Source organism: Perca fluviatilis, chromosome 7 (assembly GCF_010015445.1).
Source record: "Perca fluviatilis chromosome 7, GENO_Pfluv_1.0, whole genome shotgun sequence".
Lineage (NCBI taxonomy): Eukaryota > Metazoa > Chordata > Actinopteri > Perciformes > Percidae > Perca > Perca fluviatilis.
The window spans coordinates 26,944,133-27,016,221 of NC_053118.1; the positions used below are offsets into that span (position 1 = coordinate 26,944,133).

Consider the following 72,089-nt stretch of genomic DNA (forward strand, 5'->3'; position numbering starts at 1 on the left):
CTGGCCTTAGAGCATCAGTGCTGGTGTTACTGTCAGCTTTGAAATAATTCTTCCTTTACACACAAGGAGCTTTCAGCCAATGCTAACCTCGCCCCAACCTCTGTGAACCAGAATTTATATAATACCATGACTGGCCACTGTAACAGATGTGGTTTTATTAAAATCGCACAAAGGAAGAACGGCCGTTTGTGTTAGAAATGGTATATCTTTCACAGTATATGCACTCATATGACCTTAAATGCTGTCGCAGTTTGTCATGTGCTATTGTATTGAGGACAGAAGGATTTGGGTCACTCATTATATACATGAGCGCCCTCTACAGCGTCACAGTCAGTTGAGGCTTCTCCCCTCCAGATATGAAAGGGGTCTGCGATTTTACACCTCTGATTTGAAGCTTTTGCATCCTAATGCAATCCGATTTCTTTTTCTGAAGTACTGCAGTATCATGCAGAGATCAAACTAAAACCATCTGAGAGGAGAGCAGCTTCAGTCCACCACATGTCACAATTCACAACACCATACTCTCTGATTAATACACTCTCCAGGGTTATTATTAGTTTTTTTAATTTGTGATAGTGAACAACAAGACCTGGCTGTAATTGCTGCATTTGAGGTTACTGTGACTCGCATTGGTGTAATATGTTCATGGGAGAACCCTTTTAACACTTTTACCATCCAACTTATCTCTGGGAGTCAGGACGGCAGATGGATTGCTGTGTGAGACTATGTATATTCAGAGGTGATACAGTACAGGAATGTAAATCACTCTGATGACTGTGTTTTTGTCTGGAAGATGAGGGAATTTGATTAATGTCTGAGTCTGGGATTATAAGGGTGTGAAGTGTAAATGCATCTGTAGTGCATTTTCAGACTTAGGACAGGGGGAATACATGCTGTTTGGTACCACTATAAAAAAAAACACTGGCAGTATTTGATTGTTGGCCATGTCTGTCACTATTGCACTTTTCTGATGCCCAGTTAATTTCACACTGAACCCAGTAGATTGAGAATGCCTTGTGTGATGTTAGTTGCCTGATTTTGACTGGCTCTCGGTCGGCTGTCAGCCCCAATTACCCTAGTTTCTCCAAATGAAAATCTGTTAAGGATCTCCGGCAAGCGATTTGAAGTAAACAGTCAGTAACTGTTCAAACAAAGATGTTTGGCCTGGCCCCCGGTTAGATTAAGCTGCGAGCATTAACCCCTGCTTGTTGGAGTGATAAAGCGCTGGTAGGTTTATGGCTGGATCTCTGGAGATGCCAGCAAAATATTAAAGTTCCCCCGATGTTGTTCTCATAGGCAGAATGTTAACAAATGGCCTTTTTATTTCCTTGTTAAAATTCATATCTGGCTGGAAACAATTAATCTATTTATGTGATAGTACACCATGCTGTTCTGTTGCATACCTCAAACCTGACTGTTCCTTTCTCTCTGTTAACTGTGCTTGTTGTTTCCACAGTGAGTACTGAGGGGCCACCATCTTGCCCCAAAGGCTGTGACCGATGCTCGGAGTATAACGGCTGCATTAAATGTAGGCCCAAGCTCTTCATCTTCTTGGAGCGCAGTGACATCCGTCAGATAGGCGTGTGCCTCGCCTCCTGTCCTATGGGATACTTTGGCATGAGGAACCCAGAGGGCAACAACAGATGCACCCGTGAGTTTTGCTTTGTGTTTTAGACTTTTGATCCAGATACACATCTGGAAACTTCCAAATACATGCAGGCTAGAGCTAACACGCTGGCAACAGCCCACGCCATAAAAATCCACACAGCTGATGTCAAATCAAGCCTGCAGAAGTGTAAACGATCTGTTTGTCTTTGGCTCATCATCTTCTGTTTGTGTACAATATGGGGGTATTTAGAGGAGTAGAGGGATACCCTGCTAGTTCATCCGTCATGTGTATCCTATTTGTATATTTCCACTTTGTGTTTAACAAAGACCTAAAATATGAATGCAGAAAATAGCTATCCTACCATTTGCCACACCCTTTATTCTCCTAAATCATTTCATGCTGCCTCATCTTTTCAACCAATCTGTGTTACTATTTTTCAATGCTTGTGGGTGAACAAGAATGTCCGCTTAATGAAATCCTTCTGTTATAGCTACTTATTCCTGTGGAAAAGGGCACACAAATAGCCACCAAAGTATGTGCTGAACTGGAGAAAAGTCAGTGGAATTTTTTAATTGAACTAGTCTTCATTATAGTTATAGACAGGTTTGGCTCATTTAGGTGGGTGGGTGAAAGGGCGGCCACACTCACGGTACTTACCCAACTTACTTAGTTGGTTCTGGTGGCACTGGTCCTGTACTATCAGCCGAGGAGTGCCAGCACCTCAGTCTGTTTCCCCTTACGTGTGGACAGAAAACAGGATTGGAACAAAATCCCAACAAAAACATCTCCAAAACATTGTTGTTTGTCTGTTTTTGAGAGGATTTAATTTTTTATTTGGCCCTCATATGTGAAGTTCATGCCAGGCCTCAATCCATATTTGTTATGCTTTCACTTTTACACACATTTCATTCTGATACACCCTGATACTATCTGCACCATATACAGTGTATAGTCTCTGAAGTATGAATGTAAGCGGGTCTAAAAGGATTATTCTTTGTACAGTAAAACATTTATAACTTCATAATTAACTCAAATGATCAAAGTTTCAAAGCTTCAAGGTAGTTGTAGGTGTTTAGTGGGTAGCTACAATGCCCACCAGCCAGTTGTGATTTTCTGCCACAGGAAGAAAAACACAGGCTATTCTTCTCTTTTAAGATGTTTTTCAGATTCAGATGTGCTAAATTATTTAGTTAGTTTACATAACCCCATACAGATACAACACATTTGTGTGTATATATATATATATATATATATATTTCAGATTTAGAGCTGTAATTGTGTGCTCAAGCTGTCACACTATAATGATGGTACTATACTTTCCGAAAAAGGCCTTTTTCCGATAAAGACGTGGGATATTCCCGTATTATTCGGTTTTTAGAGGCATTCTTTGGACATGGGTTTTTACCGCAGTTTACGGCCTCTTGCCTGTTTACGGCTTATGGTCGTCTCTGTGCGTTGCTATGGTTGCTGTAAACAAACCAACCAGCCAACAGTTTGCAGGGCTGCAGACCCGATAAGAAGGAGAAACACAGCTACTTTTAAACATTATCAAAGACTTGGATATCAACAGGTTTTCAGATATGCGCAGACATCGCTACACCGACCTTTTCAAGAAGCTGGTTGAGGAATGAAAGAGGGACGCTGTGTTAGCACGGTCCAACAAGTCCACCATCGCTTGAAAACTTTGAAAAAATTATATTTTGCAAGGCTTCATGTAAACAGGAAGTGGAATATTCACTTTCATTAGCCATGTCAACAGCTTAGTCAGAATATCGTCTTTTTCGGAATAAAAAAAAACGGAATATTATGTGCATGTAAACGTAGTCAGTGTTAGATCATTTCTGACCTTGGCATCAGACCAGCTGCAGAGTAGACATCCTTACTGTAAGTTTAGTACACATGAATACAGCAAGTCTAGCTCTGAATACATTTCGTATATAGAAATATTGACAGGAAGATTTCCATCTCTCTCTACCATTTTTCATGAGAACAAGGATTTGCCTTTCAAGATGAGACCAAAGTATTTTACGATGTCTGGCTTTTATCCTCCTGTGCTTGTAATTATCCAAATTTCCAAAAGTTGTTTGTTTAACAGGAGAGTTCGAGATTTTATTGAAACTGAGGTGTGCAAAAACTCTTGAGAAAAACCACTGAAGCGATACACTCCTGGCTGTACTCATTCACACCCGCTTTCCAAAAAAACAAGCCCTGTGGTGCATGTGTTTGTAAGAGAAGAGTGTTACTCCCCCTAAATAGACCCTGTGTTGTTTAATCCCTAATAAATCTCTCAGAGGAAATACAGTTCAGTTCCTCTTGTCCTGTCTCTGGAGAACCATTTGCTTTTTTTTCAGCAAAAAATGCAATGAATATTCCATGAAAACAGTAGAGATTTCTATGTTTCCACCAGAAATTCTTTAACAGAAAACAAAAAAAATCTGAAGATGATACAATGAACTCTCACCATCACCAGACACAATGTGACTTGTGATTTGATCCTTTAATTTGATCCTCTCTTTTTGTCTTTCAGAATGTAAAATAGACAATTGTGAAGCGTGTTTCAATCGCAATTTTTGCACAAAATGTAAGGAGGGCTTGTATTCACACAGTGGGCGATGTTATGTCAGCTGCCCTCCAGGCCAGCGCACCGCCAATGAGACCATGGAGTGTGTCGGTGAGTGACCTTTGACCTTAACTGTTTACTAATTTCAAAACTTTAGCCATAGCATCTCTGCTCCTGTAATGAAACAGAAAGTATTGTTTCAGTGTCTTTCACTTACAGAAGACGCTCATAGGTGTGAGCCACATGTTGACTCCATCTTTTTTTTAATCACTTCATCTAAGCAGCCAACTAGGTTCAACAGTCAGGCCTGGAAAAGGGAAAGTGAACTCTTGAGAATAATCCCAAGATCTTTTTTATCTTTCCCTTCAGCTCTTTTTCATTTCTCTTTGTGGTTGTTAAAAATAATTATGTCATGAGTTAGTTAACAACAACAGCATTAACAGCATGTTCAGGCCGCCATTGTAAATAAGGAACTGTTCTTAATCACTTGCCTGTAAAAATAAAGGTGAAAAAAAAAAAAATAACACTTGTCACCGAGACTATAAACGTTACCCTAAAAAAATGGCTTCTGTTGTGAGTGCAGTATACTTTTTATGATTTTGATTATTATTATTATTATTATTATTATTATTATTATTATTATTAGTAGTAGTAGTAGTAGTAGTAGTAGTAGTAGTAGTAGTAGTAGTAGTATACTTAATAGCCTTCAGGTTCACAGCAACCCTCTAAATCTGTCCCTCTCAAGTACAAAAAAAAACAAAAGATAAAATTGCTTTCAGATTGGGAAATTACTTAAGGTCATTATTGTGAGCTAAAATTGCTGAGCTGTAAAAAAAAAAAAAAAAAAAGCAGACGTGAAAGCTGGGAAACAAATGTGAGATGTTGGAGCTGTGGAACATTCACTCACTACCCTAGTCCCATTTTGTTTTTTTCAGGTCAGCGTTCTGCAGAGTGTGAACTGGGCGAGTGGAGCCAATGGGGTTCATGTATGAAGAAGAACAAAACATGTGGATTTAAAAAAGGTTCGCAGTCTCGGCTCCGCGAGCCCCTTCTGCCGGTCCACAGCCCAGACACCTCCCCGGCCTTTGTACCCTCACAGACCTGCGCTCCACAGACCGAGAGGAGGAAGTGCAATGTGGCCAAGATGCCCTGTGGGAAAGGTAAAGCCAAATACACATATAGTGCAGAAAACAGATACACTAAGGAGGAAATTACATGTAGTAAGGACAAATTAAAAAAGGTACACTAAGTAATAGTTCAAATCAGGTGACAGTACTGTGACAGTACAGCTTGCAGACAAACGAGCAATAAAGTCCATGTGCTTCATGAAATGCCTCCACCAGTTAACATGATGACTGATGGAACCATTACTCAACATTCAAAGGCCTGTATTCCCGCCAGCGTGTCTGTGACCCGCAGCATGTTGATTGGGTTTGGTTTGGCTGAGCTCACAGAAGGATACAGAATCTCTTGACTTCTCAGCATGTAAACAATAAACACCATCTTCGAGCCAAGCAGATGAAGGGCGGGCATTACGCACTGCAAAGCTGGACAAGGATCAGAGCTAGAAAGAGCTATTTGTTCTGAGGACCATTGAAGCGTGAGGTTTACACGGCCATGCCATGTTCGCTTGGGCTCTTATCATCCACACAGCAGCTTGCTCTCCAGCAGGTTAACAGTCATTCTCACCACTCTATGGCCATTATCAACTTTCGTAACAGCTTGTTACATTAGTCGCTGTTGGCCTCAAGAGCAGCTAATAAATGACAAATCTGGCCAATTGGTCTGGAGGTTGTTGAAAAGTGCAACAAAAAGGTTTGCTTTTAAACGTTTTGTCCTTAGTAGTGAGGCAATATTTAGCCGCAGTTGTGTTGGGATGATAAACCTTCCAAAACACAGAAATAACAGGGAGCACACTGTTAATTCAAGCTATAGGGTTTGTTCTCCTATACTACAAAATCATTATATCTAATAAAGTCTTAGACATTTTTTCTGTCTCTAAATGTCACCAATCTGTGTTGCATAGTGTGCCAATTTTAACCAAAGTTGGAAACTTACACTCATTTACAAGGACAGAGAGAATTGTTAACAAGCTGTATTTAAGGCCTTTATTGGACGGTGGCACGCTTAGGAGATTTCAGGCACAGCAGCCACATTGTGTAACAATAGTTGCACAGTGTTGGCAACTGTACAGATGTTGCAACATGTAACAGATGATATGTCTTGATCTATGTGAGTAAACACGTAGGAGGCTTGCATATTCAAGCACCATCTTCTACTCTGGAACAGTTCCTATAGGGCTCTGGTCTAAAGAACAGAACATGATCTGACATCGTCCTATATAGATCTGTGGTCATGTCTAGAGGGAAAGGAGGCTGGCAAGGCTTATAAATGACCAGTGAGGAGCAGGATCTCCATTGGACAGGCTGTGACAGCACAAGTTGAGAAATGCGAAGCAAATGTACTCTGTCTGATGCCCGCATCCTGGAAAGAATGTCAACCGTGGGTTCAAACGAATAATTAATAGTAAAGTATTATAAACTTCCCTTTAAAACTGCTATGTAAATTGTCAAATTTCTAAACTTGGAGCAATGGTAGATCTTTTCAGAAAGGCGACGAGAAATGTGACGAGTGTAGAGTCATATTTGACTGATGATGTTAAGGAGATTTTTAGTCCTGTATTTTCTCTATACTGCTGCTTAATACTTTAGTATGAAAATAAAGACACATACTACTGCCAAAATGCACAGGAATGATTTTTCCTCTGTGAGGTAATTCATGGGTGATGGTACCATGACTCCGGTGAACCAGTTCATGTGGGTAAACTCACTCTGTGCAAAAAGAGTGCAGCTGTGAATTCATCTGTGGGAGTTGGCTGGCAGGCTGGCTATATAAAACACAGGGGGCAGACCTTGTATAACATTAGTGATTTAGTGGTCTGCGGAACTCACGCTTTGTGTTGATTTGGCTGAACATTTTTCCCCTTTTCCTGAAGCTCCACAAAAGGGTCTCACGCGAAAACAGAATTTTCTGGATGTGTTATTGCATTTGTCAGGCAAAATTGTTTAGCTTGGATGGAGAGGAGGTACAATCAGGGCTGTCATAAACTGATGGAGTCCCCCTCTCTTGGCTCCATTAGTGATTTGTTAGAGGAGTAATTAAGTCCTTACACAGTAAGCACATCATCTCAGATACTGCAGTGTGTGTGTGTGTGTGTGTGTGTGTGTGTGTGTGTGTGTGTGTGTGTGTGTGTGTGTGTGTGTGGGTGGGTGGGTGGGTGGGTGGGTGGGTGGGTGTGTGTGTGTGTGTGTGTGTGTGTGTGTGAGGACTCTTTACTTCACTCATGCTTCACTCTCGTTCATTGTGCCTCATTGATATAATTTGAAACTATTACGGTTCAATATTAAGTGTTTGTTTGAAATGTGGTAATTAAAGCTCAGAAATATGTTTATTGATTCAAGATAACATTTAACTGATTAACATGCCAGACATAAAATCTTCTTATACATTTTGAGCCAACTCAACAAATGATGATTTTGGCACTAATGGCTCTTAAAAAGGATGAGTTATTCCTGTTTGTGCACTACTGTGTGGGACTGAGCCTTCTAGTTTCCACTGGAGAGTAAAGTTATTGTGACTTATGGGCCTGCAGTGAGTAAATGTTTTTTGTGTTAGGTCTGTCCACATTCAACTAAATCAAATCTACTCTATCACCATATAATGATTCTTTTTTAAACTGGCTATGTAGAAACATGTTTTTGGTGAAATTTGAGAAACATTGTACCTTTGGACTTTTTGTTTTTCTACTTTGCGCTTAAAACAAAGAATCATAACTGTTTGTACGACAAGTTTAAAAATGCTGCTCGGTAAATAAACACAGACCTGCAGTTATTACTGCACAGCAGTAGACAAACATGGTGGCGCCAAAAGCCCTGCTGTTGTCAACTGCGTAGTGAACACTGTCCAGCCCTTGGCAAGTGTTCACTCAGTTTCCAGGATGTGCAGAGACTCTCAACGCACATATTCATAACAAACATCCTCCAGTGCAACTACACTCCCTCAGATATACAAAACCGAATACTTTTGAGTGCTGCCTAAATAATAGCCATCTGACACTAGACACAATGTCCATTTCCACTTTGTGACAGCTCTTCATGTTCTTATGGGCCATTATTGGGCCCTTGACAATGTTTAACTCATTATGCCAGAAGTGATTTTAAAGTGATTTATGTGACAGAAAATGGTGTCACTTGACTGTCCTGAGTGCTCTTACAGTATGTCATGTGCTGCATTTTCAAATCAGCAGCAGAACTAAGCTCTTTCCTCTCCTGAATGGTTTACGTGTGGACGTTAACCACTCTGTGATGGATGTTTGTGTTTAGAGAGCAATTATACTCTTAAATGTGTGACAGGTGTGGATCCTAATGCACTTCTACCCGCAGAGAGTAGATGAGGGTGTGTGTGTGTGTGTGGGGGGTTGGATAGAAATCAAGACTAATGGCGTGTTTCCACTGCATGGAAAGGCTCGACTCGACCTTATTTGTTTTTTCCCATTAGCAAAATGGTGGATAGTACCTGGTAGTTCTTTTGTACCACCTGGGTCAAAGTTCCAGGCGAGCTCAGCGGATACTAAATAGTGGAGTAAAAAAAACACTGCAGACAACTGACTGGTGCTAACATGGTGATGTTTAGCAGATAGGGTTAAACATTGTTGATCACCAACGTTATTAGGATTCAGCCTCCAGTGACCATGAATGTCGGTGCAAAAGTTCATGGCAGTTGATCCAACAGTTAAGATATTTCAGTTCAGACTGAAGTGGTAGACCGACCGACTGACTAACATGGCTAAAAACATTTGGCTACTAAATTTTTAGAGGTATTACTTTGTCCTATTTGATTATTATTTGTTGACTGCTAGTGGCACACTGGTCGCTGCTGTACAAATCCTGTCAGCGTGGCTAAACATAGCATTATGTTAGCATTTGTGAATATTACTGGACTGATTGTGTATGGTTTACACTGGTTTTGCCTGGATTAAAAACCACACAATCACAAGTCACACATATCCCTTCATCCACTCTTATCCTTCAGGAATCCATGTTTTTATTACTTTTGTTCAGCCAAGCGGAGGCACTTCTACATCTAACATCAGATGATGACAGATATCTTACAGTAGTTTATTTGAGAAGTAGTATAAACTATTAATCATATCTTCAATGCATTCTCATTTCAGAGCAGAAGAGTAAGGGAGATCGACAAGATGACACAAGCAGGAGAGAGAGGGAGAATCCACGCGGTCGAGCACGAGAAGGCAAAGATGGCAGTAGAGGAGGGGGAGGGGGAGGGGGAGGGGGGAAGAGGCGAAAAGGCCAGAGCAGGACCACCACTGCTCCTAGCATCACAACCAGCTCTGTCAGCTAAACTCTATCGCCCGCTGGATGGGGCTGAGAGAAACACAGACAATGCCTCACCCAGCAGCACCAGCCACAGACAAAAGTCAAAGTGATGAAGGAATGGAAGGAATTAATGCTGCTATGCATTGGAGAAGATGCAAAGAGAACTGGAGGACTGCTGCAACACAAAAGGCTTCTCTGAAGTTTTTGAATAGATGAACATATCTGGAAGATACTGGTGTCTTAGTGGTGTTCAGAAAGACTTGTTGATTTTCATTCCACCGTGAGGGATCACTGTTGGACTGCAAAGCCACGTTGAAGATTGTGGTTTGTCACGGTTCGAGTCATGAACCCGACCTATGTCACTTCTTGAACTAAGAACAGATTCCTGTGTTTGAAATGCAGCATTCAAGCTGGAAGTCTAATAATGAATGAAGGGTCTCTTCCGTCTCCTCTGTTCTATGATGTATTTTGTTCCAGTCCGATTTTAATCACAATCTGTTCTTCATTTGTTTTCATGTTTGCGAGAGGTGGCAGATGGATTTTCTCAACAGCCGCTGTACGTGATGTAAAGACAATGAATAGTATTAAGTCTGGGTACCTTTTATTTCCTATTGTGAGATGAAACAAAAAAAAAAAAGAAAGGCACTGGAAATCATTTGTGGTTGTTGAGGACAGAAGGTCTTCTACACAGTAGATTATTCCGACGAGGGAATCTATAACAAAATAACAAGCCTAAGAGAAGATGGAGTATTACTGGCTCAAATCCATCTCCGGTGTCTTGACACAAACTTTTGCCATTTGATAGCCTAGTTGTTTGTTCTGAATTAAATGTTGGCGTTTGTATCAGAAAATAACTGCGCCGAAAACAAGGAATAAAAACACAAGTATTTGCATGTGTACAAGATTGCATGTGCGAGCCTTTGTGCATGCAAACGTGTGTGTGTGTGTGTGTGTGTGTGTGTGTGTGTGTCTGTCTACCTAACGTCTGGGTGTTTGTGTACTTTGTATGCATTTCTGCACGGGATCAAGTTGTTTGTCAATGGAACTTTGTCGTTTGTACATGTGTGTATACGTCTGCACATGTGTGTTAATATTGGTCTCATAGATTGAAGGAATAGGTTCTGGAAAACAAGAGGAAGGAAATGTAAATGCACAGTGATATATCAAATATGCAGTAACTACAAGCCACTGATCATCATATAAGCCATCAAATCATCAGCTGCTCAGTAATCATATCTGTTTGCAACAGGGTCTGAAGATTTTGCACAACTATAATGTTTCCTACTGCTCAACTTTCAGAACAATCATAGCATTCTACACATTTATACTCCAAAAGCTTCATGACATAACAGACGTAAGTAAAAGTTTCAGCTTTTTTTTCATAGAATGTTTTCCATGGATCTGTTTGCTTTACACACAATATTAGTTTCAGGAGAAGTTACACGCTACATTATTCATTCATACTATGGATTGTGATAGTGAATATGTCAAACTGTGCTTATCATTAAACATACAAAGTATTAGAATCATCATGTAAAGCTTATTCTGTGAAAGCCTAAATAAAGTTCAGATGAAGTCATACACTGATTTTGCTATTAGTTTGTTTGATTTCAGTTTATCATGACTTTCATGATTTTGTCTGGAATTGAGCCACCATTTATTCTTCCAAAGTTCTCTAATGGCATTCATAATCTATACCATTGTCTTCATGTATGACACGTTTACACTAGATCGTTTTACAAACCCAATTAGGGTTATATTTGCATATTTTTGCCCATTATTTCTATTGATTATTGTATCTAACTGGAAAGTTGGTGTGTCTGATGGCGCAAGACACACAAAGACACAAACAAGGTTAGCCTAACTTTTTGGATGAAAAAAACAACACAAAGGCAAATAGTAGACGTTAGTTAGTGAGATAGTTGGTTGTTTCTAAAAGAAAATTGTCTTTGGCTTCACCAAATAGCGTTGATAACAATACAGGACAAGGACGAGGACAAACGGGACACAACAAACAATTTATGATTTAAAAAACTGTAAAAATGAAAATAAAGTGCAATAAAATAAAACTGCTGTAACTAGTCTGCGCAAACACGGCATTCTTGTGCAATAAGGGTTTGTTACCAACATTTCAGGTGCACCCGCATGCGGTTTCACCTACAAATAAAGTAGTTTAGATCATCTCGATAAACTTGTTTACAGCCTGTCAGATGATCACTCGTGCTTTTGCCCAGTCAGATTTCATTGTAGCAATTTCACCATGTTCTAAGATGTCAGCAGTTATTTAACCACTAGTACAATTACATAACCAATAGAATAATGGCCCAAACTATTAAATTAAGCCCCAAGTGGCACTTAACAGGAATTTTCCTTTATAGGGATAATTTCATTATCAATCTGTTATTGATGAAACAATAACCTAATCATATATATATATATATAATATATATATATATATATATATATATATGCAAACACATGACGAGGGAGCTCAGTCTTGATCAGTTAGGGTTATTTTGACAATTTTGTGACTGATTTTTTACAGTTTGCATACTACTTTGAACTACTAAGTAACCATCTCTTATTCTCTGACCTGAACTCAATCAAACCCTCAAAGAATGAGAAAGAAAGTCTGCTGGGAGCATGATGCTATCTATCTCCAGTCGAGAGCCCTCAGTAGTTATGGTATGGTCTTCCTCAGGCTACAGGAGACCATCTTGGGAGGTGAAGGAGCTTAGATGGTGTGATGGTCCCGATCACCAGCCAAATGCTGGCGCCTGGGCAGTGGTCGTAAAAGCAGAGACAGAAATAAAAACTAATGGTGTGTCATAGCCAGAAGGGAGGGGGTATACCATGCCTTGGCCCTACAACAAAACAGCCGTTTCTCATTACCAAAAGGGAGGGCAGGGGGAATGGTAGAGTATGCACCGTAAATTACACATTCATCGCTCTTCCTGACCATAAATTCTTACCCTGGCTCCATTGGACGGAGCTCTCCCTCACCTCCCACTCTCCCTTTTTTTACTCCGTTGCTCCCCACTCCCACGTTTTCCAAGAGAAATGAATGGTAACTCTTTGGAGTATATGGGTGCCCTCAATTTGCCAAGATCCTTAACACTGAATGATTTCATTACTTTAGTTTGGCCTTTAAGCCAGACCCCAGGGAGTGCATCACGTCACTAGGGAACACCCAGTCCATGTCTGCTTGACTTAAATGCACAATCCCTGATCCAAATGTAAACAAAAGGGTACCACCACTATACCACAACTCATAATCAGAGCCTGATATCACTCTCAAATGGACTAACATGTCTTTACATTCATAGATTAGCACAAAATGCTAGCTTTTTCAGAGTTCTCATCTGCATCTCACATCTTCATCTTCATCAGTGAATGGAGCTGGATCAGGTGTTATCGTTATCAGCTGAAAGCTGATGTTGTCTATCAAATGAGAACATTGCAGAACTGAAGGTATTGCTGTCACAAAACAATTTGCAAACACACGAGAAAAGGGCACCCTTGTTCCATGTTGCCAAAGCTTTGTTTGTACAAGTAAGGCTTTCATAGTAAAAGTGTAAGAAAAATGGCTATATTTTCCTGTGATAATTTAAAAACACACACCAAATGCTGATTTTGCTTAGCAAGGTATAAACTTCAGCTGCAACATCGTTTTCCAGAAATGATGTATTGCTTCCTGAGGATAATCCTCTGACAGACCTCACTATAAAGTTTTCATAAGGAAGTATTATGTTTTACAAGTAGCACATACTGGACACTGTCCACAAAAAGGTCTGTGAATGATCTAAAATAACTGTGAGGACCATAAATATCTATAAAACCACCACTATAAATATCATAATAAATCTATTATAAATATGATATATAATTCCATTCACCTCCAATGATGAAGGTTATTGTTTGGGTGATGTGACCCTTTATCTCTTACTCTGATGTATAATCGTTGTTTAAGCATTACTTAAAATTTCTGTGAAAACCCTGTAAGATTCCAATAACATTCCCTTCGTCATGGGTTTCAGTTCCATTTCAATGCACAGCTTCAATGACTTATGTTTGTGCAGAAATCGCCCTATGCATCAGCCGGGTGAATAAAAGTACTGGGGTACATGAGGCCATTGGAGTCTCCAACTGAGTCCCAGTGACTGCCAGTAGCATCTACTGGACCCTTCCCTCCCAGCACAGTGGCTTCCAGATCTTTAAAGATGAGCCTCTTTGGATATGTCCTGTCAGCAATCCTACTGATCCATGATAATTTCCATCTCTGAAGCTTCACAACCGTCCTCTCTCTGTGGCTCAAGATCTGAGGGGATGCATCTGGAAATCTACAAAGAGAAAATGTCCTTTTCGATTCAAAAATATTCCAAAGAATTGTACATCAACACTGACAGCCTGGCATGATGGATCCGCAACAGATATCTATAAAAGTAGAGCTACTAAATCAAAAATAAAACTATTTCATGTTTTGGGGGAGCCAACTCTCCTTGTGAGAGAGACAAATCTACATCTGATGATAGATAAAAGACATGTCACTTCAAATGGGAATCACAACTGAGGCATCAGGGTGGTGTAGTGAGTACCAATTTGGCAAACTAGGGTCCAATGTTCAGTGTCAGTGCCAGATGTTTAAGTGTCGCTGAGATATTCACTGAATTTATGCAGTATCATATGTAGGGTCTGAAGCTGACTCTATACTTGTCACTTACTACAGAAGAAAGAAAAGGAAAAGTAGGATTTCCCAGGGAGAAACAATGATGTATCAAACAATTATTTTTTAAATAAGTAAATGGAAACGCCGGGGTATGCATGAGTCAAGCAGCATACCTAATGAGGTTTAGTTGCTATTTACAAAGCTTAATTTAACCCAAATGTGTCTGAAACTCAGGAAAAGGTCAGAAACTCCTCTTGCAGGAGAGGAAAAGAGTAGAAGATGCTTGTAGATAGGACACTTGATATGTACTGTCTCCTTCTGGAAGTAATCAGTACTACATGGGAAGAAACCTGTCTATAGAAGAAACCTAGAATGTATTCAGTACTGTACATTGTACTGTATATTTAGAGGGAGAGCAATAGAGAAAAGGACACTGTTTCTAACTTTCTGTGCTCTGACATCTTGGTTTTTAACATGTTGAAATGTACAATAACTACACCATTTTGCCAGGTGATTTTAAATAACTGGGTTTGTAACATGGAGCTGCAAAGAGTCTTTTCATACAGTGTATGAAAATGGAAAGAGCATACTTATGTATTTGTCCCTGTGGAAAGTTTGTGATCTGTGAAAATAGGTCTAATGTTGCTGCACACCAGGAAGAAACCAGAATGTGACGTCAAACTAGCCTCAATTTTTCAACATTTCTTTAATTTATTAGATTGTTTTTTTAAATGACAACCTGCATTCTGTTTAGAACCACTGATCTTAATATCAAATGGCACCTGAATGTGAATTTCTATTTTGTGACCAAAAATTAATAATCGACATGAACATTATGTATTTAATAATTGAATAAATTATTATTTGATTAACTATTTGGCTCTAAGCCAAAAAAAAATATTCAAAAAAAAGTAGTTTGGGGGGAAAAAAAAAAAAAAAAAAAAAAAAAAAAATGGTTGGTGGTGGGGCCCCGATAGGCATAACATTTATATCATGACATTAATTTTACTTTCACAAAAACATATTGTAGTCTCATGCACTTAGGGTGGTACACAACTGCATTGAAAGAAATAACCACAAGAGGGGGCCATGAATACACACACAAAAATGTCTTAGCCGACAAATTAGCCATTAGTCACTTATATATGGCATTATTATTTGAAATTGATGCTAGGTTTACTGTTATTCATGAGATCATAGTAAATGTTATGTACAATTTGGCAATCAAAAAAAAATGTTTGTCAAAAGAGTTTTGAAAGGCTTTGGACTGGGAAAGAAAGCAGCAAAGCCAAAAGAAAAGAGAAGAGAAAAACAAAAAAATTATTCAATATAACAATCTTCCATCACTGTATTGAAGAAGAAACCCGTATATTAATACGCATATTATTTTTCATCTCTATTTTCCCAAAAGAATTATGTTCTTTTCCAGAATATCAAAACAAAAGGATTTACACCTACATGTTTTTCTTCTTCTGGTGTCCATTTGATGATAAATATGTGACTTTTATTATTTATCCGCTTGACATGTCATACATCATCTCGATAGTTCAAGAGATTTGGTCAAATGATAGATATCCAAGGTCTTCGTACTTGCTTTTCTCTTATACAAGTTCTCTTTTTAAACATCACTTCTTTACAAAGAGCTGGAGAGCTTATCTGCTTTTTTTCAATGCTAAATCTTCTTGACGTTTTGAATTACAGTCAATCATGGTCAATCCACTCCTCCAACCTTTTTGCATTCCAAACATCTCATCTGCAAACAACTGTTCCAAATAGAGATGCCCAGCTGCCAACAGCAGAGGACTGTAGTTATATTGGGCTGCTCCAAGATGGAAAGCAATGCAACTGTAGGAATATTAATGTGAGATTGTTTGCATGCATGCTCAGCAAACTGCCCTTCACCCTGTGATTCACCTCTGTTTGACCAACCCATGCAGATTCAAACACAGCCTGCAGTTGAAATGTTTTCATAGACAACCTTTGGTCCCGTTGAAGCAGAAAAGTAATCAGGTTTGTCATTTTCCATCAACAGCTTTGGCTAATTTTATGCATCTTTCATCGCAGACTGATCTCATGAAGTGGCGTATGTATGACATGCCAATTCGTATGCCATTTTTGGTGTGTTGTCAAGACGCATACTCGCTTTTTAGCGTGTGTATCAACGCCGTTTGGCCTCCATTGACTTACATTACCTTGCGATTGCATGTGAATTTACGCCATAGCGAGTAGTATGAAAGGGTGAAAATCCGCGTAGGGAGGTTGGTCGGGATGGTGGATGGGTCAGACACGGGACTTTCACCCAGGAGACCGGCGATCATGTCCCGCATGTCACGTTTCCTAAACTCAACTGTCGCTTTCTTCTTTTATTAAACCCAACCGGTTCTTCTTTTCCTAAACCCAATCCGTCCGCTGTATACGGCGCTCAAAATGCGTATAGATAACACGCCACTTGGCTTTAGAAAGTGGGCGTGTATGTTTACGCAAAGTCATGATGTCATGTTGAAACCTAAACAAAATCAAAAGCAGAAAGGAGGTTTTGTCGAGGACATAAATCTTTATTTGTTTCACTGTTTGAATATTGCCTGCATAAACTGCATTACAAGTAAACAAATACAGTACATATTCTAGCTCTCAAACTAAACTGAGATGATAATCTGCTGATACTAATTGCTTTCGTCTCCAGGAACAAAGAAGCGTTTACTGCATACTGTACATTTCAGACATTATATTTTTTATGGTTTTCACCAGAGAAATTACCAAGAAGGGCAGAGCTCAAAACCACAGTCAGACAATAAAACTAATATTCTTGTGTCCCGAGGATGTTTGTAGACTGCTTTAGTTCCAAAACCACATCAAACCCTTAAAAGTGAGGAAAAAAAATGTATGGGGAGGGAGAAAACGGCAACATAACAAACAAACCGTGTCCTCGCACATTTTTCACTGTAGAATGTGTGAAATGCAGTATGGGTGTGAAATCCAAATACAATGCATTTACTGTATAATTGCCTATACACAGAACATTTACTGCACAATTATCAGCATGAGGAGATCAGGATTTTTTAACAAACTCTTCTAGTAGTTGTGGTGGTTCTTTATTTACATTCAAGAGTATGTGGTCAGTTACTGTAGCTGAAGTGTCAGGTATGCTTATATGAGAATATTAAACAGCACACCGACTAGGATGCTGTCCAAAGTTGCAGATGCCATCAGTCATCCTCAGGAAAGGAAGGATTTTAACAGAGGTTGGATCAAAGCGGTGGACGCATCCGACCCTGAACTCTGGAAAAACAAGGCCTTGTTTTCCTGCTGAGCGTGCTCATTACAAGACGGTATAAGAGCTTCCCACAAGCAAGTACAACTCCTTGACCTCAGATGGGAGTGAATGGAGGGGACGAGAGCTCGGGCCAAGCCACAGACGCAGACTCCAAACCTCCCCAACAGGCACCAGCCCCGTGAGAGTCAGCTTGGGACACAGATGTACGTATGTTGTTTTTATGCACATAGGCTTTCAGTACACAGTGAGACTCTACAGCTGCTCTGCTGTGCAGTCCTAAGTTCTGTTGTGGTATGGTACTTCAGCCAAAGGAACAGAACAAATTTAGACAAAGACAATATAACTAGTAGATGAAGAGTTTCTCTTGGTGGTTACATTAATGCTCTGGCAATTAGAAAAGATAAATAAGACTTCCATTGTGTCTTCCATCTATATAATGTTTACCATGTTCATCATCTTAGTTTGGCGTGTTCGTATTCTAACATTTGCACGTCAGCAATAAACAAAGTACAGTTGAAGCTGATAAGAGGGTTGTTAGTTTTGCAGGTATTTGGTCATAAACCAAAGTATTGGACACACTGAAATTTTAACCTGGTGCTAGAGGAAGAGTCAGGGGATCAGATATATTAAAATACTAAATGTATACCGGTAACTAAATACCAAATAACCAATAACATTTTTAGAAACAACTAGAGGGAATACAACTGATTGCAAAGGTTTTAACTAATGGCTATATATATATATATATATATATATATATATACATGCCACGCTCCAACACACTAAAAAAACACTGCCATATAAGGAAAACATTAAAGATGAATGCATGGGGACAAGGCAATGGCTACACAACACACCTGGTGCTAATCCAGCTGCTAACGACAAGGAAACACTTAGTTTTGTAATAAAAAGCCTTTAGGTCGAAGTTAACAGTACTGCTATACTTTACATCTACACAATAATTGTGTAGCAATAGCTTAGCAGTCCTATCATGCCAATAACCCAAAAATAAACAGAAAATGTAAAATACCTTATATTAAAATACTATAGATAAAGTTATCAGATCAAAACCATTCTAAAAATATCTCAAGATGATTCAGACTTTGAAACATCATGGAGATCAATTTTTAATGACGATGTATGCAACCTCTGAAAATGTGACTAACTTTGCAGCAGCGTGTTATCTATCAGTGAACAGATAGCCTAGATCAATATACAGTATGTCTTTAAACTGGTGTTCGCAACTCAATTTTTCCACCGCTCATCAAATGGAAACTTTCCGGTATTTGAGTTAAAACGGTAAACTGGCATTCTTTGTAACTTAATTTCATTCTGAATCATCACCCCATCCTCAAGCTTCTCCAGTAGCAAACAGGCTGTTAAGTAGTCAGTGAGGTATGCTAAATTACCAATAAGAGTATAATCTCTCAGACATTTGGGGTTAACCCAAGTCTGCTGAGGTTACATACTAGAGACATGACTGCGGTGGACCAGTGCACTTTGTTAAGTGGACACCTAGCGCAAAACTGAGTAATGACACAGGCCAGGGGAGAGCAGGAGGAAACCAGAGGGCATAAGGTTTAACTTTCTGTCCATTGACAGCTGTGGTACCTAGCCTCCTTTTCCACTATGGAAAATATTAGAAAGTAATATGTCTGTCAAAACTCATGTCTCTTTTGTCTCTCAAACTAGTAAACACTATATTGTATGTTTCTGACGTATTTACATGATCTGATATTTAAACACTCTTTGTACTTTTTTGGCTAGCTACTGTTTGTGGTTGCAACCTTTGCTTGTTGAATAAACTCATAGCTCTTGCACTTTACAGCAAAATGTATTTGAATGTTTTAATAAGTCAAATCCTAGGAGAATATTGGATTGTTGGAATAAAGGTAATTCCTTTAACAGCACTAAATGACTAAAAAAAACGTTTGATTCCCGCATTAATCAGACTTGTTTCATGGATATTTTTTATTTTTTTTTTATTTATTTTATTGCACTCACTTGTAGAGTGACTCACTTACAAAACAGAACCCCAGTGATGACTCTGGTGTGAAAGGAGAGATGTTGCCCTCCCCTCAGTGACTATGTTTTTTAGCTTTTGTTGAGTCACTATTGATCACTTCGCTGTAGACTCCCACACTTCCAGTTACACTCTTTGCGGTAGGAATATTAAAGAGATTAGATGAAACTTTATCTGATGGAGCTCCCAATGGATCCCTAATTCATGAGAGTTATAATGACAAGTAAAGTTCTTTTTGGAGTCATCTTCATTGATTAAACATTGCTTGAAGAACGCTTAGGCCTGCTAGCTTAAAGGTCCCATGACATGGTGCTCTTTGGATGCTTTTATATAGACCTTAGTGGTCCCCTAATACTGTATCTGAAGTCTCTTTCCCAAAATTCAGCCTTGGTGCAGAATTACAGCCACTAGAGCCAGTCCCACAATGAGCTTTCCTTAGGATGTGCCATTTCTGTGTCTGTAGCTATTGAGGAGAGGGGGTTGAAAGGTGGAGGGTGGGGGTGTGGCCTTGACCAACTGCCACTTTGCTCGTTTGAAAGCCATGATGTCTCTCTCTCTCATGGGTGGGCCAAATTCTCTGGGCGGGCAAAGCAGAGAAAGGGGAGGTAACCTTGCTCCTTATGACCTCATAAGGAGCAGATTCCAGATCGGTCCATCTGAGCTTTCATTTTTTCAAAGGCAGAGCAGGATACCCAGGGCTCGGTTTACACCTATCGCCATTTCTAGCCACTGGGGGACCATAGGCAGGCTGGGGGAATGCATATTAATGTTAAAAACCTCAAAGTGAAATTTTCATGCAATGGGACCTTTAACCATCTGGAGCAACACGGCAACTAACGGATATTAACTTAATTCAAGGTTGGAAAGTCACAGGAAAATGCCTGAACTCGGGTAGGGACCAGAAAAGAAGCAGTTAAGTCTTAATCCCACACGTATTGTTTCAAGTGAAATTACATACTAATGATGAGATATTTGGATGTGGGTCTGTTAGTACAAATTATAAGTGAGGGTTAAAATATAGACTGCAATTTGTCGACACACTCCGAACTTCAATCTTGCTTGAGGGATCTTTGAGGTGTTGATCGTTAGAGGAAATTCCCCAAACTGCTTAAATTTCAACAAAACTGCTTGTGTTATATTGCGATAGCCAAAATTTTAGACGATATCTAGTCTCATATCACAATATCGATATAATATTGATATATTGGCCAGCCCTAGCTCCTCTGCCTCCTCTTACTGGACCGGAAGTTGTTCTGTCCCTCCTCGGTGAAGGCCGTCTCAAAGCTCTTATTTCTACCCCGAGGAGCGAGCATCAAGGAGGGATCATCCAGGAGGCGAGGATACACGAGAGCAGCCTTCCCGGAAATCGTGCAGCTGAAGGAGTTGCTAACGGCGCCCATACAGCTGACAAATTCACGTGACGCTTCAGAGGAAAGGACGTCTCATCCCTCTAAAACACATTTCCTCGGTTCCTCTCTCCTCCCATGATTTCCTCGCGCCTCTCCGGTGCCTCCTCAGTGGGAGGGACTAAGACGCGAGGAAGGGAGACAAGTGGAGGAGTCGAAGAGGCAATTTAAGCGACATGAGAAGCACCCTATATACACACCAGAGCATGTACCACAAGTGTGTTTCCCAATCAGTAATCAAGGTGAGACACTCTTGACACAATTATTCCTACCAGGTGTGTCAGTTGCAACAAAGACAGTCAACAGGACTAAAAACAATGCTGGAAATAAATAATTCTGAAATGAACAAAAGATATTTCAAATGCTTTACGTTGCCATGCATAATGAATATTTCTACCAAATAACTGTCCATTCTGCCATTCTGATAAATTAAACTGATGAAGTGTAATGCCTGCAGTGCATGGGATTAATGGAATGTAACAGGCTGTGAACAGTAACATTGTATAACTGACTCATACTATTGTGTGCTTGTCTAGACATTGCACATGACGTGACCTCAACTTGCTGCAACACTTACCGCTGCTGGTTCAAGCTTGAACACATTTTTTCTGATATGTCTGCCTTGATGTTTGGCAAATGAAAAACATGAGGTTGGTCATTCGTTCATTATTTAATTCATTAACTCATTCTGTCTTCAAACTCTCAATTCATGGTCACAAGGTGGGGGATTAAAATCACATTTCTACCAGTGTCAAAAAATACCTAATTTTAAAGACAAATGTTACAGTGATGAACTGGGAAGAAAGATTTATTTGAAACCAATGTTGGCAGTGCTCAGTGCCTTTTCACCTCTCTCAATTAGGCTATGAACTAAAGTGTACTAGTATAAAAGGCTTCAATTCATAATCAATGGCATATACCCGAGGATCAAGATACAGTAGGCTATTATCAAAGTCTAAATCCACAAGCAGATTAGAAATCCTGGTCAATGCTGATACAGGCCTACAGTAAATATATACATTTACATTTAGTAAATGTATACATTTACTGTAGGCCTATGTTGCACGTTAAAACGCCCCTGTGTACCCCATGCATTCATTTTGTACAAGAAGAGTAGAGGAGCCAGGGTCCAAAATTAACGTTTTTATCGACCAGCCAAATGACGTGTGAATGTTCAAATTTTACCAGCAATTTAATAGATTGCCATTGTTTTTTTGGCTGGTGAATGAAGCAAATCTACCAGCCACATTCGAATTTTAACAGCATTTGGCTTGTAAATGGTGCCAATTTTGAAACCTGAATATAAATTGCCCAACATTACAACTCAGTTATAGACTTTGGGACTTAACGTAGGCCTATATCTCTGAGATTTTGGGGCACGGAGGTTAGCATAGGGCCTACCCAGAATGAAGTTCGATTAATGGACGTAGGCTACGTTTGTTTCAACAGAAGTTAGCGGTCGAATGGTCTTTTTTTTTTTTTTTAGGAACATTGATAGGTAGGTTCCTAACTGAGTGACACGGAAGTACATCTTCACGGGTCCAAAAAAATCGTGCCCAAACCATATTAGTAATTCTTTGCCCAAACCCAAAAATACCAGGAAATGTAGCCTACTCGCGGAACCCAATCGGACCCGTCTATGAAAGCTTGTAGCTCTACCCGCGAACCGTGCAGAACCGATAAATGTTGTTCCCGAACCGCCCGGACCCGAGAGACACAGACGCGAATGGCACCGATTTGACAGCTGATTCAAGTTAACGTTCATTTTAGTTGTCAAAACAAAACTTTGTCTTACCTAATATGTTAGTAGCCTTCTCTCCTGGGCCTGGCCATCCTCCTTGCCAAGAAAGTTGGTAATATAGGCGGCTACATCCAGGTTTTCTGTTATCCCTCTGTTAATCCACTTCATCTTAAAAGTCCACTTGCTGTCACGGCGCACACACACAATAGAAATAAAATGTTACTTCCATGGTATAAACCGTGGATCTGAACCCGTACGGGTATGGGGTTGGGTCTCGGGTTCTAGAGTTTGGGTAGATCCGTAAGAAGTAGGCTATGTAGTGGCAGCTATAATAAGAGCTCGGATTTTCTTAGCACCCGGTTGTCTTATCCTAAATCCTTGTGAATTCTCCTTCACAACTTTACTTTCCTTGTGTAATATTATAATAACTTGAAAGTGACAAACCTCATGTGCTCCTGCCAAACTGCAGGAACCGGACATTATCTATTTGCAGTGTATCTGGTAAATCTGCTCAGATAGGCTACACATTAATTCACATAATCAAGAACATGCATGACATGGATTAAACAAACTATTTTTCTCATATCAGATCAGGAATCAGTTCAATTAGGCTCCACACAGTTTGATTATACTGAATGAAATGTGATTTTTTTTTTTTTAGATGGATAGGCCTACTAATAATGTAAACCAGTTGTTCCACAAATACTCTAAAATAGATTTAATTTAAACTAAATGTGTAATATTGGGCGTCACAGGGGCTTAGTGGTTAGTGCTGTCGCCTTACCGCCTCTTTGTGATTTAGGACAAGTTCAATATTACACACACACAGTATACATTTTGACATGTGCAGCTTTGACTAAAATAAACTGAGCTGGGTTTAGTGTGTGAACTACACCCAGGTCTCTTTTTGGTGAAATTGTAAATTACGTTATTGGCAGCAGCCTAACATGTTATATCAACAATAGATGGCTGATGGGAGTCTGGCTAGGTCAGCATGTTAGTTTGTCATGTTCAGAGCCTAAATAAAAGTCATGCTGTTTGTTTTTGCATGGAGGGTTGACATTGTAGTCAAATTATAAATTTGTGTGGCCAATATCTTTTGTGTGAAGTGACCAACCTCTTGTGAGAGAGTGTGAAAAGCCAGCTATGCTGCTGTTTACACACTTCAAGCCAAATGAAAGGCCACATTTTTTTAGTAGACATGTCCTGTTTTTCAGGAACTTGTTGGGTGAACTTGATTCTGGTTGACAGCGATAACAAAGAAGACATGGGACACATTCAAGGAGAAAGAGTGTGAGAGAACACATTGTTGCTGAAAATCAGGAAGACCCTGAAACAGCTTTCAAATTCATAGTAACCTGTTTGTAGAGTGCATGTACCATATGATAGAGTTAACATCTCCACAGCTCTTCCTCTGACCCTTCCTGCTAGTCGCCACCTCCCTCTCCTCCTTCCAATAAATCCAAAGGGGGCCGTGTGTAGAGCTGACCCCCCCAGTGAAAGTGCCATGGAGCAACTCCAGATGTGAACATCCTCCCTCTCTCTCTCTCTCTCTCTCTCTCTCTCCCACACTCTATTCTCTCCCACTTCCACCACAAAGTCCCCCCCCCTCCTCCCCCCATGCAGCTACCATTTCCTTTTTTGGTGAAAAAATCTTAAACGCAGGCAGGGAGGAGGACATTTCACCAATGCCGACAGGAGACTGTATCTGGCGGTCTGTGTATGTGTGCTTCATCAAGGCGATGAAACAGTCGACTCAGCTTAAACACACACAAACACACACACACACACACACACACACACACGTATACACAGATGTGCGCTCACTCTCCCTTTCACTCTCTCTCTCACAACACACACAAATATCTTAAACCTACAGACACACAAACTCTTTTATTACACACACATGGTTTCTCTCTCTAACTTTCTTACACACTTTTATCTTTTATGCCCTTTCCCTGTTGCACTCATTCTCTCTCTCTTACACACACACACAGATCTTTCCTAGAAAGACTTATTAAACACACCAGAAGGGTTTTCTCCAGCTTAGACAGTAAACATAAGTCCACAGAAAGCTATGACCTCATAAACCAGTAATGCATATTTCACTGTAACCACTAATAAACACAGAATATAAAAAGTGCCCAGCAAAGATCAGTCAGGGAAAATTTATTTAATAAGACTTCACAAATAAAACCAACCATGTTGCATTTAGCCATATCAATTATCTTTTTTTAACAGTTAAGTTTATACCGTTATCCCCTCAATGCTGTAATTTCCATCTTAAAATGTATATTTGCCAACTCTGACTCACCAGCATCAAAGCTGAAATAATGAAATATAGTTTTTTTTTAATAACTTTTCACAAACATGTTACAAACTAACAATGAAAAACAAAACACTAACAGCGTTAACAGCAACAAAATAACTATTGACGCAAATCATGCCAGACATGCATGCTCCTGCACGTTATTGCATTTAATTTCAGCTTGTTTTGGGTTATTAATGCTGGCTCTTTGAGCAATGGTGATCCAAAAGAAAAAGAAAAAAGATTAATTAAACATAAAAAATTATAATAATTAAACAAATTTCAACAAATGAAAAAGAGAGAAATAAGATGAAACTTTACGTAAAAATAAGTGTCATTGCAAAGTTCAACAAAAGCAGATACATGACAAAAAAAGTGGTCTGTGTGCCATGTTTTTTAGTTGCGTTTTTATGTGCACATAACATGGTAGCAAGAGAATATCAAAAGTGCAAATGACTTTATTGATCATCACTGCCATAAACTGACTACATCACTAAAAGCACAATCAGCAAAGTTGTTCTATGTTTTCTCCTTGTTTACTTTCTGACATGTTTTAATTAAAATGCTTAAAACTGCAGTTTTAAGAGCATTAAAACAGTACCTCCACCATACTTTGAAATACAGACTATAAGGTTTTACATACTATACTGTATCAGTGTTCTGTGTCTTCTCTTCAGAGCCCGACCTCTACCTGAGGTGGCAACTTTTTTTTAATATAAAATATGAAGGATTTTTTTTGTTGCAAAGTGACTAGCATTTCGCATTTCTTTGGTTCAATAAAACATACAGTAACATATACAGTATGTAATGTTACTAAGGCACTCCATAAACTTTGTTTCACAAAATCATTAACTTTTTGGTACAAGAGGTTACTTTGGAGCGGTTGATACAAACAATGCAGCACTAGCTCCTAGATGAAAATCAGACCCAGACAGGGACCACTGGTGTCTTTATATAAAAACAACCTGAGAGGCAGCATTTGTTAGCCTGCGTTACCTTCCTCGGTAATGACTCAGGGTTCTTGAAATGCTGTGACGGAGGGGGAAAAGTAAGTCAAAGGAAGGGTGAGAATGTGGTAAATGACTGCTCTATAGGTTGCTGTTGCAGTCGCGGCACAAGATCCTGTCACCATCAGGGAAAAATCCGGCGCCCACCAGTGACGCAGAGCACTGGGAGCAGGTGAAGCATGGCTGATGCCACTGGCGGTCCTCAAATGAGATGTACTTTCCTCCTCCAAAACCTAGGAACGAAAAGAGCAATGAGACAGAGATTAAACTGTATGTCATTACATTACATTACATGTCATTTAGCTGACGCTTTTATCCAAAGCGACTTACAATTAAGTGCTTTCAACTGTGAAGGTTCAAAACTCAAGACAACAAGTAGTAAGTGCAAGTACATTAGCTTTAAATAAGCAAAGCTACAAAGAGACATATGAAAGTGCAGGTTCAACATTTTTTATTTCTTTTCTTTTTTCTTTTTTTTTTTATTATTATCCGAGGTGTAGTCGGAAGAGATGTGTTTTTAGCCTTCGGCGGAAGATGTGTAGGCTTTCAGCCATCCTGATGTCGATGGGGAGCTCGTTCCACCATTTGGGAGCCAGGACAGTGAACAGTCGGGATTTCGTTGAGTGATTAGTTCTCCCTCGCTGTGAGGGGGCAGCAAGCAGTTTGGCTGATGCAGAGCGAAGTGGGCGGGTTGGGGTATATGGTTTGACCATGTCCTGGATGTAAGCTGGGGCTGATCCGTTCGTGGCCCTGTATGTAAGTACTAGTGTCTTGAAGCGGATGCAGGCAGCAACTGGTAACCAGTGAAGAGAGCGGAGGAGCGGTGTAGTGTGAGAGAACTTGGGGAGGTTGTCGAGCTTTAGGTCGCTTTCACACCTGCCTCATTTAGTTTGGTTGATTCGGACTAGAATTCGTTTGCCCCGCTGGTGCGGTTCGTTTGGGCAGGTGAGAACGTGGCAATCAAACTCTGGTGCGCACCAAAAGTGGACCAAACAAGCGTACCAAGACCTAATTGAAGAGGTGGTCTCGGTACACTTTCAGACGAACTCTGGAGAAGTTTGTTTGTGGTGAGAACGTGATCCGTACTCGAACTGCACCAACTATACATACTCCGCAAGTCGGAGCTAATGTCTCCTGTAGTCAGGTGTGTTTAGCAATCTGCGATGCAGCAGCAGAGCAGCAAACAGTAGCAGCTTGCAGTGTTTCTATCACAGAAATAGACTGCGGTCAAGCTTGCTGTCCGTCACTCGCATCTCAGTGGTCAAACCAGCTGTCGTTAAAATTGGAGACAGACGCCTTCAGCAGAGCAGACATAGTAACGTCTCTTGCGAAAACAATGTCTGATCATTTTAATGAAATTAGCTTATTTGACCATGGAGATGCAAGAAATGTGCACTAGTCCAGAACACAGGACCTTCTTCCTGTATTTACTCCCGCCCCCGGGAAACTACAGGTATGAACAGGCCCTTAGGGGCTGGCTTTGAATTCAGCAGGACTGAAGTTGCAAATCATGCACGCTTCAAAACATAACAACTTGGAAGAAAAGCTTTTTTGATATATATATATATATATATATATATATATATATATATATATATATATATATATATATATATATATATATATATATAATGACTTTAAAAATGTAAAGGCCCCTGAAAACTTTAAATGATTTCTGTGTAACGCTGGTATCCATTACTAAATAAGCAAACATCTAAATTAAAGGGCTACTTCACCGATTTAGCATTAAGCGTTGTATCAGCAGAAACACGGTAGTAGTTTCGAATGACCGTGCTTCCCTCCCTCATGTCCCCCTGAGACGAGAGATCTCTGTATTGTGGGTTTGGAAAAAATCTTCCGATGACGTAACGAAGATTTTTGCGTCATCGGAAGATTTTTTGCCCAGAGGCAATGGACTACAGCCAGTAGTAGGAGCTACTTCCGCATGTTTTCAACCAGCCCATAGGGGGTTGGACTGTCGTCTTTCTCCGAAGATTGCCGAAGCAAAACGAGTGTCAGCCATCTTGAATCCTCGCTTACTGGCTTCTCAGCAGAAAACTTTTAGATAGATAGATAGATAGATAGATAGATTGATTTATTCATCCCGAAGGAAATTTTAGAACAACAATTATGTGCATTCAAACTACTGCACACGTGTACCACCGGGATACATCGGTACAGATCGGAGAATATGCAGGAAACGTTATTACAGACGGAATACTCGACACACTACGTGAGTTTCGTCCGCCGGCTATGGAGACCAGCGGTGTTGCTCGATGCATCTGGCCAGTAAAGGGACATCATCAGCGGGGAACGTTAAACGAGTGTGCCGGTGGAAAGCTAACGCTAGCCGGCCACCTGTTCCATCAATCCGGCTTGCAAGTGTCCACTCATTAGACAACAAACTGGACTACATCCAACTTCAACGAAACTCCCAATGCGAGTTTAGAGACTGCTGTGTTTGTGTTGTTGTGGAAACATGGCTGTATCGGACTATCCAGCTACCAGGCCGGCTGCTCTGTCGCCGGGTAAGACTAGCTAGTCGAGGTGGGCTGTGTTAACACGGACTGCCTGGTTCAGAAATGGGGTGCTTGTATCCAACTAACTGCTAACTGCTGGTGGAGTTTGTGACTGTTAAATGCCGACCATTCTACATTCCACGCAAATTTACGGCTGTGTTTATACTCTGTCTTTACAGGGTTTACAGCCCACAAGCCAGTGCTCCAGACTAACTTTTTTCACTAGGAGCACAGTGGCCCCCTACTGAAAATTTTAGGGGCGCAACCAGAAAATTTAGGGGCACACACCGTAAATCAACATGCTAACCAAATATTCACATTTCTACTAATTTCCACTGTATTACTAATAAATTACAATGTGCTGTTTCAAATTCAGTGTCACTTTTGAAGATGCAACATAGAAGGCACCATTATGTTATTTTATTAGAATATGTTACACTCTAAAGAAATTAAACAAAAATAAAACCCCTCCCTCTCTCCTCCCAAACCCATCCCTACAATCTATTAACTTGAATAATTATTCATTTCTTACTCACTGTAACTTGTTTAGCCTGTTGTATTTTCATCATGACCGCTTTCAATTGCTCTTTAATGTTTCATGTAAAGCACTTTGAGTTGCCTTGTTGCTGAAAGGTGCTGTAGAAATAAAGTTGCCTTGCCTTACAACCTCAGCCTGTCAGTCAGTCACCAGGGCACAGTTGCACACTGTTGAGCCTGCTGCTTGTCTCAGAGGAAGTGTAACGTCAACAGCACCTGACTGTTTTTAATATCATATAGCAGAAAACGCTGTCTGCGTGAAGTTTTTAAAACCTGTAACCATACTTGAAACCACTTTATCGGCATCGCTCACTGTGACTTCAACAAAACAGCCGACGTAGTTTGCGCCGATCGCACCTCTGCGTGTTTCTGTCGGAGCACCGCTCTCTGTCAATTTTCAGAGAGGACAGATAAGCTTGCGCTTACGTGCTCAGGTACCTACATTTCGACATTTAACGTGTAAAAAACGGGGGCAAATTTGCTGGTCGCCGACGGGATGTAAAATTCAGTCGCACACTCTCAAATTTGGGTCGCAAAATGCGACCATTTGGTCGCAGTCTGGAGCCCTGCAAGCGCTAATGCTAGTAAACGTTAGCTGAACTTTACGGAGCATATAATTTGTGTGCACTAAATGTAGCCTGTTTCGTATGTCGTTTTTATATAATGTCATTTTTATATAATGTCGTTTTTATATATTTTAAATGTGTAACACCACTTGAGCCACTGTGAAACGTTGTTTCGCGTATATGGTTTAAATGACAATAAAACACACTTAAGTTGAGTTGACTGTATGTAAACGGGAGGCGTGGCTTGGGAGTAGACGCTAAAGCAACGAAGCAAGTGCATTCTGGGATTTGGTGTCTTTCATCCACATGAGCCAAAAACACATTTTCTAGCTTTTCTCGGCCTAGAAGCCACCAATTTAAAAAAAAAAAAATCACATTTCTACTACATAAGTGACCCAATTTAAAGATATATTCATCTTTCCAACTGTGAAATATCCCTTTAATAAGATTTCACACAATGTAAAATGCAGAAACTGGCTGTCAATCTTGTTAGGAGAATTAGTAATAGATTTAGCATTGAACCCTAACCCAAACATAAAAAGTAACTAAATAAATAAATAAATAAGTAAATAAATATTATCATGTAGAACATAGTGATGTAATCTTGCCTGTGATTGGTTTGCTGCAGGCCTCGCACTTCTTGGCGTACAGGCTGCCAAAGCACTTGAGGCAGTAAGGGCTCTCGTCTCGGGTGGTGAAGTGTTGACCCGCCAGCTGTGTCTTACAGCTGGTGCACACAAAACACTCCTTATGCCACGGCTCGTCCCGATAGGTCACACCACCTTTAGCCAGTGTCTGAAAATGAGAGAGGTCAAAGGTCACATGGAGATTCTTTAAATTCACTTCTAAAATATATTCCCATGCACATTCCTGCATAACCAGAATTAATCCTACTCATTTGTCCCATGAATTTGCATTGTTTCTTTCACTACCATGTGAGGATCAGTGGAAATTCTTTGATAACTTGACTGACCTTTTTACAGCGTGTGCAGCGCGGGGCGAACTTGTCCTCATAGCAGGACACGCAGTAGTGTTCATCCTTGTCAGGGATGAACGACTTCGAGCCAATCGGCTGTTCGCAGCTGTGACAGATGAAGCAGCCCTCGTGCCATGTAGAGCCTCCATACTCCAACTTCCTCGTACCTAGCAGCAGAGAGAAAGAGAGATGACAGGAGGCAGAGGAAGACAAAGAAGGATGGAAAGAATGACAGAGAGCAGAGGGAGTCTTAACTTTTTAGTGTAGAATGCATCTTTTCCCATCCTTCATAGGATAGTTATGGCCATTTTGGTATTTTTTGGTGGTATTTTTATTGAACTATGAAATTATACACTTCAATTGCTTGGATGCATATAAAACTCATTTTGTTTCACTAAGATTTATTTTATTTTAAATCATAATACCACAGGCCCTACACTTCTTTCCTACTGCTGTAAACTGGCGGCAGGCTGTACAGAAAAGGATAATGCCGTTTTCCCCTCCAAGTCCCCAACCAATCCATCTTCTACCCCTTGGCTGTTGAGTTTTTTTATTATACCGTTTAGTTTATTCTATGGTGACACAGTGGTTTGTGTGGGGCCGACATTTTGCATTAACGTTTTCCTACTTCTGGCTGTGTGCTGTGGTGTTCTCTAGTCAATAACTGCAAAACTCCCCTGCAAAAGCACTGCAGGTTATAAACTTACAGCAATTACAGTGGACGAAAGGAGGACAATATTAGCTTGTTAGTTATTAGTTAGGTTTGAATATTTGACAAATAGAATAAAAAGTAAACTATCTGAAATGCTAAATACAGTGCGCATCATTTTGGGGGGCAATTTCACAAGCATTCCAACAATCTTAAAGAGCTTTGAATACAATTTGAAATTATTAAAAATGCAGGTAATACCTCCTACACCTGGAAGCCAATCCTGCATTTTGCTCTCTGCATATAGTCTATTGTCAATATGCTTTGGACAGTTGATTTGCCCTACAAGGCCTCTTGCACCACATGCTACTATGTACTCTGTTGCTACAGTATGAATTGTAGGTTTTCAGTGTGACTTTATATCAATGGATTTCCTATGGATATTTTTTTCTTTCAAACTTCAAAATAAAGCTAAAATAAGATGCTTTGTCACAGTGGACAGTGACAACAACAGAAATGCTGTCTGTCAGAGGATTTTCCAACTGAGTGAGAAAAGACCATTGTCTGAGAGACATGCAACATCTTGTGTGACCATCTCTGGCGCTTAGAGCATTGCAGCGGTTTTATCAGAGAAATCTTTTTAACCAAATCATCTTGGCATTGGTATTACGTTTCTTCTCTCCTTCAGCACAGCATCCAGTTGTTAAACAAAGATCAGTGTGTGTGTGTCTGTTTTTGAGGGTGTACATATTCTATATGATGGCAAAAAGGGCTGCTAGTTCTTTAATTGGAGGAGAGGTAACACTGTTAAGATTTGCAAACAAGTGCATCAGAATTTTTAAAGATACAGTGATGTTCAAGAGTTTGCAGTATTGTATATTACTAAATCCCAGGATCTTTCCTAGTTAAGATGTATTTGATCTGATCCCTCTCTATAACTATTTGTTACTTCTCTAAACCTTATTTTCATAAGAAAACATGCGATTACTTGCAGTGGAACTAAAGGGGAATGTCATACTCTTCCTGAAATAATTTGCTGCTTTATGAGGGCAGTGTAAGCTGCTACAGGGGCGCTGAAATAACTGACTTGCTTATCTCTTGTTAGCATTAGTCTGCTGGCAGCCTGCCAGCCCTGGGGATCTGGCTTACAGACAACAAGTCAAGCAGACTGGCAATTACTCTGTCACATTCAGCACTGGCTGCTGCTCAATCGTGGACCCTCACCTTCGTCTCTTCATCTTTTTTTATAAAACCTCTTTACCATTCTATATCTGCTTGATCTGTTACCTTGTACTTTTCAGTCACCCTGCTTCCTGGAGTTTGCCATGTCATCATTTTCCGAAGTCATTTGCCTATACATCTATCTTGAATTTTGAATTTTTATACTACATGGAAAATAAAATGTGGGACAATGAGACTAATGCTTAGTGGGTGACTGAAGTACCATAATATATGGCGCTGTCAAATGCATTATGTGCAAGGTATTTCACATGTCACTGCCTCTTTCATTTTATTCCATTTTAATCAACTCGCTCTTCCTAGAGTTTAAGTTAAGCTATTTTTTAAAATATTTTAAACATAAAAAATAGTTGGAAAATGAGTCATTCAGAGAGCACAGATGGAAAGAGTCTTAAATCTCAACACCTAAATCTCTTTATGCACAAATGTCTTGCACCCTTACCTGGCATGACGATTTTGTCGCAAGCTACACACTTGGAGGAGAACTCATTACAGTAGCAGTCATTGCAGAGCAGCGCTTCATCCTGGCTGGTAAAAGGCTCGTCTGCCAACGAGCGATCACAGCGGAAACAGCGGAAGCAGTGCTCATGATAGTGCCGGTCCTCATAGAAGAGCTCCTGGCAGCAGAACAAGAGGAGACAACAAGGAATTTGGAGGTCATTACATAAATAAAGCACAAAAATGAATGTACCTTTATTATTTTGAGTTTATAATTGTTTATTTTCATGTTATACATTTTCAGAGGAGGACGAAAAGCTACAAAAGGAGCAGAGAGGAGTGTTGGATTGGTCTGGTTCAAACTGACACATGTCTGCATAGGCAGCAACAAGCATGTGGTTACTCTGTGTGTACGTGTTCAGACTGTAATATATTTGTGAGCACACTTCTTTAAAAAAAGAAAAGTCTCACAAGGATGTTGAATTGATTGTCTAAAGGATACTGAGCCAAGAACATGTTGGCTTTATTTATCACCAACTGCCCATGAGGGTGTTGATAACGCACTGGCCTCCTTAGCTAAGCAAACTACTAAGCACTGTAACATGCTCCATTCTGTAAACTTCAATAAGTAGCGTAGGCCAGTCTTAAATGATCCACTTCATGTTAGTGTTTTCCATTAAGGGAAGATTAAATTTTAACTTGATTGTGGTGAAGAGGGAGACATTCCCTCATGCTGCATTTTTACAATCTTAGACAAAATTAGCCCGTTGGCTTATGTGGACTTAGTGGAAATTGCCTGTATAATTGCATGTTAAATTAGCCTTTACTATGTCTTGCCACACAAGTATAAAGAACACGCCTCATTTAGCATGTATTATGCGTCATTAACATGATGTAACTTTTGTTACAGCTATCCAACGCCATGTCAAAACATGGTAAAAAATGGCTCGAACCTAAATAGAACAGATCTTTGATGTGCTTTACCTTTGTTTAAACTGTTAAAATGTGGCTTACAGTGTGGAAAGACTAAGGTCATAAATGTGGTTAATTCCAGTGCATGTATTTCAGAAAATAAATGTTATGTTTCAACTGAAATACTGTATGTACTCTACTTGTTACTGTTGAGCAGAAGATAGATGATTGCATGTCTGATCATGTCAAAATGGATGCCTTACCCTTGCGTCATGGCCAATCAGCTCTTTGCACTCATCACATGTGTTGGAGAACAGGCTGTCGTAACAGGGGATGCAGTAGGGACTGTCATCTGACTGGATGTACTTGCGGCCATACAAGGACTCCTTGCAGTTGTCACAGTCAAAACTGTCAGCCATTGTTATTTACTGTAAACCTGAAACACAGAAAGGAGACTTTCGAGTCGGCAACATTTTTAAAAAACAAAAACAAATCCACAAGAGATGAGGACAAGAACAGAGGGACAATAGAAGAGGGGAAGAAAAGGAGGGAGAGTCCTGAGGAGTGATTCAGTCACCTTTTCCGGCACAGCAGTTGGACATCAGTATAGACTTTCCCTGCCAATATTTACGCTGTAAATACTTTGGCTTGTACCAGCAATGGAGCTGAGCTCAAACAAAACACGCTGTGCAAGTGGGAGCAAGTAGAAAAAGAGTGAGAATGATATAGAGCAACAAGAGAGGCAGCACACAATGCCTATTAAGTTTTATTGCTGTGTGATGAAAGTGTGGTGGATGCAGAGGGAGGGGACAAGACAAGAGAGGGAGCTGTTACGTTGCTTTCTCTCGGTAACTACCAAACTCCTTCCTGTCACTGTCAACCACTCAAAATTTGCAACATAAAGATTAAAGCCCCTCTCTTATGACTAAGTGGGAATACAATAGTGCATCCTTGCATGTGAAGCCATCACACACACCTGTAAATATTTATGAGGCAAGGATATTATTTATTTATATCCCTATTTGCGAGTAGAGCATGGACCACCAACCGATTCAGAAACCCCATGAATCATTTGTGAGTGTTTACGTGTGTCAAAAACCCAGACACTTGAAGCTGTTTGAACATGACTCCCTAAAAAGTAGCTTCCTGTCAGCAACTACAGATGCAAGATGCAACTACAGTACATATACAGATACAGGAGGTGTACTGTCTTAAGTACATGGATTTCACAGTGCGATAGGCCCCTTGATCATGACTGAGCACACAACAAAGTGACAGATTAATATTGTGAGAGCATTATGGCAACAATATCAGGTTGCCAAAATATTACAGCATGGCTGGAGGAAAGCCCAGTGATAAGTGATACCGCCCTCTGGCAGGGTGCACTGCTGGCTACTCATTCCCACCACCCAGTAATAATAATCGCCTCTGATATAATAATTAATCAAACTGCAAACTTGCCCTTTGCTGCCTGTCTTACACACACACACACACACACACACACACACACACACACACACACACACACACACACACACACACACACACACACACACAAAAACGTTCACCTACGCAAGTGCACAAACAGCATATACAATTCACAGAGGAGACATGCATACACACACACTAAAACACAGGGTGACACAGAAAAGGGAACAAAGACTGAAAGCTAAATCACACAGGATCCATCATCAAAGAAAACATTAGTCCCAGACTCTCATGTTTCATCTGTCTCAGCCGTTTGGCGAGACAAAAGCTCTTAATGAGTCGGGGTGAGAAAGTCAAGATCCAACAGACTTCACCTGTTAACAGCCTTCATAGTCAACCCAGCGACAGGCTTTTTGTTAACACAACACCACTTCCCCAAACTGGAGAGACACTCTCAGCACCCTTTGACGGCTCTAAGACGTAAATTAGAAAGTGTAAATGCCCGACACCCCTGCAGCCGTGTGTGTAAACTGACTGGCATCACTAGATTGCCATATCTCTCTATCTAGTGACTGAATGGATACATCTTTATATCATATATTTATAGTAACCATCTGAAGGTTATGGCAAAATGTCAGAATAAGCAGCTATGGTTGGCCTGTCTAATGTACAGCCAGGTGCTGAATTTGCAAAACTGTGTTTTAACATCAATTACTGTACATTTGACACACATTATCGGTCAGGCGTTGCCATCAGCCCACATAACCACAATCTCAACATTAGATCAACAAAGTAAAGAGCTGAAAATGAGCAATATGACCTTAATGTTATCTGCAGTGCTAGGTAGGTATGTGCTGCCTTCGCTTGCCAGGTAAGAGAACGAGACAAGGCATGACTCACAATGCCGGGAGGCCAATGCTATGACGTCTGATGTCAGCTTTAATTTCCAAAGCAAATCAGACAGCTTTTTATTGCCCCTCCCGAATTCATATGTATCATCAACATATCCATGTACTAAAAGGCTGCAGAAAGTAGGTCATGAAATATCTCAAATGCAGATGTCTACAGTAACTAGCCAACGTCCCTATACCAGAGATAGATCACTTGTTGCTCATGGTCGCATTATTTCCACACTAGTCCCATGCAGCCTTAGCTAGTCTCCTTCTCTATAAAAGGTTTATATGGCCTCCAGAGAGGTGCTAATTTGCCAGCAATCAGGTTAATATTAAGTAACGGATAGTCTCGCATTGCCAGACCTATCTCCACACTGCTGTGTCAGCACTGCAGTATGGCCTGGCTACACCACCTATCTACTGTATTCTGGGATAGGGAAAAAAACTGCTCTGGATTGTTTGTATTTCTTTAAACTTATCACAACCGTCCTGGGTGGTGCTAAGCCCCGATAGCGGAGATAACGAGAGGGGGAGGAAAATCTGGTGCGTGACCGATGCGCCGGATGTCAGGCTTTATCCCAGCAATGTACATCCACTGAGCCAGACTCAGTAACGGAGAACTCACTAAAGCACAGATGAGAATGTTACACTCAATTGCAAAGATTCCAAAGCCTGATTCATGAATATGTATTACTTTAGAATCAGAAGAAGGGCTTGTTTTGACTTCCAGGTCTTGTTGTGTTTCCATTTTAGAGAGATTCACTTTGAGTATCAGTGTTGGCCAATGCAGAGCCTGAAATTAACTCCTGATGGCACAGGCTCCCACAGAGAGGGGCATGACGTCAGTACACTGACCCCTGGGCGATGGACTAAGACGTGACTGCATGCAGTAATTGCTGACCCAAAACCCACAATCCCAAATTGAAGAGAAGGGAGAGAAGAGATAAGAAAAGTTGGATCTGGGTCATGATAGAACTCCAGTCCAGTTCTCACAGGGCTTTGTATCTACTACTGTATATGCTTCCCAGCAGAGGTTCATCTCCTTCATGTACAGAACCCAGTGACTAAGAACCCCACTCTGGGTTAATAATGTTCTCGTATACCAGAGCTGTGACTGAATTCTAACCTGACACGCCAGATGGTTTGTTGCACAGAACCATTTGAGAAGCCATCGTTGGAAACGGTCTAGAAAAGGGCAAGCACTTTCAAAAAATACATCCGTCTATTACGTCCGCCATTGTTGTTTTGTGCAAAACAGTTGCAGCCATCACACACACCTAAAAACCATGCCGTAGCTGCCAGTAGCTCCTCACCGGAAGCTGATTGGTTCGGTGAGCTGGTAGTTCAGACTCAAACTCATTATTTGAAGCCTGACAAGATAGATTTTCGTTTGATAGGACGATCCCGCGATTCTCGCATGATCTCTTGATATCGCAAGAATCCAGCTCCCGTGCAAGGTAAACTAAATTCAGGCTGCTAGGGAAAATGTGGGCTTCAAAGAAATCCCCACAACCTCCACACAAGACAATAGTCCAGAAATATTGTACAGAATTTAATTATAGTATTGCAGCACAGCGTGGGGATCTCTGTTTAATAGTGCATTCCATTCTCTATAATGATCCAGAGGGAGTTCATCTGAGAGAGAGACTAAAATGTGTATTAAATGCAGCTATATTGGTCAGTATGAATGACTCCACAGAAATGTCTCTATCTGGTTTCCTTAAGCCTTGCGAGGCTGTGTTCTGTTGGATGAAAGGCCGGTTAACACTGACATTCTGATAATGAACATATCAGTCTGTCAAAAGCAAGGTATTTCCAAAACAGATGAATGAATTTGCTGTGGTTATTCCTTTCCCTACGTACAAACGTTAATAATAATAATAATTTTAGCCCCACCACAAGCTTAAAGGTCCAATGTGTAGGAATTTCTCCCATTTAGCGTTGAGATCATATATCGCAATCAACTCTCTCGCGCCGCGCAGTTCAAAGTACGTATTACAGCTACGGTAGCCTTCATGCTTTTTTCTGATGACGCCGGTCTCTTGCTCTTTTCAATATCCTTTTTCTTTTTCTGGGCGAAGAAGAAGACTCCTGTTCCTGAAATTTGGATTTTGAATACGTGTGGTCCTCCATGTTTCCTTCTTCAAACTTGCTGGGGCCGGGAAGCTACGATACCCATTAGCAGCATTAGCAGTAGGGCTGGGCGATATGGAGAAAATCAAATATCATAAAATATAATATTTTTGACCAAATACCTCAATATCGATACCGCAACGATATTATAGTTTTGACTATTGGTGTTTTCACAAAATATTTACACAATGAGATTTTTGACAGTAATGTGGATATAATGACTAAGTGGGTAAAGGTAAATAATAGAACAGTTACAACAGTCTAGTAAGTTCGGAAAATTACATCACATTACTGTAATGCAGCCTTTAAAACCAGGAAAAGACAACACTTATGCCATATTACGATATCCAAAATCTAAGACGACATCTAGTCTCATATCATGATATCGATATAATATCGATATATTGCCCAGCTCTAATTAGCAGCACCTGTGAGTTCATCAAGTGACAGCAAAAACGCAAAAGGCGGAGCAGTATATCCTGTATGTCCCTTACTGGCTAACGTATTACAAGATGGCGCATGATTATGGAGCGTCTACCCCAGTTCATGCAAATGAAAATGTAAAATTTCAAGCCAAAAGGAATACTTGGAATTGATGGTGGTGGTAAATATTCATGAAAAAGGACAAGTTTGTGAACGGGCAACACAGATTTTGATAATGTACAACTAAACACGTTACACACTGGACCTTTAATGAAAACCAAAATCCTCAGTGTGTTGTTCACAGAAATTTGGAGGCTCAGAAACTACATTTTGTGATTTTTCTTAAACGGAAAAGTAAGATCGGAATTTGTTGTATGTGTAAATTAATGACTATTTTTTTCTGATTACATACAGCATTTTGTTGGCATGGTATAAGCAGGAAAATTCCTCTTGTGTCGCGTATTTCTAGGCCCTACATCATCCATTACAATGATGGAATTTGTCGGGTTTAATCCCTTAGTTAATATTCCGCAGTTCTTTCCGGGGCTACAAACAGACATTTAGTCATCCGGATGTAAGATAGCAAAAGAATGCCAAGGCTACATTCTACTAGTCCTCACAACCCTCCCTGATTGGCATAAGGGGGTGAAGTTCAGGGCCAATAGTGAGATACTACAGAGCAACAGACCAATGCAAGCAAGCAGGCCTGTATGCTGTTGCTGGGCAACATAGTCATGGTTGGTTACTGAAGGGCTAGCAGATACCCTGTCCAGACCGGTCTCACAGGCAGGCCCGTTAATCCCCAGCCCAAACTTTGCTTACGCTCTGGTTGATTCCAAATGAACAGTCCGCACAGCCTGCTGGGAACGAGCCTGCCATTTCTTCCCCCCTTTTCCCTGCCATCCATTAGAAGAATCTGCTTGTAAAGTACCTGTTTTACTAAGACTAGACAAAGCACTTGACATCATGTTACTTCAACAGAAAAGAGAGATCATCTTGACCACAGCGGGCAGATGGTTGTGTGCTGCACAAGCAAAATGACAAAATAACTACAAAATGTCTTCATCTCCAATGTCTCTCACTGTCATTAAGTTCTACCTTACACTAGAGGAGAAAAAGATGACATTACTGTGTCGACTAATTATAGAAAATGTATAATGAAATGCAATATATAAATTGCACTGAAAATGTTCACGTTTGGAATGTAATGTAAAAGTCATTAAAACTGACTTTCGAAACTGTAATTTCTAATTTACTAGTTAAAAAGTCTACAGACACCTATTGTGGATCAGTTTGTTACATTAATAGTGTATTGTTGCACCTACCAACAGGCCTATTTACAATAAACAAATGTAAACAAAAAAACACAAAATCTAACTCTAGGTTCACAAGTAAGCAAGTAAGTATTTTCAGGACAAAGGATGTTTTTCTTTCAATGTTTTGGGCATATTTTCTTTATATTTAGCACTACAAGGAAATTAAGCCCTATTGTAAGCTAAATGTAAATTATTTCCCATGAGTCCATAAAGTTGATATCAGTGGAGCAGCTGTTGTTTTTTCACTTGCTGACATTGTGTCAATAAGGGACAACAGCTAACTCTGTTTTTTCCCTTCCTTACAACAAAAAACCCCCCACATTTTGTGGCTTTGATAATGCAGGGCCAATGTGGAAATGTCATATCTCCAACATAAATTATGGTCACAGAGCAGAAGTCTTGCAACTGTATCCATTCTGATAAGACAACATTACCGGTGGTGGAAATAGCATCACAGTCTGCCAATGATGCCTGACGATTTCAAAATGGTTTGGTTTATTGCCAAGTGGGGAACATTGCAAACGTTGTGGCTGTGCTGTAGAATGAGGTCTGCAAGCAATGCAGTTAGGAAGAAACCATTTCAATACCAGGGCAACTGCTCTATTTGTTACGTCTGTGTTTATAGGTCCATAGTACGCTTTTATGTCCAAGTGAATACTTTAACAAGTGTGGATTTTACTGTGCATAGTAAGATCTGATTTACTTTAAGAAAGTAGCTACAAAAGCACATCAGTCACCTTTAACTGTGTGATCTTTTAGCAGCAAATAGACTCACACCAGAGGAAAGAGTGTGTTGCTGAGCAGGTCCCCTTAAAAAACACACTGTTTCCTTTTATACATGTCCCAAAGGGAGTGAGGAAGCAACAGAGTAGAAAAAAAACAGTGGGACAAGAAAAGAGAGAGAAAGAAAAAAAAAAGGTGACATTTAGAGGCAAATGAATACTGGAGCAGGATCTTAAACCTACAGTCTGACAAGTCTTAAATCAAATTAGAGGAAAGCTGTGTTTGGATAAACAGACACCATCGCATTGCCTTCTGTCTGGTGTCTGGACATCTTCCAGATACAGTTAAGCTCCTTGGCTGGCTTTGAGATGTAGAAAAAAAGTACAGCACTGGACACTTAAGTATATCATTTGATGGCCTGGCTGAGCATATCAAAAATAAAGTACAATGTCAAAAACACACTTCAGAAAAGTTCATTTGTGTCTCAGTCCAGTGGCCACTTGAAAGGAGCCTGATGGAGAAGTCGTCTGATCTTAGTTATTCCAGCACCTCATGACCATCGAAGACTTTTCCATTTGGTGACTAATGCCAAAAAGGCAAAGACATGAATTGCACAAGACTTTTTTAATGGTCCAGAACTTGTGTTTATGACACAATGTCAGAGGGATTACAATATGTTTTTCTTTAAGGGACTGAAAAACCGAGGTCAGCTTTCCTTTAGAAGAAGCTTCCAGATCCACTCATTCTATGAGACTGGTCTCTCCACAAGCTAAATCACATCAACATGACTAATTGTCTGCATGGGCAACAGTTTAGAACCATTCAGGTCACAATAAAACAACACAAAAGTTGGACTTTGAAAGATATTTGTTATTAGTCAAGTTTGGTGTGCAGTTCCTGCTGGCTTTCGCTGCATCAGATAAAAGAAGTCCAGTAATCAAAAGGACACTCTGAGGCAATGAATCTTATCACAGGAAGAGGAGGAAATTGCTCATGAAGGAGAGATAATGCAGCAGCCCCATTCATAAACAGATGTGCTTATTTAAACAAGCTTACAAGTACTCATTGTGGACATACAAAAAGTATTGTAATTCCAATGTTAAGAAATAATTTTTGCTTACTTAAAAAGGTCATAAAAATGGCAGTTTAGTGTAGTTGTGAGACAAAAAAAATGCAATTATCATGACATTGACATGACGGCTTTGAGTCATCATTTATACGATGGGGTCAGCGACTGTTCAGCTAGAGTAAACAACCAGTGACTCTACGAGTGTTGTCATTTTTGTAAAATGTCTTGCATTAGAGGAGAACCTGGGCCACACACATAACACACACACACACACGCCTATAAGCACAAAGCTGATTTTTTTTTTTAATAACATCAAGAGCTGTGGCTGGGCGGAGGGGAGTAAGGGTGGGGGTCGTTCCGGGGGCACTTGAGACTGCTTCTTTGTGGGAGCCTGGGTCAGACTTGACGATACAGCACAGGCTGCAGGACCAGACACTGGAGCGCTAACCTGTTATTGTCCCTGAGCGTTTAAACACTGCCTGGTGTGGAGTGGGAGGAGACAGAGGGCTCAAATGAAAGCCAACAACATAAACATAAAGGAGGAAAATGACTACCTGCAGCAGCAAATGTCACCACGGCCTTTGTAATTTGTCCCTTCTTGGCAACTTTTAATGACCATGCAAGTGTGGGGTTATGACTTGATGTCTTTTAATATTAGCCTTGATTCTGTTGTGTGGTACACACTGCAGCATTAGAGTAAAGCTGCAAGTGAATAGCAGATGGCCTAAAAGAACTGTACGTCAAACCTTCTGGACTCAATTATTATTAAAGGATTTGATATGGTGATTTAAATGAGTACAAAGGATAAACAGAAAGCACTGCACAAGCCTGCACTGACGTATGTTTAGTTGTACTTAAAACATACATTTGTCATAATCTGACAGTTACTTGGCACACAGAGACTTGAGGACGTGCTTGCAGGGAGGACTCCACATGCATATGGATGGCAAAAACTGCTGAAGAAATGCACAGCTGAAAATGCAATTGTCACCGCTCATCTGTCCCCTTCCACAAGCTTGTCTCAATCCCAATGTTCCACAATGCTCCACCAACACCAAACAATAACATCGCAATTATTTTAAATCATACAGTGCTGTCCCAACCACCACAAGGGAAAGTTTGGAACTCAGGAATGAATCTGAATTTATTCATATATCACTGTGTGTCTGGATGACCAAAAGACTACATTTTTGGCCTTCCTTTGAAGCCCAAAAAATTGCTGCTATACATTAGCGCTTCACATCTGGTTTGCATTGGGGAAACTATGCAGTCAACTCCTGTGTGCCAGTGGAGGTTTTGGAGAGTCACTGCCTGGAGAATGCAAGAAAGGTTGTCTTTTTTTTTTCTCCCTCTGTGCTGGTATTTGCCGGTAAATGTTTAGATGGCAAAGGGAAAGGTGGAGCGAGAGAGAAAGCAAATCTTGACAGTCTGCTAGCTGATCTTTGGATACACTTTGAGGGGGTAAACAGTGTGGTGAGAGGAGAGGAAGGTAAGGAATGCAGAAACAATGGAGTTAAAGAGAGTGTGTGATAAACAGCCAATATTCAACAAAAAGATTAAAAGCTGATGCCTGCTGAACAAAACTGTACCATCACACAGATACGCATACTGTACACAGTAAAAGGAAAACTGAGAAAGGTGCTGAAACATCTCAGGGTAACAGTTATATTTTCTGGGGATCTCACTCAGTGCTTTGGTGTGGCCACTGGTTTTAGAATAAATAAGTTGAGCAGGGTTGTTCTAAGGCCTCCGTATGAGAGGAAGACTATATTATTTGTCTTTAAACAAACATGGCCATTAATCCCAGGGACCCCTTCACTCCAAAGTTTCCCAAGGCAGATTTGTGCCCAAAAATGGATATCTTAGTCATTATCCTTGATATATTCACATCCTCTCTGTCGTCATCTACCCTGTGATTCAAGGGATAGGGCATCCCTTTGAAATCTGAAGCCTTCACTGTTTAGCGGAGACCCATCTCAGTTTTGACACCTGCTTTGTTTTTCTGAGGACTGTGGATCTGCACATTGTTTAAATAAATTTATTCACTTTCAAAGCACCCTGGCTTACTGTACTGTGTAACACAACACAGTCTCCATTCATAGCCGAGCAGAATGAGAAGTATGCATAGTGAGGTCAGGGTACTTTCACTTGCAAGCTGGGTGATTCAGTTACTGGTTTGAAAGCCCCTTGAGAGGATGTTATTTTCACAGGACCAACCTCCAGAAGGGGAAAAGAAAGAGCCCTTCTGATGACATATCTTCAGTGGCAAAACAGTAATATCAACATTTGTCTGTGTCTTTGCTACAGGCCAGACAGACACAGTGCATGTCTCGCAAGTCATCACAATGGAAAATTACCTCTGGACTTCTCATATAAATAACACAAACTGCTTTAAACTGTCAAGGCTAACAGGTATAAAGGATTTGAAGCACATGCCTTTGAAGATAGATAGATAGATAGATAGATAGATAGATAGATAGATAGATAGATAGATAGATAGATAGATAGATAGATAGATAGATAATAAGATAGATAGATAGATATAGATTTTTATTGATCCCAACAAATGGGAAATTCCAGTGTTGCAGCAGCAAAATATCAGACACACAGGACACATACAGAATATACATGAAATAATAGGATAGAATATACATGAAATAATAATAGGATAGAATATAAGAACAAATAATTTAAAATATATACAAGTTGAGAATTAAAATGTACAACTGTTTAACTAGTATTGATAAAGCTGTAGATAAACCTATTGTGCAAGATGCACTTAGTGCAGTTGTGATGTCTATGAGTCTTATGTAACACTCAGAAGTGTTAAAAAGTTTAATTGCCTGTGGTAGGAATGACTTCTTGTAGTGGTCCGTGCAACATCAAAGCTGTCGAAGCCTCTTAGAGGAGGTGCTCCTCTGTTAGACTAGTGTGGGGTGGAGAGGGTGGTCGGGGTTATCCATGATAGATGACAGTTTGTTCAGTGACCTCTTCTCCACCACAGCTTCAAAAGTGTCCTGTTTGCAGCCAATAACTGTTGCTATGGAGTTTTGGACCATGAAATGATTACGGATTGAGGATGCTTTTACTTGGCGTTTTTGCTTTTGATGTGATAGAAAATGGGACATGTTTTTTTTTTTTTTTTTTAACTTTGGTAGAAAAGTGTGTGTTGTACAGCTTTGTGGCCTTGATATAAGCCCAAATACTGTCAGTTATCTTATCAGTTGTTCCTGTGCTTTGTCAGAGGGAAATTTCATTCTCATTTCATGGTAATGCAGATCTCAAAGACTTAAATAATGAAACAGGACGAAAGCAGATTCTTTCATTATTATATATAATTATGTGAGCAAAGTATATCAGGAGGGGAAGAAAGAAAAAAAACTTTTAATTTTGCCTTTTTTAGCTCAGCTGATTACCTCTTTGAATGAAAATCCAATTCATTCTTGTTACAGTGTGATTTAACACTGTTTCATTGTGTACAGGTAACTAATTATATAGTTGTATAGTATAAAATCCACTAGTTAAATGTAACTAAAAGAATTGAAAAAGCCCAGTCAGCATGATGATATGCCTGCGTCATCATTTTGACTTAAACGTGTCCTGACCACTGCTGTTTACGCTTTATGTAACCCACAGGTACTGAAGACCAAACTGTGAACCAAAAGACACAAAATGGCTCCAGCAGACTGGTCATTCCCAGGTGGTCTCCTAATGTTGCTGAGTCAGCGCAACTAGCCAGGACATCAAGGAGCTGGGATAAGGTTTCACAGGCTGCACACTCAGCAATCCAAGCATGCCACACACAACTGTGCAGTACACACCCACAACTGTTAGCAATTATTTATAACTCATTCAGACTTGTGGCTTGTGGCTGCAGTGATGGCACCTGACCCTGAGGTTAATGTCCAGACAAGACGGGTATTTATTTTTTTAAAGGATACATCCCAACATCCCTACTCACGAACATTCAATATGTTGTTATAAGCAGGTGGATGTTTCCAATCACTGTGTGCAGAGGGCTTTCATGGGTATTATACATTATAAGCAGTACTAAGAAAAATCTACATTCTTGACAACAGCTGCACGAATTAGCTCCCAAACCGCAACAGACCAAAATACTCACCCTCTCCCTGCCCGAGTCTGTAACCCTTAGAAGATGGGTTCATATGAAAAAGAAGGGAAAAAAGCATTACGTTTGCTTAGAAAATCGATGGGGGCCTGCCAAAATGTGAAACAACTGGGATGAATATCTAAGAAGTCATTTCCAGTACATACAGCCATTTTTTCCCCTTCTCAGACACATCTCCCTGGCAACATGTAAACAGTGCCCTCATTCCCCTGGACCATAAACCTCTTGGCAGTGACGCTTAGCTCTCGTTTCATCCTGCGCAGCGCTGACTGAGGGTACAACCCAGCGTTTTATTAGGGATGCCGTGGCAAAGTGAAAATTGATGTGTTTATGCCATAAAAACTATTGAACCCATCAGGGAACTCAGATATAATAATACATCCCAAACTAAGATCATTTAGGGAGATTTTAGACTTCCTTTTTCTACAGCGGAGCCTGTAATGCAGATGTAGGAAATCAGGTCAAACTTAATTAAAAAAACGTTCACAAGTCACCAGTGCATACAGTTAAATGCATACTATTATATGTGCATTATAATCACCACACAGCAAAATCCCACCGCATAAAACCAAACATCTAAAAATAGACGTTACAATGTGGGTTGACCTCTGAAACATCCCTGTGCACCATTTTCCTGTCAAAAAAACATGTCTTCTTCCTTTACTCTGGTATGTCCTTTGAGAACCGAATGCGGGTTATTTTCCTACTGGGCAACAACCCCTTTCACCAGTGTGGGGTTGATAACAATGAGGATGTCCAAGTCAGTACACACACACACACACACACACACACACAGTGCTTATTACCCCAAACAGAGGCATCCCTGGGACTTCTCAGAAAGATGATCACACACATTTGCAAACACACGGTCACAATGAAAAAGCAGGTGTGTTATGTCTAAACACACTGACACAGTCCTACAGAAGGACAAAGTCGCAGAGACACAGACACACCTGCAGCCACGTGCACGTGTAGTCACACACTCTCAGTAGTATGCATGCACACACACATGTGAACACACAAAGCTGAGGGTAGATAGAGGGATCAAACAAAAAATAAACACAGCAGCCAAACTGGGGGACAATGGGTGACTTGTGCAGTAAGAGCAGACACATTGAGCAGCTGCATACACACACCCTCAGTTGGTTTAAGTCCCTTTGTGAGGACTTCCCCTCGAGTGTAATTACTGCTCATATTCACAATCCCCGGCTTTTCTGCTCGCATAAATGAAGCTGATAAGATCAAACAATTTGATGTATTTAGGAAACGAGTTTCAAACAAAGTGGAAAGATCCCAGCACATCGAATAGATGATGAATTCAAACCAGACTGAGGCACTGGGAAGGACTACTGCCAAGCAATGTGCCTTAGTCCTCGATCCTCACCAGCACCTCACTAGCTGAGCGTTACTGCGCAGCCTCCAACTGAGCTCGAAGACGCAGATGTGACGTGAGCAACGTATCTGAAAGTTGTAAGTCTTCTGGTAGCTGTGCCAAGAGAAATCTCAATCATTCCCAATCTTACAGAGACGGAGAGCGTAGGTATATGTAAGGAGATAACATAGGCACAGGCTCATCACTAACATGCTAGTTAACATTAGTAATTAAACCTAAACAGCTAACGTAAGTCCAAACTGCCTGCGAGCTTCTCCTGTACTATACAGTAATTCCTCTACTGTGCGACAGTAAGTCACTTGGTTATGACACAATCGTTAGCCTATTTTTATAAAAACGTCTGCTACGGAGCCATAACGTGAGGTACAAGGTAATGGAGCCTTTTATACATGGTCGTGTTTCTTTAGAAATAAACAACGGACAAATAGAGTCTTTAAATGCTTCAGATGTAAAGTTATTCACTGTCAAAGTGGCGCCAAAATGTATGCTAGTCAGTGGAATGCGGGAAAACGGGAGGTGATCTCTTTGTAGCGTCAAAATGGTGCCGTGTACCTACGAGCCGTGAACTGAACGGGAGACGTGAATGAGCTGTTATCCCTCAAAAATGTCAGCTCATTGGAAAGGAAGAAAGGACGATACAGAGTGCCGAGTTTTTAACCAAACATGGACTTCTAAGTATTTATTTACTGAAGTCAAAGGTAAAGCCGTGTGCTTAGTTTGCGGAGAACAGATCGCTGTGTTAAAGGATTATAATTTGAATCGCCACTACAATACTAAACACGCAGAGAAATACAACAACTGGACTGATGCAGAGCAGGCACGGACATCTGACGCTTTGCTAGTTAAGCTGCAAACGCAACAAGGCTTTTTTACCAAGCGTCAAGACCAGCTTTGTGATATCCCACAAAATCGCCAAAAACAGTAAGCCATTTTCTGAAGGGGAGTTTATTAAAGAGTGTTTGGTGGACTCTGCTGCGTAAATATGCCCAAAGAAAAAAAAAGACGTTTGAGAACGTGCCGCCTGACATAAAATTAATATTGGTCCTGCCCTCCACAACAGTCCCTGTTTCTCATGTGGCCCCTTGGGAAAATGAATTGCCCACCCCTGCCGTAGGACAACGTATGTAGGAGACTGGCTAAATATATTCACATACATCTAATTAGCTCATACGGGCTACTTAGGTGTGTAGAAGCTAGATGCTAGTCTGGGCTGTGAACATTAGGGTCTAACCCATTTATGGAGTCTAAACACGTGATTTGGCCTTGATTTGCATTATAACTGTTGTTAATGTTTGTGAAGAAAAGAAGGATGGCCCTCAGAACTAACAATGTATGGTACTTTTACTTTCAATTGATTGTTTGAAAACGTTTTATGGGATGGTCTGAACTAAAATTGCACATTATACCTTTCTAAGGGTCTTAAATGTCATGTGTGACGTGTTATGTTGTTATTACATGTGTATACATTTGTATAGAATTTTCTCTAATTAAAAACAAAATAGTTTTGGATTTATGACCCATTGTTCTATTTTCACTAAATGGGAGAGATCCCCCTGCCCCGATTTACAGTTTTTTTTTATGTAACTACGTAACTTTTACTTAAAGTACATTTTAAATGAACTACTTATTACTTTTACTTGAGTAATTTTTCAGATAGGTATTTTTACTTGAGTACAATATTTTAGTACTTTTTCCACCTCTGCCATTTAGACTACTGAATATCCTGTAAATTTCCCACTGATAATTCTGCAAAAATTTAAATTAGTTGGACTCTGTAGGAACGTATGTCTCTTTACCCAATTTTTTAAGATCCCAGAGAGGGACCTCCTCTTTTTCCTCTTTGTCACTCTCACTGTTTGCTTTGACCTCTAAACAGGTTAGTGAGGAGGCAGTCATGAGTCCATTGGATGCCCAGGCAGCTCAATTTTTGCTTGTTGAAAACCAAACACACACTGATGAATTGTCACAATCAGGAAGTGCATATGTGAGTGGTACACGTGTGGAGGTTGATGACCTAAGGGTCTTTTAGCCCCCTTGCTGTAGCGCCAGGAGAAGGTCCCTGCTCTAAAATGCAGCAGGCAGGCCGTGTGGCTTGAATGAGCTCACTTCAAAAGGTGTCCATAAATCACGCTGCCATGCATCCCAGGACTGCCTCCACCCTACACCTTCCACTCTCCACATCCCCCAGTCGCTCCCCACCTACCCTTTTCTCTGCTGTCTGTCCAGTCTTGGTTCACCTAGACCTTGAGCCTTTGTGCGTTACTATTTCTTACTTGAGCTTTTGCATCCACCCACACCGCCAGCACAGTTCAATTTGATTGTGTGGTAACCTGGCGGTTAGCAGGTCATGTAGAAATCAATCTTAGCAGAAGAACAGGGGAGTAGAGGAGTGGTAGTGGTAGATGTAAACATGTAGTCACCCAAAACCGATTAGCATCGGTATCAAAAAGCAATACTCCCTTTGGTAGACAATGGATCTCAGTGGATTTATCTGAAGTTCATTTAAGTCTCGAGAGAAGAGCTGCACGTTCAGAAAATCCTATAGTTAGTTTCTCGACTTTGCCCGAACAAAGCTGCAATCCGTCAGGTCCTTATCTCCGAGTGTCACACACAGGGATCTCTTTATCATGCAGCCATGCAAAACACCATTCATCTTCCCCACCTAATTCATTATCAGTGATAAAATGCAAAGTCCCAGCAGCTGCAGTTGTTAAATGGAGAGACGACGTGAAAACAGGTGCTTTGGTAAACACTGATAGCGTGGTTGAATTATGTTGCTTTCCAAGAAGACCTGTCTATCTCTTTCAATCTATTAACCACAGCTCTCGCCCGACTCTTGTCCGACCTCTTTCTGCTTTTATCCTGCCTCTTTCCTATATAAGAGTATTCTTGGCTTCGAGGGATGCGGGGACGTTGCTGAACACAAAACAGACACAAACAAAGTGAGAAGCTTGATGAATCCACAAGGCTCTCGCAACGGCTCCACGGCCTCTTCATCCATCAAGTAAAGTGTAAATGTATGTCACGCATCGTGTAAATTACCAGGATATATGGTTCTGCCTTGATTATTGGACTAGCAGAATCCAGTGGCGCTGGTAGACCAAGGTTAAAAGCTACATGAAACTAACACACAGCGCTGTGCAAAGGCACTGCATGAAGTGGTGTGACCAATGACCATCATCATGCATAACTTCTCATACTATGGGACACTTTTTCTTCAGCAATCATTAAACCTTTAACAGTTTCCACTTGCCAGTGTAGAGAAAGCGTGCGATGGGATGAGGGTTTTAAAGGGGGGTTGAATACTTCCACAGTGAAGTCATGGTGCTTGTGTCATTGGCCCTTTGCTGTGCTTTGCTCACCGTCTGGCCCCCATTTTACCCATTGATCTGATTTCCATTGCCAACATTGGATGTGGTTCTGTTTGAAGCTGAATGTTTAGGCCCATTAAAGCGCTAACAGAATTGCAAACTTATGGTGGACCCTAGGAAAAGTGAAGAAGAAAACAACTTAGTGATGTTTGCCAGACTCTTGAGAGGATTGGAGTTAACAGACTGCACAGTTTTGAGCAGCGTTCAGTGAGGTGGGAGAACGTACAACCCTATGTACACCTGGTGTTAACACGCTTCTTGCATCCTAGCTCGAGCTGGTTTTAATTCATGTTGATTAATGGCATTAAAATATAACTAAATCCCAATTCTCTTTCCCTCATAAGATGACGAATATCACCACTTATATTAAAAATGTAGAGTTTTTGTTTGTATCACAATGCCTGAGAAGCCTGCCGCCTGTTTGAAGCTGTTTTCGAGTCAGCATGTAATAGTTTATGTGCATTTATATAGTGCGTATAAGTAGATTGGTGGCAGAGATGTGTTACATTTGCTCTTCACTGCTCCTAATGCGGCCAAGCGCCATCTCTGTAGGTGCTTTGGCTGAATGCCTGAGACATATACACTACATCAAGCTGCCAGTTGTAATAGGGGTCTGTATCTGTCACATAATTTCTACGACATTAAAGAGACGGTTTCATTTCTAGGCATAAATGAAAAGAGCTATACAGGAACGGTATCGTTAACTTCAAGAAGTGAAATCTACACCTGACTGAAGACTTTATTAAGTGCAGAGTGTCTGTCTTTTATTTAGTGATGTTCCAGAAGATATAAGGTTTTGAATGGCAGGATGAAAGACTTTTCCATAGAAGCAAAAATATATTTCTTTTAAAGCTAAAGATAGACATCAGTATTTTTTTTTGTACATTTTTGCCCATCAAATAATACTAAATTGCTACAAAAGTTCACCAAGTCACTGTTCTTTCACTTCACTGTACCATCTGTAAATGTATTGCTGAACCACATGCACTGCAGCAAGTGCGCTCAACTGTACCCATCTATGCTTTTACAGCTGTGGGAGAGAGACAGGAGGCTATGGTGGAGCTTTCTTCATATGCAATAAAGTATATTTATGATTATGTGTTTTTGTAATCTCTGTGAACTGCGGTGACAGCTGAACCAGAGAATTGTAGCAGCACCGGACTGCATTTCTTAAATACGTAGCTAAAAATATGAATAGATTTTTAATAATATCTTTAAAAATTTGTTAAATTCTGAAATGGTTTAGATATTGGTAACTGACAGCTTTAGTTCATTCCATAGAACAGATGTTTCAATATGCAATTTTAGGAAATATATGTATATATTATATGTAATTATGTATATGCTTCGTCTTATGCTTCATACAGATTATCTCAGATGCATATACATAGTAGAAATATATCGGAACAATTCAGGGGATATCATTTAAAATTCAAGAGGATGACCTCCACACAGCAGTGTGTGGATGTGCATGTAAGGACCTTTGAAGCTTGGTAAAAGAAAATTGATCTGGCTACAGCACCAATGGCTTTACTCTCTAGACTAGAGGGTCTTCCAACACCAGATGATTATGCTAAATAACAACCAAAGCAAAACAACAACAACAACAACAACAACAACAACAACAACAACAATGACAGTGTTCTCTGGTACTGGAGGTCTGGGAATCATTTGGTAATTGTGTTGAATGTAAATGCTCTGATCTCCCTCTGAACGGAGTTGTGTCCGATTACTACAAACATCCTGAGCTCAATATGATCTGCTGGGTGTACGTACACTGTCAAACAAAGCAGCACTTCACTGTAATGTTCTCACTGCACCACTTTCAAGAACTTTAATTACATGAGGTGAATGACAGCTGACGCCGAACGCTTTGGGGCAGTCACAAAATGTTCTTTCTCTTGTGTAAATTTGTTGTGAAAAGGGTAAATAGTTTCGCCACACTAATAGGAACTTTTCCAAGATGGAGAGGTGTTACACACAGAGTAAACTATACAGAGTAGGGACATGCATTTGTCTTCGATTACGCCTTTTGTGACAGCCCGTTGACAGATGGGCCCACAGGCAACAATAGTGTACTCGGGCCATTCCTCTCTCCATCTCATTCCTTCATTTTCTCTCTCTCAACTTCACCTGATGAAGCCAAGAAATCCCTCCTTAGCTCTCTGTTACTGGTCTCTGTCATAAATCACCGTCATCTTCTCATCGAGGAGCTGACGTCCTTTTATAGCCACACCAAGGACACTTTCTGCCATTTATGGCTCCTCCAAGGCACCATATGAGAGCCGTTTAATATCCCATGAAGGTGAGGGAACGCAGAGAAGCAAAGGAGGCCAAGAAACATCCTGGCTGCTTCCTACTAGTATTCAATGCAACTGTGACAGCTTAACAAATTAGTGCCAAAGTGTGCCCGAGCAGTGCCAAGTGCACTCTCGTCTGTGTATTTTGAAAAAGGTGAAATTGTCATATACAGTTCAATTTACGGATTAGTGACTGACATAAATCCACACTACAGTGTATGTAGCACGTCTGGCTTGTCTAAGCCTGTCTCTTCTGTAGAAACTATTGTCTCTCCAACACAGCTATAGAGACGAAAATAAGGGAGTGTGCCTGTAAATACTAGTGGGCAAAAGACATATTGGGAAAGAAAGACAATGAGAGAGGAATGGTGTAAGTCATTCTGGATAAGGATCACATTCTGGATCGCTCGCTAGTTTCATCATGCAGAGCAGGCCTTTTGACAGTGTTTACTTTGAGCTAGGGGGAACGCTCAAGCTCACAGCTGCACTCCAAAAAATCAGAGACAAGATAATACACATCTAATCAGAACAAGTAACTGCTTTTCATTCAGTCCAACAAGTCAGGTCACTCAGGTTCATCCCTGGAAGACGGTTGTGCAACACAGAGAACACTTAGTGCACGTTTGAATAAAAATATGCACATGCTAAACACCAACACTTTGCCATACACCCACACTCTCATGACTGCACTTCCTCTGCCATGATGTCACAGTCATTCTTTGCAGCTGTGGGAGCATACCCTATTAAGTGTCTGGGAAGCAATCAACACTAATGCATTTGGCATTGTGGCAAACTGAAGTTACTAGCCATATAAAGACACAACTACCACAGCAGCAGGGGGATAACGTGGGGATACAGTGGTGGCATGGAGGAACAAACAAAGCACGTATACAGTGCCAGGGCTTAATTACCTCTCCGAGACATCTGTTTTGAGAACAGAGTCCTCCTAGCATGTTGTTGAAGAAATACTTTGTTAATGGCCCAGTCTCTCAGAGGTTTACAGTGTTTTGAAAGGTGACATTTTGAGCCTCAGGCATTGTTGCCTTGTTTAACGCCTGCTGTGTATCACTGCGTGGTTATGGACTGCCTGCCACATGGTCTCAAATTATTGCCCAATTAAGCCAGTGTGCAAGAACATTCAATGGGAAGTATGACGACATTGCTGCTCCCATTGAAATAAAAACCCTCTTTCTGTTCCATGTAGGCGGATGGTTGCTGTTAAATTATTGTCGACTTACTCATAATATAGCTATACTATGTAATAAATATTTATATTAGAAGTTTCAATTCAAAGACACCACGGTGGGTAGGCGTGTCGGTCAGCCTCAAAAATGTGGAATACATTTCTTTACTGAGTCTACAGTTAGTAAATAAAGCAAATTTAATAGTGATCCACTTCTGACAAAAGCCATGGACCAGTGACTCCCTCAATAACAATATTATCCAGAGAAGATCACTCTCTTATCCCAGATATAAAGTTGTGGTGTTACAGTATGAAGGGTAAGCCTTGGCTCTTTACTGTGTCATCTCTCTTAGCAGAGATTTATCAGGGTGAAATAACATCTTTTTACCTCCTACTGGAGAAATTCTCCTCGCCCAACATTCTTCTCCTCAAGTGCCTCCAATAACCATAGGTTATCCTATGATTTAGCCATTAGCCACAGCCCAACATAACCATTAGTTATATGAATTCATAATACACATTACCAGTTGTATAAAAACCACTGCAATTTGTCCTCAGACTTCAAATTTGTGCTTCCCTCTCAATCCTCCCTTCTGCCTGATGTGACTTGCTTAGTTGGTTTTGGAGGCCAGTTTGCTGACGAAATACATCCAACTGTCATGCTTAATTATGGACGTTTGTGAAGAAAATGTACTGTTTTCTCAGGATAACATCTTTTATGGATGCCAATGTATTGGGCAAGTGGTAAGCAATCCTAGATATATTTGCCCACTTTTTGGCAATGAATCTTTCTACGCACAGCAGATGTGACAGTTTCAAGGAAATAAGGACAAGTTTATCTAGGATCCCGTTCCCAAGAACAAATTGAATCAGGTTAGGCACATGATAGAGGAGTTGGTAACCGTCACAACGTTTAGGCGAAAGGGTGCAGGGAAACAGTCACGCCTGACTCACACCCTTCCTCAGCGCAAGTTCATAACAGGACCAAAGTGATGATGCAGCACTTAATCAACAGGGTTCCTGCACCCAAACAACATCTGTTTCATGTGAGACAGTGCAAAGGAAACACTGATGGGGGGGGGGGGGGTTACCATTAATTCAATGTGTAATAAATATAACAGACAGATGAGGCTAAAAAAAAGTAGATCAAGTGAAAGGTGGAGTGAGGCAAAGCTTAGCCCCAGTCTTTTATAACATATCATTAGTTTGTATTAAACTAGTAAGTGTGTAGTTATGAGGCATCTGCAATTCTGCACTTACAATTTGGTATTTCCTTTGAAAACAGCACTTCCTTTGAGAGTAGCAGGTAAGTGCTAGGTATAGACCTGTAATTGTATCCCTAAAGGATTGTAATTACCCTATTAGCACAGAGTAGGTTACCTTCACACTCCATAGCTGCCTTTATAAAGTTTATGTTCTCTTTACATAAAATCTCACATGGAGTAAACGCTTCTGGCAGAGTGTACAGAGAGTGAAAAAGAAGAGAGGGAAGGAGAGCGAGGCAGGATGACTGGATTGTGAGGGGGGCATATTACCTCCCACAGGGGCCCTGGCTCAACGGATCAAGTTTCAGACGTTTACCAACAAAGCATCCATGGAGGAAGTCTTGCGCCCCTCACAATAACACCACAGCACCTGGCCATCCCCACACAGGAAACCTGAGGTCACTTCCTCCCTTTCAGGAAATTCAGACACACTCCTGCTGCCAGCCACGCGCCCCCACAGCCTATTGAAGAGGGCGCTGACTACCAGGGAGAAAGACACAGAGACACACGTACAACAAACTGAAAAGAATATCTGAATTATGAGAAAATATATAGCCGAAACCATGTGATTTCCCAGGTTTTCAACCGATACAGTTCACAGAAATGCAAGAGATGTGTGCCAGACAGGTTTTGTTAGCACAAAAGCAGAATGAGTCCTAATTTCCCTTTTTTGGTCTCAAATGTAGCACAGATGTGATGTTTTTCTAATCAGTCTGAAGAGCTACAAGCTGGATTGGGTTGCATTGTTTGATTCTGGTTGGAACCACATGAATAAGAGGTTGAAAACAAGGTATGCACCCTAATAGCTGTGCTGGAATGTCAAAATCTGAGCAAAAATTAAAAACCCAAGAGTCAACACCCAACAAAGAAATATCTAAATGAACAAGCAGACGATTAGAGACAAACCTGCTGATTCAACGTAGCTTTACACAGAATATGACAGAAAGTCATGGAACCAATACAAACCAGTGTCCAGTGTCCTCTGATACCCTATGGAGGGACAGACAACTGCAGAACGTCAAAAGAGGACTGCTTCAACACAAATCTAAATTCTGCTCCTTAACCACCTGCAACCACTTGACCGCCAATTCTCCATCATTATAGTTGGCCCGGTTTCAAACGATGCCAACACATAAAACCAGCCACAACCAGTCCGAGTCATTTAGTTGCAGTCCCACTGCAGTTTAGAGCTGGCCGGAGTCCAACCACCACGCGGGGCTAACCTTTGGAAAACACTGAGACCTCCAAAGAATGTGACCATGGTCAATGAAACAGAGAGGGAGAGAGGAAGAGGAAGAAAGCAAACAAATACATTATACAGCCCGTGCTCTGTCGAGGCAATCTTCCCAGATGGTAAATGGGACAGAATGACTGGCTTTTGGCTGCTAGGGGATTATTTCTGAATGTTACTGAGACAAACAGTTTGTGTAAAAATAACCAGTCAGTGGTGAAAGCACAGCATTCTGTCTAAGAGACCAAATTCCTCCAAGGTGTAATTTCTGTAGTAACAGACAGAAAGGAGATCTGCATTACTGAAGCCATAATTTTAGCAATGGCTATGACATAACGTTTAAGGAACTGAGCGGTTTTATGTCGGACATTTTCTATTCAGTCCTTCATTACCTACGCCAAGGAGGTTGTGTTTTCTGCTCTGTTTGTCTGTTTGTTTGTTTGTTTGTTTGTTTGTTTGTTTGTTTGTCTGTCTGTCTGTCAGCAGGATCACAGACCAACTTGGTGGAAGGGTGTAGCATGGGCCAAGGAATAACCCATTACATTTTGGAGCAGATCCGAATCACAGGGCAGATACACCAAATATTTTTGACTTTCTTTAACATTGTGAGATAGGGTATTTATGCTGCATTCATGTGGTGTTGGAATATTCGGAAAAATTCCCGACTAGGAAAATTCACACTGCATTAACACTGAGATAGGGCATGCCTTGGTGGAGGTCTGTGCTCTCTGAGTGCCATTCAAGTTCTAAAACAAACCTGCCTGAATATCTGTATGTTAAAGATCAACTAAAGCTTAACTAATGAACAATGTGATATTAACAATGGATCACGTGACTACCAACTCTGCAGTTAGGGTTACCTACCCTAACCCTTCATCACTAAGGAGCATTTTAGCATCTTTCAAATCGTTGTTTTGGTTTTCCGGGGTGCAACTTTGCTTTTTTTAATTCAGTCACACTGCTCTTGTCAACCTCATTTCCAGCAGCAGCAGCAGAAGCAGCAGCAAAAAAAGCTGTGATAAATCCACTGTGCACTACTTGCAGACATAGAAGACTAGTACCTAGCTGGTGAACATAGTGGAGCATTTAGGAGCTAAAGAGCCAGGTATTTCCCTTTAGGAGTTGGTAGAGACTAGCCTGGATGCCAGCCGAACTTAGCCCCGCCCACAAAATTCGAGGTCGGGAAGTTCGTATTCTGACTAGAATCTGAGTATGACCACGTCAGGCTAGGTAGAGACCAAAACAAAGCTTAAATTCTAGGAAACAGGTTTCTTAGTGTTTTAATACATTGTCAGCACAAGTAGCAAATGGTTATCATATGCTTAAGAATGAACTGTGAAGCCTAATGAAATCTTAAAAGCTAAATAATTACTTTCTAATTTGATGTTATGCCAAGTCATAACATCAAATGTTTTTCCAACTGGAACGAAGACAAAACTTGAAAGAACTTTAGTGTAAAAACTGTAGACTTGACCAAAGACCAACAACTTCAACTCCATTTTTTCATTATCCCCAAAATACCCTAAAAGGTTGTATACATTCCCAAGTAAGATAATGATCAAATGTTCTCTTTTTGCCAGCCCTAACACTTTACTTTCCCACAGGGCACACCGTGCTCAGATGACGCAACACGTGGAACACCAATCGTCACAAGGATGACACTACTACTACTCTATGTGCTGTGATGTGATGATAGAAGCTGCAGCACAGACACACCCTTCCCAGATGCACGCTGCCATAAACCACTTCCTGCTGCCGAAGAAAAGACAAGTTTAGCCTGAGGGACATTGCTCTCTGAGGCCTTCACACACCGCTCAGCTGGGAGCTTCTGTGACACAACAGTTGTTCCTTAATCCTTCCTCCGCACAGGTCAACGGGTCACACGGTCCAATACAGTCTCTTCCACCACTGACTTGATGTTGTTTATTTGTTAGTTTTTTTGGCCTTATTTATGTGTGTGTGCATTATAATACAGAGAAGAGTGCAGCAGGTGTGAGACTGTGATTAGAGTGACAAATAAAAGAGAAGAAAAAAGGCACAAACTAGGAAAGCATAAAAACAAACAGGCAGAAAGAAAACGTCCAGACCCCCCTCACTTGTCACAGGACGTGGTTTTACTTTGCAGGCTTCTCCCCAGGCGGAGTGTTTGACTAAGGTGTGAAGTACCAAGGCTTGTCATAATGTCAAGCCCATGCCTTTAATCTCTACACTCACAGATTTTTCCTTAAAAGCAAAACCTCGCAAAAAAAAGTATAGAGAAAATATGACCTTAAGGTGTAAATTATATTTTAAGATTTACAGATCACAATTACAGTGTAACTATCCATACTACCACCACTACTACTACTACTACTACTACTACTACTACTACTACTACTACTACCACTACTACTACTACTACTACTAATAATAATAATAATAATAACAATACAGATTTAAAATGTCTTAATTGACTTAATTACAGATTCAAATAGTTATACTATTGCTAGCACGTTTGAAGTTAACACACTTCAGTGGTTCTTTATGTCATTTACTTTCACTGAAAAGCCTCAGCCACAATCATTATGATGCTTATAATGACATTTAGGATATACTACTTAATTTCCTATCCAATAAAACACTTTTCTGAGTAATTTCCGAATATTTTACGTCAGAAGAATCGTTTCGTGAAGCCCCACTGAGGTCGAAGAGGTGGACACTTATAACGTATAAAAAAAAGTCCAGATATAGCCTAGGTATAAATTCAAAGTAAAGTCCTACCAGGAGTAATGTGTGAAGTCTGTAAGCTGACAGTGGTATCCCGCCTCCCTCTCTGTCTGTCAGCGGACCCGCTCCGGACTGGGAGCAGTGTGCACGTCGCTGCTCCGCTGGCTCAGCAGCGTCGCTCGTCAGCTGGAAAACTTTTTGTGTTTCTTCTGACAGTAGTCAAATATCTGCGGCGAAGAGTGATACAGTTTGCCGGCTACATTTGTCCTACTACTGAGGAAGTTGCTCGTGAGTCACAAGACCCCGCCCCCCCCAAAAAAAACGTTCCCTCCCTCCTGCGATTTCAAATGAGACCGGAGATAAGTCCAGGCAGAGGAGGGTGTGATGGGAGCTCCCAGCAGGGCCCTCTGTTTCTGTGGTGCCCTTTATTTCCCTCTCTTCAGTTGTTATTTTATATTTTTTGTAAATTATATTGTATTGTTATACTGTACGGTATACTTAACAGTATTTTTTTTTATATATTTCTTACTGTCCTTACTGTTTTTATTCTTTATATGTTAAGTGAGTGTTGTACTTTGAGAGCAAAGATTAACCGGAGTCAAATTAAAGCCATTAAAGCTGATTCTGATTCTGATTCTGATTTTCAGTCTGTTCTAATATGATGATGTTTTATTGGTAAGTATTGATGGAAAGGCAGAGAGCCTGCTTTTCATAAGGTTTCTGAATAAGGGAGTGTTGAGTGCTTGGTAGGCAATCAACTTAATGAATTTTGAAAATCAATTAGCCAATCAATAAATCAATTGTTAAAGCATCTACAAGACAGACAATGAAAAATTAAAAAGTTTGACATTTTTAGCAAAATAAACACACAAGTGTGTAGACACACTGCAAGTAATTCCAAACAAACTAAACCTGCTCAGTCTAACATTGGTGTGGTGACCTTTTTTGTTTGGATAATTCTTACATCCTGTAGCTTCACCTGTTAATCAGTGATGGTGATTGAATGGTTTATGGTTTTATAGCTATTACTCACTCACAACAATGGGTTTTGATCCCACTTTGCTCAGAAACTCTGAATCTTTACTATCAAGTGACCACTGAATGTCAGTGAAATGTCTAAACTTCAGGGATTGGCCTTAGATAGGTCATGTACATTTTGGGTCAGAGTTAGGTAAATTAAGGATTACAATCAGATTAAGTTGAAGGATCAGCACACATTAAGGTCAAGGTTAAATATTTTGTAGAGAATAGGTCATTATTTCTTTGCCAAGTTGTTGTTGTCTGTTGCTGTTACTCAATATTTTTAATATAGCATATGTATATGCATATGTATGTGAATATATATATAATTTACAATGACATGGTTCTAAATGCCCTTTAGTCTAAATGCTTTTTCAGATAAGAAACTTTAAATACATGTTAATATTTGAGCATTAAATTGGTAAAATGGAACAGTCTCGGTATAAAATAAAACTTCCATCACTTGTATCTCTCTTTATTCTGTAACGAGGCCTTTGTTGACTGTCCTGTCCTGTCCTTCTTGTACGCCCTGACATTACCAGACAGGGTAAAGATCAGCAGCTCTTAGATATCGCTTCCCTATTTTACAGTGTGGGTCCTTTTCCAGTACTGATGTGTCATTTTTGTCATGACTCAACAAGTGGGAGTGACTTTAATCCTGGATGTAGCTAGCTGCCGTTTAGTCATGGAAGGTTTCTTAAATCTTATCACTTGAGTCATTACTGTAAATCAGTGTGTGCCATCAGTGTTCTTGGCAGAAGCACAACACTGTATATCAGAAAGCATTTTTCTACATATTATATATGAGACAGTATATATTCATTCCTTTATTCTAAATCAAACCTTCTTATGTTTAAGATCAACTAAAGCTTCACTAATCAATATTTTTATGTTAACGATTATGTGTAATATTAAACTCTGCAGAGCATTTAATTGTCTTTCAACTCATTGTTTTGGTTTTCCAGCCTTAACTTTACTGGGTTTTTTTTCAGTCTCACTGCTCTCGTCAACCTCATTACCAACAGCAGCAAAAAAAGCTGTGATAAATCCACTGTACACTAGTTGCCAAGCACCGAACACGGGAGAGTTAGAAACTGGTGAACATAGTGGAGCATTTAGTAACTAAAGAGCCAGATATTTCCCTCAGGAGTTGGTAGAGACCAAATCAAAGCTAAAAGGAATGACTATTGGTCTTCCATTTTCCACACACGACTCCACATGAGTGCTATTGTGAGCTCAGATTCTAGGATTAAGAGGTTTCTTCAGTTTCTCATACCATGGGCCCTGCCTTGCACCCGGCGCAGCGCAGTGCAAAGCCTGACGCAAGTTTCTTTGCTAGTTTAAGACCGACGCAGTTGTCAATTTCCCATCCAGCGCCCACATAACAAATGCACCTGCGCCCATATATGCGCTCATGGGCGTCCTGGTCTTACAGGGAGGTGTGTTCAGGTGCATTTTTGGCGTATTAAAGCTTGAGGCAGCGGAAAGTGATCGCGCCATTGACCAACAAAAACAGCGCATCAGTAAAATGCGCCTAGGCTTGTGCACAGCGCTCGCACACTATGCTTGTTACACACACAGGTACGCGCAGCAGCACATAAACATGCAAAAGATTAAAAATATTACAATGTGAAATAGTATTATGATATCAGTTTCTTCTCCTGAAAATCTCTCCTTCCTGCTTAGCAAATGTTACGCCCAAAATACACCTATAATTAATACCCTTTTGAACTGTGCGCCTGGCACACTGACCCTTTTTTCTGCCGTTAAACTAGCAAAAGTGGATTCCTACACGCCCTAAACGCACCTGAGCCAGGCACTTCACGCTGTGCGCTTAGATCCATAGGGCACAAAATGTTAATATATTGTCAGCACAAGTAGCAAATAGTTATCATATGCTTAAGAATGAACAATGAAGCCTAATAAAATCTTTAAAAGCTAAATGATTCCATTGGTCCATCTGTAACACAGAAAAAGGGTCCGATTTTTGGAAGTTACTGTAGTTGGGCTGTATTATTGTTGTTTTCATCGTAAATACTCAAGTAAAGGTCCTGCAATCAAAAAGTACAAAAGTATAAGCATCAAGACTTATTGATTGTCATCAAGACAATAATAAAGTACCACATGTAAAAGTATTCATTATGCACAATGGTCAGTTTCAGAATAATGTGTTATATTATTGGATTAATCATTAATGCGTTAATGTCTTCATCACTGTAATGTTGCAGCTACTAAAGGTTTGGCTAATGTATCTGGGTAGCATTTTGTTAACCTATAATAAAAGATCGTAATTTATTTGTTTTGTATTATTAATCTAAATCTGCAAAGTAACTGGCAACTAAAGTTATCAGATACATGTAGTGGCTCTGAAGTGTTGTGGAGTACAGTAACAAAAAATGAAGATACTCAAGTAAAAGTAAAGTAAAAGTTTTTTTTCAATGTTTTTTTTTTTTTTTTATATTTTAAAGAACAGCGGTGACCGAAAACAACAAAAAAAAGTAAAAAAAAAAAGATGGGTGGGGGTTGTTTGTTGTTTTTTTGTTTTTTTTTTTTTTTTATTTGTTTTTTTTTTTTTTTTTTTTCCCCCCCACAAAACCCCCCTCCAATAGAGACACACCATTGTGAGACAAACCACAGATAGAGACAGAACTGCTCATCAGTGACAGACCACAAGCAATTTGGAGAATCTACCAGCTAAAATGGAGCAGGAGAGGAACAGCAGGAGGCCCGGGGGCCCCTGCAACCTGCAGGACCAAGTGAGGCAGCTGAGTGATTTGTTGGAGCAGAAGCGGGCCAAAAACAGCTGGGAGTATAATATGAGGCTGCAGCTCAGCAAAGAACTGGACGAGACTAGAGTACAGCTGGCTCATCAGAAGAGCCTAGAGAAGGACACATGCAATGAACTGGAGAGGCTGAAGAGGCTCAGTGACCCAGAGACCATGAACACCATGAGGATCGCCACAGAGGTTCGAAATCATATTAAAAAGAAGCAGAAGAAAGTTCTTCAAAAAGCCTTCGAGGACCTCCAAGTGGCTTACATAATCAGCCAAAATAAATTGTAAGAGATAAAAAATGAGGCTCTTCAGCAAGAACTGGAGCAGCTGAAAGGACACTCTGGTTCAACAAATGGAGGAGGAGATCCAGACCCTGAAGAAAAACACTTCTGAGAAAGAGATGTTATTTTTGTTGGAGGTCACTAAGCACCAGACTGAGGAGGAGGTCAGTCGGGGCCTCCGAGCTTAACTCGCCAAGCTCAGAGAAGAGCAGCAGGACAAGACCAGGGAGCATGAGAAGGATAAGGAGGCTATTGAAAAGCTGGTGAAGGAGCTGAAGGAACAAGCTGAAACCATCAGTGGCTGGCACAGGGAGAGGTTGAAGCAGCTTACCACACATCTGGACGGACAGAGGATCCAAGTGGAGGGAAATGAGATCCTTGAAGAGAAACACAGCAACCTGCAGGACGAAGTGAGGGAGCTCAGAATGGCTCACATAATCAAGGAAGAAAGGTTCTAAGCAAAGATCCAGGTTGAAAAGAATAAAAATAAAGTTTTTCAGCAAGAACTTGAGCAGCTGTTAAGGAGGATAAAGGAGGAGATCCAGACTGAGGAGGTCAGTCAGGGCCTGACCGAGCAGGAGAAGCACTCCTTCCATGATTTACCGTATGTTGAGGTGAGGGAAGAGATCGAAGACTCTGAGGAAGAGCTTGAGAAGAAAAAAAAAGAAACCTTCGGTCTGGAAAAAATTCAGACACAACATTGGTTTGAGAAAGGAGGAGAAGCTGGAGGAGGATTCTTAATCTACCTCATACTTTTCAAGTATGAGGTGTGTTTATTTTGTGTGTTTATTTTGCTAAAAATGTCAAACTTTTTAATTTTTCATTGTCTGTCTTGTAGATGCTTTAACAATTGATTTATTGATTTCACTCAAATTTACAATCTACAAAAAGTCAATAAAGCCATAAAAATAAAAATGACTAAACATTTCCACTTCTGTTGTGTCTATATTGGCTTTTTTCTGCTATTAGAAATAAAACAAGTCAATTGCAAAATACTGAAGACTGACACTGTATTTTCTGATCTGCTAGTCTATCAAATGTTTATATTTTTGACTATATACAACATTACATTTTTTGTAATCATTTTAAGATTTTTTTTTTAAAGTCACCGCCCACAGCTATCCATGAGTGATGAGTGATGGGAACACTGGGATCCAATTGACTAAATCAATAGTTCAACATTTTAGAAAATAAGTTTGCTTTCTTGCTGAGAGTTATGAGAAGATCGATACCACTCTCATGTCCGTCTATGTTGATGACGGCCAGTTAGTTTAGCATAAACCTGGGAAAAAAATAAATAGGCTACCAGCTAGGCTATTCACTGCAGTTTGTATAATCCATTGTTGGATTTTGGACCTGTTTAAAGGTCACATATTAACCTCATTTTCAGGTTCATACTGAAAACGCATTATTCTTTTTCTCATACTGTATGTCTGAAAATACTTGTATTCACCCTGAAACGCTCCGTTGATGGACCTGTCTCTTTAAGCCTCCCTCCCGGAAAAGCCAAGTCAGCTCTGATTGGTCAGCGTTTTTGGGTCTTCGGCATCTGCTCACTTGGCATCTCTGCACCATTATCGCAGCCGGAGAATGACTGTAACGGCACTGTAGCAGCATTTTCTACCTATATATTTATTTATTTATTATATAGTTGTCATCACAACTGTGTGGAAATCCTGACAGCTCATTTAAAGGCACAGTTTCTGAATACGGGCTGTGTGCATTTCTCTGTGGATTGTGCGTTTTGATGCTTTCACAGTATTTATATAGCCCCTAGAGCTGCTTTATAATGAAAGACATTAAAATCTAAGTTTTTTACGATATGAAACCTTTAAATTATGCAAATTTAGCACATTGGGCACTCTAAATAAAAAGCAGTACAACAATATTATGTACATTTTCTGTTATGTTTTTGGAAATGCAAAAGCAGCTGCAAAGTGTTACACACGAAATACCTCATTAAACACAGAAGACCTTTTCAGACAACTGTCCAAACATGTTCCTCTTGTTTTTAATGGTCCTGTGACAAATGAAAGAGTGGCCTGACTCCTGTATTCCCCACAACCCCTAAATTATAAATTCTAATTTTGCACTCAGGCGTGGTCCTGTCAGGCTGCGTGCAACAAATTAGAGGATAGATGCCTGTCAATTCATCATGGGACAAATGGCCTGATGACTCCCTGTTTCTTTCTTTGTAAAAGGGTTAAGGGTAGCTCATTTAACCATTAACCATACACCTTACCATTTACACTTTACCTTTGAAAGCAGCGTGTGAACAGTGATAATGATGTCTCAGGTGACTGTCATAAATTAAATTCAAATTCAATTTTAAACTTCTTTTCCTGGATGTGTGGAACACTTGAGTAAAATTAACTCTAATGAGCATCATCACCATGAGCAACAGACTTATGAGACAATTCAATTGTTAAAAGTCCCAACAAAATTAAGTATGACTTGTAACAGTATTTGTCTGTTTTCATCACATAAATTATGGCGAGTGGAAATTGTGGCATGATGCACAAAACATCACAATCAAAGGATACAGGCAATGCATTTACAATGTGTTTGTAACTTAAGCATATGAGGATGGTAAATAGGGATATAATGTGCTGGCTTTCAAAGATAAGCTCAATACAAACTATCAAAAGACCATCAACTGAAAGATCCTTTGGATGATGATCTTGGCGATAATATCTTTTTTTTACAGAACAAATGAATTATGCTTTGCCTCAGCTAAACCCATCCACTTCTCCCCTCTTCACTGAGGTGATTGTAAGGAGAATATAAAACAAGTCATGCTACAATATACACAACTCAAGCAGGGAAAATAAGCGTACTGGTGCTTAATTGTAAACAATTTGTGTTTTACAAGAGTTTGTGGTTATGGTGCGAATCCCACCCAGGAGTGCACCTACCGTTTGTCTGAGGTAGAAGTAGATGGGAATATTTGGAGGTTATTAAAATTAAACCATCTGAGAGGCTTAGAGAGCAAACCTCTTTTTGGGCCCCAACTAGATACTGCTTTTTTTCTTTGAAAATGCATTGTATTTTATATTTAGTTTCTCAATTTAATGTTTAATCTAAAAAGTAATTAGTAAGTGTATCTGTCTAAAAAGTACAATATTTCCATCTGAAAGGTAGTGGAGTACAAGTATAAAGTAGCAGAAAGTGGAAATGATTAAAGTAGTAGTACCTTGATTGTACTTAAAATAAGTTCCTCCGCTACATCAATGACTTATTTAACAGGCAAACTTCTGAATATGTCTAATGTTGTTTTGCTGCCTTGATTTAATTTTAAGACATGCAACTTAATAATCACGAAGAAAGGAACTTCTGGCTCATGCATTTTTCAACTGGGCTGGCCTGGCGCCTCGCTGCAGATGAGGACCAACATGGTCAGGGGAGACATACCAAAGCCCTGAGCTCAGACCAAGTGCAGCAGTCTTACAATATGTCAGCAGTGTTATTTTTACAGGGTCATATTAGAAAACCAAACGGATCTGCATCTGCCCCACAAGGGCATTCCTTCATTGCTGACCCTGAACAAACCCACAACCTCTTGTCCTCCTGCTCTTGCATCAGCTTGTTACAAGCCCCTGATTTACAAAGTAGTGTTTACCCCTGTCGAGGCTCACCAGGCATTTCACTTGTAATGATAAATACTACCGTGAATTAAACAGCAAGGAGCCAAGTAAGTCAGAATGCAGACGTTCTGCCCGTAATTCCCGGCTGCCGTCTGAGTGTGCCTAGTTAAACATGTTAGTGGGTGAGTGGACCAGTCGGGCCTTGGGCTGAGACCTTCACAGGAACCGGGGGCATTAGCCTGATAAGTGATAAACAAGCCTGTGACATAATGTGGAAACACTGATCCCATTCATAGGTCTAATCACCCCTAAAACATTCTGCATGCTGGACACACATATAAAACAAATTCCTTGCGGTTGGGGAGGGGATCGTGAGCTGGGCGAATGGTTGTTTAGTGGAATATCTCTCTCTGTCCTAAAGGCTTCTTCTCACATCCACAAAGAGTTGGGAGTCTGGGTGAGATTAGAGGACTGGTGCCATTGCGGCTTTGTCTTTGTCTACCCATTACCCAAAATATCATGTCAGGAAGTGGATAGTCTTTTCCCCCAGAGTATAGTGATGACCCCCTCATCCTCCAAGTTCCTGCAGCACTTTTTCCCTCTCAAAATGGAGAGAAAAAATGTGTGAGAATGTTAAGGAATATTACAGAGTTTCAGTGTAATTTCTGTTAGGTCTGTTGGTCTGGACATAAATCAAAACAGGGGTCTGGAACCCCAATGGAAACATGAAATAAATGTCCATGTTGGAAAAACATAAACTTGTTACCAATTAGTGTTAACTGTATGCTCTGGCAAACACAGGCCCTCATTATAATGACCAAAATAATTTGGTCTATGAACAGTGCAGCCAAAACATAGTCAGAAGTCAGCAGCACTCTGATGACCCTCACTTGTTCTAAGTGGATCCTGTGCCAGGCCTGGCTTGTATACAACTTCTAAATGGCAGATACCAATTGCATTGGTCTCCTACTTGAAAGAATATCATCAATCCCATTTCCCTTCGCCAGTAAACCCTAATGCAACATTTGTGGTCTTGAATATTTCAAGCCAAATTAAATATTGCAGGACTTTGAACTTATACTACATGAGGTTATTAGATAAGAAACATGTTAAGGAAATTGGAGGATTAAGTTGTTCAAATGTTATTGGATTTCCATCCATTTATTAATTTTAAAATGATTAATTCACATAATGGTGGTATAAGTATTCAGAGCCTTAAAGTGAAAGTCGCATACAAGTTACAACAACATAAAAAACAATTCCAAGTTAAGGCACAAGAAAAGGTCCTACATTGAAACCCTTACTTAACAAGAATTATACCAATTTTAACTACCTGTCATTTAAAGGCTGTGGAGTAGTCAAATCCATAGCAATGTTTAATATTTTAGAAACTGACCATCTGTTTTGTTTTTACAATATTAATATGCAAAGTAAATAGTAGGCTAACCATAGCAGCCACTCAGTCAATGAAGTGACGTAGGCTAAAAAAGTATAGCTTTCCCCCGTGAAATGTGTAGTGTGAGTAAAAAGTACCATCAAGCAGAAACACTTAAATACTTTAATACTTGGGTTAATGTACTTAGTTACTTTCCACAGCTGCATATTACTTCTACTATGATTCCTCATACAGCAGCTATGTGCAGCAGGGGGCTACCACGTAACACTTTATTTTTTTTTATGTGTACAACACCACCACCTACTGTTTGTTATACGTAGCATGAAATTCACAGCATTTTATTATATAGAGAAAATAATACATTTTGTTTCCGTTTCTTGTCAAATGACAAATAATAATTACAGGATATTTTAGTATTAGTAGATTGTCCGATTTTGTTTTTTATTGTGATTTTTTTTAACGTGAGTCGAGTGGCGAATCTGCGGTAGAGAAATTAAAACGCTCTGCACCAGGCAGCCCGGAACCCACATGTTTAGCTAACTGGAAAGCACTAGACCCTAGACCCGAAGCAGCAGTGAGGTTTCTCTAAAAAGACCTACATATACCTGCTTTGACTAAACTAGTTTGTATTATTACGCTCGAGGACATTTTTCAGAATGTCTTCGTTCAGGAAAGCGTTGAAATCTCGACAGAGAAACCACCATGAAAGATCTCAGGTGAGTTTTGCTGGCTAGCTTGTTAGCTAGCTAACTTGCTGCTATGTTATGAAATGCCCCTGTACAGTGACACGTTTGAGATGTCCACATATTCTCAATCTAGTAAATGTGATGGTATGTAAAAAATATTGATACCGAGTGTGTTTCACTTGTCTAAACTGTCATTTTGTTCGACCAGCCTGGTTTCAGGAAACATTTGGGATTGCTGGAGAAGAAGAAAGACTACAAACTTCGTGCAGAGTGAGTTGACTTAAGTTTAGGAGACATGTTCCATGTTTCCAAGCTTTGGACATCGTTGAGGAAAAAGTCTTGTAATTGCTTCCTTTGTTTTATAGTGATTACCACAAGAAACAAAACACTCTTGCTGCTCTGCGAAAGAAAGCTCTGGATAAAAACCCAGATGAGTTTTACTACAACATGATCAACTCTCAGCTGCAGGTGAGATATGTGTTATCATCAGTACAAGAAAATGAGTAACCCTATGTAAATCCTCTCATCTGATCTCTGTGGCTGTTTAATTGATCAAGTATGGCTTATTTTGTGGCATGTTGACAGGATGGAGTTCACGTGGCGAAAAAAGCCAATGAGGAGTTGGAGGTGACAGAGGAGCAGAAGAAAATCATGAGGACGCAGGATATCAAATATGTAGAGATGAAAAGGGTTGCAGAGGCTAAGGTACGGTTATTTTTCCTGTAATAGATCATGCACGGAGCACCTCTGGTGCCTGACTGATTTAATTTAACATCATTTGACATCTTTTAAATTTAGAATAAAAGAGCACGACAAAAATGGACTTGATTATACACTGTGCCATTACCTAACCTCCCCAAATAGGGCTTCTTTTGTTGCACCCTGTAAATCTTTGTGTGTTCATCATTTGCTTTCAGAAAATTGAGAGGCTGAAAGGAGAGCTCCATCTTCTGGAGGCAGACAGCAAACAAAAAAACAAGCATACATTCTTTGTGGATTCCAAAACAGAAGGTAAATATGAATGTCTTTGTGGGCTATTAATAGTTATTAGGTGACCCCGGGGGGGGGAAACGTTTTCATGGAATTTTTACTGTGTCTCCTCAGTGCAGTCATTTGAGCTGGCAAACCACCTCAACACAGCTCCTGAGCTGGTGGGCAGAGTGTTCAACAGGCCAACTCTGAAAACCCTGGAGACTAAGAGCATCCAGGGAGCTGTAGAGCCTCGCACGATGAAGGTCTATGTTTATAATGCCTGGGGATCAGCCTCATTTGCTGTGGGACCATCCCGTCTAAATGGGGAGTGTTTCAATCACATTGTGGTGACATAAACGTAATTTTAAATTTCAACCCACTGCCATGTTTTCTCTTCGCTGTAACTGTAGAAGTTGGCCAAGCAGAGGAATCACCAGTATAAGATCCTTTCTCAGAGGATTGACCGAGAAAAGAAAATGTTTGTAATAACCCAGAAAATTCAGACCCGCAAGGACCTACAGGTGAGAAGACGTTCTTATTCACAACAAGCTTTTTAGTTTCAACTGGAAATGACTTTTTTTTTATTATTATTTTTTTCGTGCACCAGGATAGGAACAAAAAAGTGAAGGTACAAAAGGAGACACCCAATGCTGCAGCTATCTACAAATTTGAGACCAAGAGGAAGCGCTGAGAGGGGAGTAACCATCTTGCTGAGAAGAACCAACTTTGCCAATGTGAAATAATGGACTTCTAGATCAAACCATAGACCGCAGACATGAGATCATTTTTCTACCCTCAAATATTGTTTTGTACATATTTATCTACGACTTTTAGTTTCTTTCAAAAATAAATATCAGAACATACACATTTTTGTATTTTTTTTTTTTTTTTTTACTTGCATATGACTTGTGGTTGACCTCATTAGTTAATTGACGTTGAGTTTTTTTTAAATGGGTTTGTTGCCAATGGAAAGACTTAAGAAATAGTAAGAGTCTCTTACTATTTCTTAAGTCTCTTACTAAGAGACAACGGCATGATTAATGAAAGAGGCCTCAGGCTGAATTTAAACTGAGGATGTCGTACATGCTCTGGGGCAACTGAGCCATCACAACTGTGGCAGTAGATTGCATTTTGTTCTCTTACCAGTAGGTGGCATTAGTGTTCTTTATCACGCTATTTGGAGGGGTGGGGGGGGAAAATCTGTTGGTTACTGACGACGCTGAAACATGCATAGAGAGAAGACTAAGCTGGAAGTCACTTGTATGACCCAACATCAAGACTTCAGAGTTTAACTGTGGTTATGTTTTTTGTGAGCTGTCACTGATGTGTTCTGTCTTTGCGTGTGTCACAAACGGCTCTCTAGTTTAATAAGTTGTGAACTGAGGAGCTGAACCCCCTCATTCACATTTCAGACCTGTCATAATAGACCGTGATGTTCCATTTCAAAGGCTTCTCCAAAGATTTGCTAAGAAATGCGAGAAGAGTTCTTTTTCTGACAGAATTTGAAGGACACAACTTTGGCGGCCCTCAGTATTCCACAGCTCATTGCAAGCGAGTCGGCTGCATTCAGGTTGTCCTCGATAAGTCAGAAAGTATCACGTGTCCATGTCATATTCATCCGGTATTTGCATTCATGTGGTCATCAGTCACTGATAAAATTGGTGAACAAATGAAAAGGCCACTCAAAGGTGTAAATCGGGGGTCTTCAACGTCTTTTAGGCCAGGGACCCCTTAGTTGAAAGAGAGACCGAGTAGGGACCCCCTACCGCATATTGTATACAATTGAGTTGCATGTTAAACTGGGCAGAATGGATGAAAATAAATGGATATTATGTATGCATCATGTTTTAATGTTAAACATACACCCAGAAGGCACAGTGACTCCTTAAGCTTAACTGTATGGCTACCATAGTTACCTATAGTAAGCTTATATTCAACGTGTACATATTTTTTTTTCACAAGTAGGCCAATTTATCTTTGCTATTAA

General features: G+C 40.2%; 3 protein-coding genes across 4 annotated transcripts in view; 2 read left to right on the forward strand and 1 right to left on the reverse strand.

Annotated features, from left to right (window-relative positions):
* Nucleotides 1-11,152, forward strand: part of rspo1 (R-spondin 1) — a 12,049-nt gene extending 897 nt beyond the window's left edge. Inside the window, exons 2-5 of the mRNA XM_039807189.1 lie at nucleotides 1,457-1,651; nucleotides 4,137-4,280; nucleotides 5,105-5,329; nucleotides 9,403-11,152. Coding sequence (XP_039663123.1) covers nucleotides 1,457-1,651; nucleotides 4,137-4,280; nucleotides 5,105-5,329; nucleotides 9,403-9,590 — 752 coding nt within the window. The 3' untranslated portion in view covers nucleotides 9,591-11,152. The remainder of the gene's footprint in view (nucleotides 1-1,456; nucleotides 1,652-4,136; nucleotides 4,281-5,104; nucleotides 5,330-9,402) is intronic.
* A 13,676-nt stretch (nucleotides 11,153-24,828) lies between these two features.
* fhl3a (four and a half LIM domains 3a) lies at nucleotides 24,829-59,660 on the reverse strand. 2 transcript variants are annotated; one of them, XM_039807085.1, is made up of 6 exons: nucleotides 59,444-59,660; nucleotides 34,090-34,262; nucleotides 32,919-33,093; nucleotides 30,586-30,755; nucleotides 30,221-30,407; nucleotides 24,829-26,223 (listed from the first exon to the last, which is right to left on the reverse strand). In XM_039807085.1, the coding sequence occupies exons 2-6, from the start codon at nucleotides 34,243-34,245 to the stop codon at nucleotides 26,072-26,074; spliced, it is 840 nt and encodes a 279-aa protein (XP_039663019.1). In that variant the 5' UTR covers nucleotides 34,246-34,262; nucleotides 59,444-59,660; the 3' UTR covers nucleotides 24,829-26,071. The 2 variants fall into 2 exon arrangements, with proteins under 2 accessions (XP_039663019.1, XP_039663020.1); XM_039807086.1 differs by lacking the exon at nucleotides 59,444-59,660 and adding an exon at nucleotides 34,404-34,423.
* A 9,300-nt stretch (nucleotides 59,661-68,960) lies between these two features.
* Nucleotides 68,961-70,970, forward strand: utp11 (UTP11 small subunit processome component). The gene is made up of 8 exons (XM_039804667.1): nucleotides 68,961-69,160; nucleotides 69,339-69,400; nucleotides 69,496-69,598; nucleotides 69,716-69,835; nucleotides 70,048-70,141; nucleotides 70,235-70,365; nucleotides 70,513-70,623; nucleotides 70,710-70,970. Exons 1-8 carry the CDS (start codon nucleotides 69,101-69,103, stop codon nucleotides 70,791-70,793), a joined length of 765 nt encoding a protein of 254 aa, XP_039660601.1. The 5' UTR covers nucleotides 68,961-69,100; the 3' UTR covers nucleotides 70,794-70,970.
* The last annotated feature ends 1,119 nt before the right edge of the window (nucleotides 70,971-72,089 follow it).

What these genes read in the sequence shown, in the direction of transcription:
- fhl3a (XM_039807085.1), bottom strand. Translation starts at nt 34,245, where the DNA reads ATGGCTGACAGTTTTGACTGTGACAACTGCAAGGAGTCCTTGTATGGC. An exon ending in CGACAAAATCGTCATGCCAG is followed by an intron (nt 30,756 to 32,918) that starts GTAAGGGTGCAA and finishes CTCTGCTGCTAG; the next exon opens with GTACGAGGAAGTTGGAGTAT. An exon ending in GCTGCACACGCTGTAAAAAG is followed by an intron (nt 30,408 to 30,585) that starts GTCAGTCAAGTT and finishes TCTCATTTTCAG; the next exon opens with ACACTGGCTAAAGGTGGTGT.
- utp11 (XM_039804667.1), top strand. Translation starts at nt 69,101, where the DNA reads ATGTCTTCGTTCAGGAAAGCGTTGAAATCTCGACAGAGAAACCACCAT. An exon ending in AAAGGGTTGCAGAGGCTAAG is followed by an intron (nt 69,836 to 70,047) that starts GTACGGTTATTT and finishes ATTTGCTTTCAG; the next exon opens with AAAATTGAGAGGCTGAAAGG. An exon ending in AGACCCGCAAGGACCTACAG is followed by an intron (nt 70,624 to 70,709) that starts GTGAGAAGACGT and finishes TTCGTGCACCAG; the next exon opens with GATAGGAACAAAAAAGTGAA.